Raw genomic sequence first — 72,089 nt, 5'->3', positions numbered from 1 at the left:
AACAATAAAAGCAAAGAAGCCAGGGGCAAAAGTGAAATGAAACATACGCTTTGCTATTAGCATAGTGTGGATATCAATTACACACAGTCAAAATTTTTGTTGCCAACACTTTATAGTTTGTTTCTTCATTTTAAAATATGTATTAAATATTTATTAAATACCCATTCTTTGGTGAGTCTACAAATAAACAAAAATATATTAGGAAATAAGAAACAATGTAAGCTTAGGTCTGGTAATGTAATGCTTGAAAAATAACCCCAGAGGAACCATAAAATATTTATTAGTTTAAAACCAAGTTAGATAGTCTAAACTTTCTAAAGCTTTATGGCATCCCATTAATGCATGGAAAATTTAACTGTAAATCCATTATTCCCAATTTATACACTGAAGGTAACATTTAAGAGTCAAAAATCTTATACACAAAACAAATGCAAAACTGAAAAAGTTTCATATCACAAACTTGAAAAATCTTTTCATGAGTTACAGAGCAACTCACTAGAGTGTAGTAAATCATAAAGAAAAATATTGGTTAAAATGGGTATGTTTAACAAAATATGAAATACAGAGACAGGGAGATAAACACCAATGCTTTTATCTCTTTCACATTTTTACATTATAAATTAAATGTCAACACTTGGGTATCAGTTGATTTGGGAATGCTCAATGTGCTACGGAAGAACTAATTATGAAGCCCTTGGGGAAACTGAAACTTACCTAAATCTCTGGGAAATCCTAAGAAAGCTATGAACTAAATAAATATTATTAAAGCAACAATTCATGCATTAACAAACCCTAAATATTATTTATCTACATTTCCTCCTCCTTTCCCTCATCCACTCAATAAAAGTATAAGCAATATAGGCACATACAGGAGATAGAGACTGTTATGCAACTCCCAAAAGATTAATTTAACTTACAGCAATGATTTATTGAATCCCTCCTCTGTTCTTAAAACTATGCTAGTTATCAGAAAAGACTCACAGATCTGCGATATCCAACTCTCCAAAATTTCATCGCCCCTCTTTTATGACTCAGGCCTAGCCAAGTTTAGAATAACAAGCTGTTAGGGTCAGGCTCTTTGAATTTAGGACACAAGGCAAAAGGAATCTTTTCCCTTTCATAACTGGAAGTATACACTCCCAGCTGTTAAGCAATAATTATGTAAGTAGGTAAAACCAAACTCTGGATCATTAATTTATATCTGGGATAGACAGAATGATTAGTAAATACCAATGCATTAATCTGTTATAGTATCTATTGCACATTCATAAGTGATATGGTTTGGCTGTGTCCCCACTCAAATCTCATCTAGAGAATTGTAATCCCCACATGCCAAGGGGGGACAGAGTGGGAAGTGACTGAATCATGGAGGCGTTTTTCCCCATGCTGTTCTTCTCATAGTGAGTGAGTTCTCACGAGATCTGATGATTTTAAAAGTGATAATATTCCCTGCGCTCACTCTCTGTCTCCTACCACCTTGTGAAGAAGGCGTTTGCTTCCTCTTCACCTCCTGCTGTGATTTCAAGTTTCCTGAGGCCTCCCCAGCCATGTGCAACTGAGTCAATTAAACCTCTTTCCTTCTTAAATTACCAAGTCTCGGGTAGTTCTTTATAGCAGTGTGAAAACTAACAAACACGATAACACATTTTCATTGTTTTCAGGAGTGTTAGGTCTCCTTCAGTTTCTCTTCTCCAGCATCTCTCATGTTGTTATTTATTTGCCTTCATCTATTGTCATTCTACATGCTGTAACAAGAAGGCCATATTCACCCCAAAGTTCTCCTGTTATCTGTAAGCCATAGCCTGATCATCCCCTCAAAATATTTCCAGCAGAAAATTCACATTCAAAATCTAGGTTTTTATTTACAAAAATGAAATTAGAAGTTAGAACCATCTCTACAATTCAAAATTTAATTCATTATCTTTTCCTTCCACTATGTTCTTTATCTGTTTTTTCCTACTCATCAGTAACACATATTCTCCCTCATCTCTCAATCCAGCTGCATTCTTCAGTCTCCCCAAAACTATGAGATGAAGGTGCAGAGTTGGTATCCAAAAAATGTGTTCAGAAAAATGTGTAGATAAACAAAATGATGGCATTGTGAACTTAATTTTGTTCACTGACCTTAGTAATAGTTACTTACCCATACAGCTAAATTGTCAAAAATGATTTTAAAACTTTATTTACATGAATGTGTACATGTGGCTTATAATTGTTTACTTTTAAAAATCTAAATGTTTATTGAACTTAAAAAGGTATCAAATAGGCAAATATGCTTTAAAATTATTGGCAATTTTTGTGTAAAAGTAATACAGTCACTTACATTGTCACCTATACTTTCCATTTTCAGGGCAGCCTGAATTCTAAAGATCCTTGCCAAGTACCAATTACATTTTCTATTGCCGTTAGCTAATCATAATTTAGTCTTCTATTAGGAAGTCTATTTAAGACTATTTAATTCATTACTATGTGCTTAATAGGGTTTAGTGCGTGGTCAATTCTGCATTTTACTTTGTGGTTTTCTACCTTTGTTTAACTAAGTCTCTGTAATCATTTTATTCCATTTCTAATAACATCAAATGGGTAACTGTACAAAGGGTATGTTTAGAGTGTGAAGCTAATATATTAACTTTAGCACCTAATTCTCTCTAATGCTTAACTGACAGTGAAATTTCTTAAGCAGTTTAGTAATCCTCAATGAGCAAAACAACAGTTTATTTGGGTGAAGAAGGTGGAAAAAAAAACCTTCCTTCTCCTCATCTTGGATATCTTACTATAAAAAGAGACTCACTACAACATAAAACTTCACCAATAAAGCCTAAAGAGCTTTACCTTTCCTATTCAAGGGGAATGTGCATAAATATTACACACAAATTTCTTAATAAAACACATTTTTTCCCAAAAGGATATCACATTTTGGGATAGACTTCACCTGAAAGCTACCCTATTCTCCTAATAAGTGAGTGGCTTTTAAACACAAATTTTCCTCTCCTAAACTTTACCAACTCTGCCACCATAACCCAGAGATAAGAGATTAAATAAGGAAAAAATATGGAAATCAGAGCATAGAACTCTAAGGAGACATTGTATGAAAAGGAAAGTACATGTCCTTGAAACCATTATTGATAAAGATCTTGTACTTTGAGGAACAACTTGGAGTAAATTTATTGAGGAACACACTGCTCTAATAAATAAATAGTAAAATAAGGAAGTAATTATTTACTTTTTTGGGGGGTGACTCAGAATGAACTTTATTTATTTATTTATTTATTTTTAAATTTAGATTCAGGGAGTACATATGCAGGTTTGTTACATGGATGCATCGCATGATGCTGAGGTTGGGCACCTAATGATTCCATTGCCCAAGTAGTGAATACAGTACCTGATAGGTAATTTCTTAACTCTTTCCCCATCATCTCGCTCTCCCTTTTTGGAATCCCCAGCATTTATTGCTCCCATCTTTGTGTCTATCTGTATCCAATGTTTCGCTCTCACTTATACCTGAAACACACAGCATTTGCTTTTCTGCTTCTGCCTTAATTAATTTAGGATAATGGCCTCTAGCTACATCCATGTTACTGCAAAAGCACTTTGGAGATTTCTCAAAGAGCTAAAAGTAAATTACTACTGGGTATATATGCAAAGGAAAATAAATCATTCTACCAAAAAGAGACCTGTACTCATATGTTTATCACATCACTATTCACAGTAGCAAAGATATGGAATCAACACAGGTACCCATCAATTGTGGATTAAACAAAATGTGATGTACATACACCACAAAATAATACACAGCAATAAAAAGGAACAAAATCTTTTGAAATAATCCTTTAAATGTCCTTTTGAAATAATCGTTTAAATGCATAGTGTTGAACATAAAGAGAAAAGGAAAGGAAACGAATGATATAAAATCACATTACGAAAGAGCATTCAAACAAAAGCAGATCAACAGAAATTTTTCCTTAGGCACCCATGGCTAAGAGTTTGATTTTTCTTAGTGAGCAAGAATTGAGGCTAGCATACCCATAGTGTAAAATGTGCTTAAGCGTTTTTATAGTCATTTTATATGCTATTATTAGAGTGTGGTTCATTTCTTTTTAAATAATTTTATGTTTTTCTTATAAATTCAACATTTTAGTTCTCCAAATGGGAAAATCAGATAAATAATACCTACTTGTTGAATGCTGGCTCTCTGAAAAAAAAAAAAAAAAAAAAAAAAAAAAAAAAAACCTGTTAATCACACAAAGCTAGATACACGCTATCTCAGCAAGGGAGAACACTACCAAAACAGTTGTAGTAACCTCTCAGAAAGAGAAGAACAAAGTCAGGGTATCAGTAAGACTTGGAATCTGATTTAAGGCAGGTCTTTCATTAAGTGTGGTAGGCATGGGATGGGGAGAGGAATGGGCTTGATTAGGATTAAAGGTTATAATACACTGGTTTAAGATTGGTGGATGTGGCAGGGCTTGAAATTTGAGGTGAAGGAGCTTCAAATACTTTGGGGGTAAACAATTGGTTGATGTTATCTTTTCAAGAGCTTTAACAACTTGATTTTCATTTAAATGGTTTTCACTATACCAATAAAGTTACTTTTAATCTTTATCTTCCTGGGCAAAGTTTTCAAGATGTCAAAAGATGTAAAGAAATTAGATCCACTTATTTACACAGAAATAGTAATGCAATAAGCATAAAATTCAAGATGTAAGTGAATACTTTAAAGATAATTTTGCTAACAGACAATATATTGACAGGAGATGTGAGTTAGCAACAAAATTGAAAGAGAGAGAATGATAAAACAGTAAGTTATAATGGAAATGGCTGATAAAATAAAAAAGTATAAAGTCAGTTTTGGAAGGTAGTGTTCAATAGAAAAAAAAAAGAAAATATGAAGAGCAAAAAGCTATTATTATATGTTATATTTTGCCAGAAAACCCAGGATAACCCAAATCCAATAAAATAATACTGATTCAAATAAGTTCAAATAGAAGAAAAATATTAAAGCATATTTAAAATAAAAGGTCAGTGGAAAGAATTTGAACATCACAGCAAACTAAGTGCATGTATCTTTTATGCCTTCTGCCTAAATTCCCTTGAAAAGAAAAAAGATACTTTAAAATGTATAAATCTATAGTAATGCTGAGCAGCAAGAAATAGTGCCAGAAGTGTAAGAAAAATATCGAACAATTCTTAACAAGAGAAAGCAGACAGGACTGGATTGGCAATCAGCAAGACTAAGAAAAGTCTCATGAAGATGTGGTGTTGGAAAGAGCTGCTGTGGAACTGGGGATATTGTGAGATGTACCTCAGCATCATAATCAGAAGGGTTCTTCAGGGCTCTATGAGGCTTATTTGAGAAAATATCTTTAGGGAAGCTGGGAAAACCAGCATCTCTCCTCTTGTGCTATTCTGCTAAGCTGAGTGCAGCCATCACATTGGCACACAAGCTAAGGCAGCCTGTCCTGGAGCCCTAAAGCCACCCAGTCCTGGAGCCCTAAAGGCCGGGCTATGCAGCAGGTCATCGATGGTCAAGAGTGAAGAACTCTCTTCCAGGAGGACACCTCTCAGGAGATAAACCATGGTCATGCCACTTCTGACAGCATATAGCATTCCTCTGCCCAAATCACAAAAGGTAATATGAAAGAAGAACCGGCAAATACAAATAGGTTAATTGACATCTAAACGAATAAATAATCAATAACAAACATGAAACATGAAATAAAACCTATTTAAAAGTCGTTCAGTTGAACAAAAACAATAAACAAACAAAAGAAAAAAAAAACACAAGAGAATCAGCACCAAAGCAGTAGAACTAATAAAGCAAACTGAAAAAGACTGTAGCATAAGTAAAATTAACATTCTAGGAGAGAGTGTAGTGGCTAAGGCAGGAGGACTGCTTGAGTTCAGGAGTTCTAGGCTGAAGAAAGTAATGATGGCACCACTGCACTCCAGCCTGGGAGACAAAGCAGGACCCCATTTCTTAAAATAAATAAATAAGCTAATTAAAAAATTTTTTAGGAGAGATTAAAGGAATTATCACATGCACAATCTATTACAAAAATAATTAATTAAAGGTCATGAAAAGTAAACATATAGGTTTGGAGGATGAGCAGAAGCTATCTGGGGTTAATTTAATGGCAAAATAGAAATAGCTAAGGAAAAAGTTGTGTTAGTATTAAATATGCTGAAAAATCATAATCAGAAGGATAGGGCCAGTCACAGTGGCTCAGGCCTGTAATCCCTGCACTTTAGGGGGTCAAGGCAGGTGGATCACTTGAGGTCAGGGGTTCCAGACCAGCCTGACCAACACAGTAAAACCCTGACTCTATGAAAAATATCACCCCCAGAAATTAGCTTGCTGTAGTGGTGCACCTGTAGCCTGGCTACCTGGGAGGCTGAAGCAGAAGAATCACTTGAACCCGGGAGGCAGAGGTCGCAGTGAACTGAGATCACGCCACTGCACTCCAGCCTGGGCGACAGAATGAGGCTCTGTCTCAAAGGAAAAAAAAGATAAAGTGAAAATTATATGAAAGAATTATTGAGAGACAGGAATAGACCAGGAGCCCAATATCTTTTGCTATATTTTGGATGTTTTTTTCCCTTCAAATATCATGTTGAAATGTGATCCCCAATGTTGGAGGTGAGGCCTAATGGGAGCTGTCTAAGTCATGAAGGTGGATTCCTCATAAATGCTTTGGTGCCCTCCCCATGGTAATGAGTTACCGAGAGATCTATGGTTAAAAAGAATCTGGGATCCTCCACCTCCCTCTTGCCCTGTGATACACCTTCTCCCCCTTCACGTTCTGCCATAAATAAAAGCTTCTTGAGGCCTCAGGAGAAGCCAAACAGATGCCAATGCCACGCTTTTACTGCCTGCAGAACCATGAGCCAAATAAACGTTTTTTCATTATAAATTACCCAGTCTTAGGTATTTCTTTAAGCAACACAAAATGGACTAACATGCCCATCTAAGAGATGTCAAACAAGATATCAACAGAAAGAAGTTGAAAAAGATAATTAGAAGAAAAAAAAAAAACACAGAGAAGAAGATATATGAACCTTTTAATTGAATGGGCACCAAAGCCATTCCATAAAGAAAATTAATAAAACCTAAACATAATGTGATGGAAACTCTGAACGTCACAGATAAAGGGACAAGGATCATATTGGGAAGACTCTAACTTCTCATTCAGCAATAATTAATGCTAGAAGAAAGAGAGACTATTTTAAACCTCTAGTGGAATATGAGCATACAGTTCTATTACCAGCCAAATTTTCATGATTAAGAGAGAATAAAAAGATTATTTTAATATACAAAACCTCAGAATGACTGCTTTCCATAAACTATGAAAGAAAATCTGAAGTATATACTCCAACTTTGTAAAAATGGATTTTAATAAAAATAAAGACATGAATTTAAAAATTAGTGTACCAAGAAATTATTAAGTCTTATCAAAACAATTATTAATTATTATAAAAATGAGAATTTATCATTGGTATTCAAAATATGCTCAATCTGAAAAGGAAAGAGATCGAAAAGTAAAATAAGTGGAAATGTGCTACTTTTTTGTTCATTGGGAGAATAATATCTAGGCATGATAGGAAAATAAATAAAATAAATTATTAAAATAGATTCTAAAAGACTGTGAGATATATATCCTTCTTGATATAACAAAACAAATACAATAAGATTTTAATAGAATATAAAAAGTCTGGAAAGAAAATCAATACAGAAATATGAATAATAAAGAGTAAAAAGTAAGATTTGTTCCAGTCAACAGTGATTATAATAAATTCAAATGATATAAATCTCTATCCTCCAAGATAGTAAACATCTAGTTGGAAAAAAAAATTTAGACACAAGCTAAAATTCACCTGAAGTTAAAAGATAGAGTAATCAGGTGGGGAAAGAGACTTATTTGGCAAATTCTAGCAAAGTCAATCATATCCAAAAATATTAAACATATAAGAAATAAAACTCAAAGAAATGCAATAAATCAAATTAAAATGAATAGCTACTTTCACATTTAGTTAGCAATATTTCAGAGACTCAAAGAATCATGAATGGTTTATGTCAAGGTTCACCCACTCAATTATATAGCAAAATATTTTTTAATTAAGTAGATAATAACATAAATTATGCAGGAAGGATATACATGGGTAAAAATGGTGGGCATGACAAGCGTTTTAAAACACCATAAAAGCAACACAAAATGATTAATTGATTCATAACTAACTTATTGGAAACCAGTGCACAAATAACATCTGAATTATGCAAACAACAAAGTTACAAAATACATGAAGTGGTCAGGCATGGTGGCTCACACCTGTAATCCCAGCACTTTGGGAGGCCAAGGCAGGCGGATCATGAGGTCAAGAGATTGAGACCATCCTGGCTAACACGGTGAAACCCCGTCTCTACTAAAAATACAAAAAAAAAATTAGCTGGCCATGGTGGCAGGCGCCTGTAGTCCCAGCTACTTGGGAGGCTGAGGCAGGAGAATGGCATAAACCTGGGAGGCGGAGCTTGCAGTGAGCCAGGATCACGCCACTGCACTCCAGCCTGGGTGACAAAGCGAGACTCCACCTCAAAAAAAAAAAAAAAAAAATACATGAAGCAAAAACTAATAAAACTCAAGGAAAACTGAAATATCCAGAATTCTAGGTGGAGATAAGTGTAATATTCTGGTAACTGTGCAAAGGAAGTAGATCAAGGAGAAGAATGTGATCAACTATGTCAAATGCTGCTGATAGTTCAAGGTGAAAACTGGGAATTCACCCTGAAAATAGCTACAGGAAGGTCATGGGAATCCTGACAAAAGCTACTAAATTGTGGAGAATAAGCACGAGTCAGAGTGAGTTCAAGAGAAAAGTGGAAGCAGAATTAAATTAGTATAGAAAACTTTTCGACTTTTCCAAGGAGTTTTGTAAATAGAAGCAAAGTAAAGTGATGCTATCCACAGGAGAACTGACATTAAGAGACCCCTGAGGGGACAAATAATAAGAATACGATTATGAGTAAATAAAATAGTATCTTTTAGTTTGTTTCATGATTTTTAATAGACATATAATTTTAAAAATCATTAAGACATAGTGTGTTTTGTTTCTGCTTTTGCTTTTTAAAATAATTAGAGAAACAGGTTGTTTGTATGCTGATGCAAATAATGATGTGAGAGGAATTTGACAATAATTAACATAGAAAATCAAGTTGCCAGAGCAATGATTTTAAGTAGGTGAGGAAGGATAGAATGTACTGCACAAGTGGATGTGTTGCTGTTAGAAACACAGGGTTTAATAATTGTATTAGAGGGAAATAATTGTAATAGAGGGAAAGTGAGGGTACTTCATCACAAAAAGAAGCCTACAGAAGTCCTAGAGCTAAAGAATTTGATGAATGAAATAAAACTACAAGTAAGGGCTTCAACAACAGACAAGACCAAAAAAAAAAAAAAAAAAAGGAATTTCTGAACTTGAAGACAGGTCTTTTGGAATAACACAGGCAGACAAGAAGAGAAAATAATAAAAAAGAATGAAGAAGCTTACAAGATTTATGGATTTATGGGACACCATTAAGTGTACAAATATTCATATTATGGGTATCCCAGAAAGAGAAAAGACAGAAAAAGATGCAGAAAACATATTTAATGAAATAACAGCTGAAAACTTTCCAAGTTTTGGTAAAGAGAGAAACCTTTCTTCTTTTTCGATATCTTTCTTCCTTTTTAGTGTATGCATTTACAGCTGTAAATTTTTCTCTTTATACTTCTTCCACTGCATCCCGTAAGTTTGTTATGTTGCATTTTCATTTTCACTTGTCACAACATATTGTCTAATTTTCCTCGTAATTTTTCTTTGACCCATTGGTTGTTTCAGAGTGTCCCTCATTTTTCACATATTTGTAGATTTTCAGGTTTTCCCCACACTATTGATTTCTAGTTTTATTCCATTGTGATTATAATATGCACTTTGTATTATTTCAATCTTCTCAAATATGTAAAGACTTGTTTTTGGTCTAACATGTATTCTGTTATAGGGAATGTTCCATGTGCTGTTGAAGAGAATATATAGTCTGCAGTTTTGGGGTAGAGAGTTCTGTGTATGTCTGTTAGATCCAACTGGTCTGTAGTGTTGTTCAAGTCCTCTACTACTTGAATGATCTCATGATTGGAAGTGATCTATTAAAGTATCCTACAATTACCATGCTGCTATTTTTTCCTTCAGTTCCGTCAAATTTTTCTTCAAATACAATGTTAAAATTTTTGTTGAATGGTATTTTAACCTATATAAATGGGTATGTCTGCATTTGGGGTTATGATAGATTTTTTTTTATCATAATGATGAAGCAGGATATTTTCCTGACCCCTTCATGGGACTTGTTACATGAGTGCCCCATTTTACTCAGCTTTCCACTCCTTGCGGGTGGGAGTTTGCAAGTGAACAAGGCAGGAACTGGAGTACACGAGCACTGGAACCAGCTGGCCGCTTTGGCACCGGCAGAAGCGAACTCCAGGCACTCTGAGCTGGAGTTCCACCCTCACGGGAGGGGAGCATGCAGGTGAGTGAGTGCAGGAGCTGGGCCAAGCACTTTTAGGCACCAGCAGGAGCAAACTTGATGCAGGTCCCATGGCAACATCTAGAGGAGGTGCCTGTGACTTCCGAAGCCCCGGTAGGAATGTTCCAGTGCTCTTTCAGCTCTGCCTTCCACAGACGGCTTAAGTTTTAACAGCTTAGTGGACCCTTTTGTATCCACACTTGCTCCTGAGCTCTTGTCTGGCATCCAGGAAAAATGAAGTTGCAGGAACAAACTGACGACGGTAAATGTGGGGAATTTTATTGCTGGCAAAAGTGGCTCTCAGTGGGAAAAGGAGCTGAAAGATGATGGTGGGAGTAGGGAGGTGTGCAGTTAATCTTATCCTGAAGTCCAGCCGTCTCTGGCTGGATTCTTCTCAGGAGTTATGCTGTCAAGCTGTCCCTCTGAAGTCAAGCCACTTCTCTCTGATGTCCAGCTTGTTCTTCCTCTCTGCCAGCTGAATCTGGGGTCTTTATAGGCACAGGATGGAGTTGGGTGGGGCCATGGATGGCTCAGGAAAAGGCAACATTCAAGTGGGGAAAAGGGATATAAGTTCTCACTTTGGGCCATGGTCTCAGGATTTCCAGTTTGAGGGTGGGACTTTGCCAGGGACCTCACCTTTTTCTGCATAGAATTTCTCTGCCTCCTGTCACTATTAATAAGATATCATGAATAAAAATATTTAAGACTTATAAACTGTTTTGGAGGCTAATTGAAATAATATTATTAATGGTTTCATAGGTTGCAAGGATGAATTGTAGAGAAAACATTTTGTGCATTCATCATGCATAATTCATGCGAGAACTTACTTTACCCTAGCTCCACGCTTCTTTCTGCAGTAACTCTTCTAGGATAACACTCTAGGCCTCTTGCTCCATCCTTATACACATGTGTTCCATGGGATAGGAGTGATTTATCTGACTGTTGAATTTGGAAAAGTGGGCTTTGAGGGTTAGTCATTCTCCCAACTTTCTTTTACAAATGAATGTATCTACCCCCTGGAGCAAATATTCTTTTTCTGCATGCCATAATTTTTACGAGGTAGGTACCTACAGGATAAGCTAACAGAAGCACTTCAGTCCTTTCTAATTTTGGACAACACAACTTGAGTTCATGCAGCTTTATGAAGAACTCCTTCATAATAGAACTGGAATTTGAACCCACTTGAGTGGCCTTATGGCTTGGCATCTTAGTCATTAGGCTACACAGCATCTGTGTTTGTGTCAGGAAGTTGTAATGAAGACCCTATATGATAATGTAACAAGGAAGAATTTTTTCCCCTTGTATTTAATGTTAAGAGTGTAAGAGGATCTCTGTGGTGTAACTCATCGTATTTTTTGTTTATTTTAGCTCTAATTTGTGTGTAATTATGCTGTAACACTTCTTACCACACCAAGAGAGAGGTCTGTTCTACTAAACTTAATACTTCAAGTTGCAGGAAAATACTAATTGAATACACATAATAGGTCCATTTTAGAGAATGGATAAAGAAAGATCAAGGATCAGAATGTAGCAGAAGAAGGGTTTGGAGTCAGTCAATGAAACCTTATCCATTACTCCTCAAGGTGTTTAATCTACACAGAGCCATAAGTAAACTAGAAATCAATACGAAACAAGAGGAAAGGGTGTTTCAAGGGAAAGGAGACAAACCACTGGAGAATAGAGACATAAAAGGTAAGAGAAAAAAAGGAAAAGAAAGCCAGCATTCAGAAGGAGGCATTGGATAACTAAAGGATACAGATTTTATCATGAGACCCAAAGAAATACGGCTTTAAAAAATTAATCAGAGAACAGGCAGTCAATGACCCTGTTTTATCCCGCCCCAGTTAAATAGCATACTGAAAGTGATTTGGTCATATTCAGAGAAGGAAAGATCAACCACACAGAGCTGATCCATATATCAAAAAGAAGCCAGAAAAAATAGAGCAGTTTTATTAGTGAAGAGTATAGTATTTCAAATTTTCTAATAAATTTGTCTCAGCAAAATTTTAAATGAAATAAATGTTACTTTGTTCTATGTAACAAAAATGAGTATTTCATAATATTTTCAAGGTTAAAAAACTTTAAGGTAATGATTAGTTTGATACCATGGGAGTCACATTTTTTAACATTGATATGGATGTGGTTAATGAACTATGCTTCTCCAACTTGAGGGTGCAATTCAAGCTAGCAAATTCCCACAGGTCAATAAGGAAAAGAAATATCTACACCAGCAATAAAAACAACATTTCTCATTTTATGTTTACAGGGTTTTTTACATCATAATGAAGTTTAGATCACACTTGCCCAAAATAAATGATTATGATGCCAAAGCTCAGTGGCAAGGAAAGAACCAAACAATATGCCTAAGTTGTTTTCTTATTCAACTGGTTTTGTAGAATGTGCTAGACCCGAAAAAAAGCTCTGCTACTTGCCTTCCTGAAAATATGCTACAGATTAAATATTTTCTTGTGAGCTTTTAATGAAAGACTGGTTTTAATTATACTCACTTACTATGCAAATTAGGTTTGAGTCTGCCCATTCATTAATATCCTATCTGGGATAGCAAAATAAATACACTGCCTAAATTTTATTAAACATGCTTAGAGGTCTGAGATATTACAGAATGTGAATTTTTAATTATGATACAAATTAACAGATTGTCTTATTGCTTGATATAATGGTTCTTGTTACCTGACGTAAATACTTGCAAATATCGCACATATGCAAGGTTTCTTTCTTTTGTTGACATTAACAAGAAAAATCTCTTTATAAAGTTCATTTTCATTTACAATTGCAGATAAGTCCTGAACGTTTTTCCTCATTACATGCAAATCATTAATCACACAAAATGAATGCAGCATCACTTTTTGTTCTCCAGAATGATGGGCTTTGTGATGAATACGTATTATCATAAATCTTTCTAAAAGAGTTCCTAATAGCATCCAATAACTTGCAACATCAGTGAGTAAAATGTAAAGTACACTCTCTTCCACCAGCTTTTATATCTGAAACCATCATCATCAATTTTCACAAGGACAACTTAAAACACAAAGATCCATATAATCAGCAATGCAAAACACATTTTCTCATATTCTACTGTTTTTCTCATGAACAAGATTTCACAATGCCCTTTGTTTCTCTGTTGTTCCCCTCCTCTTCTAATATCATTAAGCCCTGATGCTCAATAATTAGTTCCTTGTGCCCTGGTGAAACAAATTTTCAGTAATTTTTTGTTCAGATTCAGAGTATTTTCAAACATTAAATCAAAGAAAAGATGAAAAAAATATTTTGAACACTAAGATATTTTATGATTGTATGGCATTGTAAGGATTTTAAGTGCACTTCTTTTGAAAATTTGAACCTTCCGCTGACCATTTTTGATGGGCTTAAATAGTAGGATTTAGGATATTTACGTTTACACTCACCATGAAATGAGCCCAGTTTTCTCATACCACCTAAGCAGTCCTGCCTGTGCTCATTGCCTAGGAGAACCTGGATTCAGCATCCTTGTGAGATTATTCAAGAGAATACGGTAAATGTTCATAGGTCAAGACAGAAAAAACAGATATTTTTATAGACCCAAGAGCAAATAAAAACAACCTCATAAAAATGTATTATATTCGCATTTATTAAGCTGCATGTTGGAGTCTTCTAAAATCAATTTCCTCTTACAAATTATCTAATTTTGACCTCTGCGTTTAAAGTCAAAGTATTTTTATAAAAGGCACAATTTCCAGGAAACACTGAGATCATTTAAGGCATGATATGGAAGACACGTTCATATAAATGCCATCTATTGATTTTTGTTGTTGTGTTTCCAACTTGAACTAGTTACAGAATCACCATGAAAAGATAAAAGTGTCAGGCTCAGTGACTCATGCCTATAATCTTAGCTACTTGGGAGGCTGAGGTGGGAGGATCGCTTGAGGCCAGGACTTTGAGACCAGTCTGGACAACAAAGTGAGACCCTTTCTCTAAAAGAATAAAAGATGGAAATAAAATTAGCCAAGTGTGGTGGCGTGCACCTGTAGTCTCTGCTACTCAGGAGGCTGAGGCAGGAGAATCACTTGAGTCCAGGTGTTCAAGGCTGCAGTGAGCCTTGATCTCAGCACTGTACTCCAGCCTGAGTGAGGGAATGAGACCCCATTTCTAAAAAAAAGGACATAAAAATGTCAGGTTCAAAAATTTTCTACAGTTGAGATGCTTAGAGCAACGTAATTGCTGAGTCTTCTTTCTACTGGGGAAATATTACGAATAGAAAGTTATTCAAAACTCTCAAGTGTAATTATTATTATAATACAGTAACAATTATTATAAATTGTTATAATAAAATTTTATATTATTATTATAAAACAGTAACAATTTTCTGAGTGCCTATAACTATAATCCTAGCACTATTTTAAGCTCTGACTCCAATGATCTCTCCAAATCCAGATAATATGTGAGGTAGTTTTTTTAACCCCATTTTATAAATCAGCAAAATGAACCTCAGGGCTTACGTAGTTATGCCATACTAAATAATTGACCGAGGAAAAAAATCAGAAATCAGCTTCATCTGTCTTCAAACCCAGCTTCTTCCATCATATGCCTTTGTATTGCTTATCTTCATTTCTCTTTGTTTTAAATTTTAAGAGGTGGTTTTAATTTCCTTCTACAAATAGACATGAAAGGTTAACTCAGATATATAGTGTAGATATAATAGCTCATGAAGATATACAGCTGACGAGTTCATAAGGATCACATCACAGCGGATATTTTGTGTGTTTTATAAAGGTAATCTTTACCATTTTATAGAAATTCATGTTGAAAAAATTATACTACCACTTTCAATGTCATCACTTTTTAATATACTAAAAAATATGTAATAAGTAAAATTGATTTAAATGTATTGTATTACAATTAATTTGTATCTGCAATTTGTATCTTCAGTTGCATAAATTTGTATCTTCAGTTGATCCTAAAGATTTTCCAAGGAACAGTGAATTACAATAATTATTACCAATATCATTTTCTTATCTATAATGAAATATGGTAAAATGCAATTTGAGATCTTTTAAAAATACATTATAATACTATATAACGTTATATGTGTGGATGAGAGTATACATCATTATATGTGTGGATGTGTGTGTATATATATATATTTATACATATATGAGATAAATTTGAAATTTGGAAATTGTGAAAACCTATTGTGTGTCTTGTTCCGCAGCTCAACTCATCCTTCCAAACTCATTCATTAAGGTACATGTACTTACTGCACATACTGATTTTAAAAACAGTTAAAATTAGTTATTGTTCTTAAATATATTATGAACAAGGTATATTGCCAATTTAGCTAAAAATATTGCTATATTATAAAATCAAATGTTTAAAAAGATAATTTTAACTTTTATTTTAAGTTTAGGGAGTACTTCTGCTGTTTGTTACATGGGTATATTTCGTGATACTGAGGTTTGGGGTGCAAATGAGCCTGTCACCCAGGTGATGAGCATAGTACCTGATAAGTAGCTTGTCAGCCTTTGCCCCCACTCCCTCCCTTTCCCTCTAGTAGTCCCCAGTATCTATTGTTTCCATCTTTATGTCCATATGTACCCAATGTTTAGCTCCCACTTATAAGTGAGAACATGTAGTATTTGATTTTCTGGTCCTGCATTAATTGGCTTAGGATAATAATGATCTCCAGCTGCAAAGGATATGATTTCATTCTTTTTAATGGCTGCAGAGTATTTCATGGTGTATATGTAGCACATTTTCTTTATCCAATCCATCACTGGTGAGTACCTTGGTTAATTCCATGTCTTTGCTATTGTGAATAGTGCTGGGATGAACATAACAGTTCATGTGGTTTTTTTTTGTACAGTGATTTATTTTACTTGGTGTGTATACCCAGTAATGGAATTGCTGGGTTTAGTGGTAGTTCTGTTTTTAGTTCTTTGAGAAATCTCCAAACTGCTTTCCACAATGGCCAAACTTATTTACATTTCCACCAGCAGTGTATGCATGTTCCCTATGGTCTGCAGCCCTGCCAATATCTGTTGTTTTTTGACTTTTTAATTATGGCCATTTTGACTGGTGTAAGGTGGTATCTATTGTGATTTTAATTTGCATTTCTTTAATGTAAAATCATATCCTAAATTGATATTAGTAATAATATCAACAACAGTAATTATGTAATGAAATAAGAAAAAAATGGAAACTTAGTAAATATATAGGTTTTGAAACATCAGGAACAAGATCTTATGAAGTATCATACAAGTAATACACTAAGGTAGTGATAATAATAAAGTGGCAAATTCTAAACAGTTGATCGATTGTCACTCAGGGAATAAGTGCTGTTGCAAGTGCTATTATGTTTCTACTCCTGGACAAGGTACTTGAGGGTCTATCAATATGTTAAGGATCTCTGTGAAGTAAAATGGAAGCAGTTTCCACTGGTTTCTTCCGTCTAAAATTACCTAGGCAGGGATAAGAGTAGAGAAGTTGTATGTGTGCTTCTTTATTCTCATGAATAATTGAACGATAGCCTTGGGTGGATTTGCAATATGCAACTCAGTTTAAACTGTCTGAAACTCTTCTCAAATTTGTTCACATACCTATCTGTAATGCCAGAGGAGGGTGGGCACTTATCTCTAAGTGTTGGAAAATGGGGCCCTCTGAGGCCCAGGAAGCATTATATCTATCGCAAATATATACAATTCTGTATTTGCAATACTTTGTATTTGCTTAATTTAAACACAAATTTTAAAATATCAACTAAGCCTTAATCTCTTCTAACTTCATTATTGACACTTTGGAAGAATACATCTATGAAAATTCATAAGTGAGAAGTATGATCTTAAGGTTTATTTTCAGATATCGTAAAGCCTTGAAATTTGGGTTTTCCAATGTTCATTGATTAACCTTAGTTTTTATGATTCTGATACAAAATGTAAACATTACAATGTAAAAATGTATGTTTTCAAAATATGAAGTACTCCTGAGGATATTTTGGTTTAGGGGTAAAGTTGTACCTACCTTGTTGAATGACATGTTTTATGTATATGGACTTTATTCTGAATTATTTGACAGAAATTGTTTCTAAAAAGTCATCTAAACTCAGGGAAAAATTACTAAAATACTTATATAAATACATTTTTAAATGAGATCTACAGGCATATTTGAAATCCATATAACTTAAGGTCAACTAAGTCATTTTCTTGTTTTCAGATTTTAGTTGATCGTGGTGCTATTACGGGGATACTTGAGGAGGAACTGCAAATTATAAATCTTAAATTTTCTTGTTTTAATATATATTTGTTTTACTATTTTTTTTCATTTTGGAGGTCTCCATGATTCATGCTTATAAAATAATTTTTCTTAAAAATGTGTTATTCTAAGCACTAGTCAGTGGCAAATGATAGTATTGAGCTATGCTAGTACTCACATGTAAACCATGTTTATCCTTTAAACTTTAAAAACAGCAAAATGTAGCGTTTTTCCATACTTTTGTTGAATTCTGTATTTTAAAATGCTAATGGGACCATTAAATCTGTTCATAATTTTTAGGTGTTCTGATGGATATTCTGCCTAGGAGATCATTTAAATGAACTAAGTTGTTTAATCTCCTCTGTATTTAAAATAGTAGACTGTCACCAAAATATAATTTTAATTTCTAGTGTATCCACTGAAGTAAACGCAGAATTATACCACTCACAGCAGGCAATAAGAGGGTTGTGTTTTTCATTTTCTATTTTTTCCTTTCCAGCTTCTAAAATATGGGAGACCCTCAGTAATTCAACCAGTCATTGAACACCTGAAGACTCTCTGCTGGGTCTTGGAAAGAAAGAGATGTTGCTTGTCCTAAAGAAAAGCCCAGTTTACTGGAGAAAACAGGCAAATTTCAGACATGGAAGGTTACCTAACAGTAACTTACCCTGTTACACAAGATAGGCATCTCACACGATGTGGCACTAACGTAAGTCCCATGGAAGTTGGAAACTGAAATCAGAGAAAAGCTGGCCCACTGTGCGTGGTAGTTCACTACACAACGAACAGGACAGCACACAGTGGACGTAGAGGAAGGCCATTTCACACAGCGGAAAGGAAACCTAAGCTTTCTGCCAAAGTTCAAGGAAACACATTAGCATTTTGTTTTGGAGTAATGGGGCGAATGATGTGATATTATTTTCATTTTAGAAAAGTTAGTAACAGTTGCAAATAGCTTGCAAGAAAGAAGCAGGAGCCAATGAGACCAACCCAAAGTCTGTTATATATCAAGTAGAAATGACAAGGACCTGAATCAAGAAGTGATAGTGGGAAAGAAGGGTGCTGAGGATATATTCTGGAAGAGGACTGGATGGCCTGTTGAGGCAGGGAAGAAGAGTGAATAAAGAATGTAGGGTGTGCTTCATTCTGGCTTGGCTAATGGGGCACACGGTGGTTGTCTCCACTGAACTGGGATAAAAACACATTGAGGGTCTGTCTTGTAAGATCTCATATGATGAGCTTCATTTCAGTCATGGTGAACTGGAGGTATTTGTAGAATATGCAAGTGGTCTGAGAAGCCCAACAAGAGGCTGGATGCATTGTTATAAAATCAAGAAAAAAGATTTGGCCTGGTGGTATAAATTTGGTAGTCATAACGGTGACAACTGTAGCCAGTGACATCGCTGAGATTTACAAGAGACATCATCAAATGGGGAAAAAATGAGGGCAGATAGCAGAACCTTAGATGACACTACATTTAAGCTCCTGATAAAAAAGAATCAACTGTGAAAGAGAATGGAATGTATGGAAGCTCTTTTCTTGCACCCGCCAGACACTTCTTCCCTGAACAAATGAACACTGTCAGCTACACAGACTTTCCAAGGAAAGGTGTCCATTTATTTCAGTGATGCTGTCATTGCTCAAAACACTTTATTTGGTCCTCTTTCATCTTACCTCCAGACCAGTAGCATTTTCTTTTTAATATCTTCAGTGGTGGCAAAGCTTTGTTTTTTGACAATAAGTGTGTTTTTTAGAAAGAGCTCGGATGTCAAGAAGATGTAACTACCTAGTAATGATTCTTACATTATAAACTGAGTGTGAAGGCAATTTCAATGAGAGGAGTTATAAAAATAAAAAGCCATGTTTTAATCATCTTCAAAAGAGTATACATTCTGCCAAACAGACTTTTCTGAAAAATGTTTAATAAGTTTATATTATATTTTATAGAAATAGAGCCATGCCTTATACATTACTATCTTAAATAATCTGACCTCTAAATATTTCTGAATCTATACAGTTTAACGTGGCTTCTATTTTTTATATAAACCTGTCAACTGTCTTATAGAGATTAATGACTCAATGTAAATGCAGACCTTATTTTAAAGTTGCGTTAAAATTCTTACTTGCCTTTACATCTTTAGACATTACTTTATTGCTTTTGCATTACCAGCTAATCTTAATTTGCATGAGTTGTCTATTTTATAAAGACACTGAAGAGTGGATATGTCACCTGTTCTAGTAGTTAATACCGCTCAGCAACCTTTTTTTCTTATTTCTCCTTTAAATTCTTTCCATAGCTGTAACTTAAAGGCATTTACAATATAATTCGTGGTCAGCAGGGCACACTGTTTTCAGCATTTTGGGAGGCCAAGACGGGAGGATCGTTTGAGTCCAGGAGGCCGAGACCATCATGGGTAACATAAAAAGACCCAGTCTCCACAAAAAAAATAAAAAATTAGCCTCGCGCAGTGGTTTGCACCTATAATTCCAGCTACTAGGAAGACTGAGGCGAGAGGATCACTTGAGCTCAGGAGCTTCAGGCTGCAATGAGCCGTGATTGCATCACTGCACTCCAGACTGAGGAACAGAGAAGGACCCTGTCTCAAAAAAATAATTAATAATAACAATAATAATAATAATTTGTGGTCAATTGAAAATATATTTATGCTGGAAACACTAAAAAACATAGATCACCCATATTATGTTTCAAGATAACAACAAATTGTGTTCAATGATGACAGTAAAATGGAGTGAGTTATGGTATCCACTTTTGATCCGCTAATAAAACAGAATATGTTTGTGACAGCACTGTACTGAATGACTCTAAATCTGTAAATAAACTAGTTAGATAACCAAGGTATTGTTTTCCCATTATCATGCAGTATCAAAAAGTTTTATGGATGATATTTAGGACTCCTGAAATTTAAGGCACAAGCTTAGATCAGGCTTATAATCCTGGTGCTCTAACCTTACACTCTTAGCACATAATCTAGAGTCTAGATATTGCTATTATGAAAGTTCATTACACCATACAATGGGCTTCTTAATTTTGAACAGTTGTAAAATTAATTTCTAGGAAAAATATCTATTCCAATTTTGATTTTTGCCCTTATTTTTATTTTGTCATGTAAACATTGATGGAATTCAGCTTATTAAACATTATTAAACTTTTTTTTAGTATATGACTTCAAATGTATAATGTATCTAGAACCTTCTCATTAGTGAAAAGAAGATTGCTAAATATAAGATTTAAGTTTAATAAATTGCCTGGTAATTTTATCATAAAGCTTAGATATAGCATGTTCTCAAGTCATGAGGGATGTTTAGCCTTGTAAATTATTCTTGATGGGTTGAAAGATTAGACTAGTTTAGTGTTAAAACCCCTACCAACTCCATGATGTTATTATTGCTCCTCAGATTACTTCAGACTGAAACTGTTAGTATTCATTTCAACCTCTGCTTTTTTTCCAAAACCCTGTGCTAGGATACCTTATACATTAATTTAACTGTCATGCTTAAACTCTGTGAACTTTTGGATTACGTCTAATTCATCTTTTTGCCCTCTTAGAGCACTCAGTACAATCCTTTAAACTCTCTTCTGCCAACCCCTTTTCACACACACATGCAAAGAGAAAGGCAAAGAATGAGTGAGATTCTGCTGCCAGTTACTGGTGAGTTATATTTTCTCTAAATCACTGGATACTTGATTGTGATAAAACTCCAAGTTTCAGCTTCTTCTGCTGCACACTTACATATGTTTCTGGACCTGTCATGACTTGTGACTTCCCTTCTGGTTGTCTGTCTCTGTGTGTTAGATGTTATTCCACAATCTATTCTATAAATTAAACTATAGAAATTCCATAAACTATTCCATAGTCTCCTAGAATTTTTCTAACACATCATAATATGTTACACAAAAAAATACTCCCACTACACATGCTAATCAGATGTACAGCCCTTCAGTGACTGTATACATCATCAGAGCCAACAATTTAGTATGTTAGTAGGGTCAAAGTGTCTGCCTCCATATAGTCATCAAATGAAATGCTATGATTAGAAACATCCTGTAGACATCTGTACTATGCAACGACGAAGGAATGAAACTATGTGGGATGAAGATATTGGGTACTCATATTTTTCTAAGTTGAAAATCATGAGGTCATGGCTTATTCACTACCGAATACGGAATGGAGGAAAGTGAATGACTCAGCACATTTAGGTTTGCATGTGAAGTGCTCAACTCCAGGAACACTAAATTGCAGAAGCAACTCATTACAGAAACAGCATTTTTAAGGTTTCTTAGGTCAAAAATTCTAGCCCTTTGATAAATAAGTAGCAAATGGGATCTTCTAAAAGAAGAAATAGGAAGATGAATAAGGCAACTACTATTTGTCAAGCTTACCTTATATGCTAGGCATCATGTTAGTTTCAACCCTGTGTCTTAAAACCAGGTTATTACAACCAGATGGTCCTCAGACACACATATTAACCCTATCATGGGGTAGCACACAGCCAGCCAGGGACTGGTTTAGATTTCTTCCAGCTTATTAATGTAATTTTTCTTTTCTTTTGAAGCAAGTATTCCAGTTTGGAATTGTTCTCTTGCCTTTCACAGTTATTGAAACTTCAGTGTGCATTCATCCCTCAGTGATCACTTAGCCTATCTTTCCATGTCCCCAAGTGAGAGACCCTGTACTCAACAGCAATTCTGTGAAGCCGTTTGACCTCTGTATAATCAGGTGGAATACGTTATGCTTTGGTAACAACTCTCAGATTCACAGCAGCTTATCTCAACAAGAACTTTTTCCTCTCATAATACAGGCCCAGCAGGAGCTAAGAGTGGAGCACAGAATTACTTGGGCACCCAGCAGGACACAGACCTTCTACCTCCATAGAAGTTTCCATGAACACTGCAGCAGCAGAAGAGAGGGCTGGGTGGTATTACGGCAATTAAGTGCTCCCATCTAAAGCTAGACATATTCCTCTGCTAACATCTCACTGGACCAGCCAGTCAATGGTGATGTCTGGGTTCAAGGAGAGTAAGGAAGTGCAATCCTGCCTTAACTCGTAAGGAGGAGTCCTCAATTGCTTTGCTCTACATTACACAGCCATTGAAACCACCAGTGAGCCTACCCTCCAACACACACACAGACATGCCTACCCTCTTTCTGCTTCTCCTTTCCTTCTCAACTCGGGGATAAAGAATCAGATGTATGTTACATATGATTGTCTCACTTCTCACAAAAGACCATGAGGGCTGGGAGTGGTGGCTGACACCTGTAATCCAGCACTTTGGCAGGCCGAGGTGGGCAGATCGCTTGAGCTCAGGAGTTTGAGATCAGCCTGGGCAACATAGCGAAACGCTGTCTCTACAAAAAATTAACTGGATTTGGTGATGAGTGCCTGCAATCCCAGCTTTTGTGGGTGCTGGGGACAGAGGATTACTTGAGCCTGGGAGGTCAGGGCTGCTGTGAGCCAAGATCACGTCACTGCACTCCAGCCTGTGTAACAAAGTGAGACCCTGTATCAAAAAATAAAAGACCATGACGTAGGTATTAATAATCTGCACTTCACAAGTGACAGAACTGAGACTTGTAGGGCTCCAGCGCCTTACACGTCATTGTGCCCATTATGGGGCTCAGCCTTCGACCCTAGATCTGTTTGGACTTAAAATCTTCAGTGAGTATCCGATTTCTGTAAGAAAATTTTTAAATTCTTCAATAAGCTAAGCAGAGTCCTCCAAGACTGGCTTTCCCATCACTCTCATGAGTTAGTTTTTATTGCCCTCAGCCTTCAAGCCCTATTATACCACCATAAGATTTCTTTGGGCTTCATTTCATTTTTTCTTTCTTTTTTCTTTTATTTTTTTCTTTTGATAGAATCTCACCTTGTCCCCAGGCAGGAGTGCAGTGGCGCAATCTGGCCTCACGGCAAATTCCACCTTCCGAATTCAGCCATTCTCCTGCCTCAGCCTCCCAAAGCACCCGCCACCACGCCCAGCTAATTTTTGTATTTTTAGTAGAGACAGGGTTTCACCGTGTTAGCCAGGATGGTCTCTATCTCCTGACCTCGTGATCCACCCACCTCACCCTCCCAACGTGCTGGGATTACAGGCGTGAGCCACCGCGCCCGGCCTGGGCTTAATTTATTTAAGCCTTTGGTCATATGGCAACTCCGCTTTTTGACTCTCCTTGTCAAGTCTTCCTGACAAACACTAATCTGATTTTAAGTCGCAGTTCATTAATTCATGCCTTCTAGGAAGGCTTTTCTAATTATCACTCTTACACAAAAGTTTAATCAGTTATCCCTTCATTTTATTCCCATTGTACCCTGCACACACTTTTATGGAACAAATTTTTGTCGTATTTACTGTCTTTTGTATGTCACTTTTATACTCAAGGTGCCTTGGGGATACCTCTTCTTCATTTTTAGAACTGAGCATCTGTGTGTCTGTGTTGGTGATTAACACATGGGCTTTTACTGAATGTTGAATGAACACAGAATACACATGTAGCAGTGCCTTCAGGCATATACTCTGGAGCTAGACAGTCTTAACTGAAATCCTGCTTCTACCATTGCCATTGTCTGATACTGTTCAAATTAATTTCTTTGTGTTTCAGTTTTTCCTCAGTAAAAGTAAGGTAATAATATGATCTTTCCATTGTTGTGTCGGTGTTATTTTCAGGATTAAAGAGAGCATAATAAGGTTTTTAAGGGAGTAATTGTTAAAAATCAACATCTCTATCCAGTTATTCGGTGCTATTATAAATCTATGTCTTTAGATCAGACTTAAAGACATAATTGCAAATGGCAATAGATCTGATCAATAGGCAAAAGTTGCAGAGAACTGGATAATTATAATTATATTGCTCAATTAATGCATTCAGAAGTAAATATATAAGTTAAATGACAAACTTATACTACAAATACAATTTGGGGCCACAGATTGGATGGTTCAAATAATTTTTTTTCTGGTTTGTTCTCTGTTCATGTGGAATTCATTCCTTTTGTAGTAGAATGTATCCCAATACTAACAGATATGAAAGAGTTAAACCACAACCCTTGAACTATAAGGTTAAAAACTTAGGATTTTCTCCCCATTCACTGAAGCTGTAGACAGGAAACAGTCATAAAAGAAAGGAAAAGTGCTTGAGTAATGGAAGAAAATTATTTGGCCTGGAACATATCATTTGTTTTTTCCTGTCTAACATTAGGGTGCTCTTTAAAAAAAAAATGTTTCCAAGGAACAGCATAAGCTTTCATAGATATTTTCAAGCATTCTAGGGAACTTGAAGAAAGTCACTTGAGAGTTTACTTCCTGTAGTTTCTGCATTATGTGAGTTGCTTAACAGCATTTATGAATGTAAATAAAAATAAGAAAAACAGATATAAATATATATTTGTCTATACATCTAAGAAAGAAAGCTTGTTACATAAGACTAAATTTGGGGTAACCAAAAAAAGGAAAAAAGAAAATTTTCTATCCAAGGCATAAGAGTATGGACCAGGCAATGATACAAAAGCAAAGAGAAGGCTTTAAAAAAGAGTGAAGAAGCAAATGAGATAAGGACAGACCTGCCACTCATGTTTCTCGGAAATATTTCCCCAATCCACAGGTAGGTTGGTGGTTAATATTAGAATCACATTTTAGTAATAACTATGTATTAGCCAGAACATAAATGTGAGTGTGAGGACTTAGGTTAGCCATTGCCAAGCTGCCAGTCTATGAAAATCATCATAGATTTTTATAAGTTTGCATTTAATAATTTTTTTCAGTCTTACATTACAAAACCCTTTCTTAGATCATTAAAGGTAGGTTTTAAACTATGGCAACAAGCATTATGTGTGTTCAATAGTTATGCTTTACAGTTTGGTTTCTAGTAGGGGCCAAATTTTACACTCTGAACACCTAGTTTTAGAATAGCTAGAACTTTTGGTTTGGTACCGAACTTTTGGTTTGGTACCGACCCTAACATTGCATATAATAGAATTTATTTCTTGAAATAAATGAGTATGTGAATTTAAAATGTGAAAGGAATTTGGGAACAGTAATCAATTTACTTCACATATATCACTTATTTGAGGTAACAGGAAAAATTTAAAATAATTATTTTGACACAAATTGTTCAATGCAATGAAAATAGCAGTGCTATGGATGTGGCCATTGCTTGTATAGTATTTCTTTTTTTATTACCCAGGATCCATTGATTTGTACTGGAGATAAAATTTCCCCATCTGTTTATGTCAACAAACACAGTGCAGAAAATATATATATATATACACACACACATACACACACACACACACTCAAATTACTAATGTTCATGTAACAGCACTATTAATATTAAAGCTTTAAGGTATGCTCATTCTAGAATTTCCATTTTATTGTCTCATTCTCATCAAGTATGATGATGATTCTTGAAGTTCTTGAGTCACTGGCATGCTACAGGTGACACTTTTGTGCATGTGTCCTATGAGCAAATCATCCAGGTAGAGAAACCCTCTTAACTGTGAGAGAACTGTACAAATTACTATAACAAAACTTTATTCAATGATTTCTTTTTTAAAACATATAGTTTGAGAGCAACTACCCAAACCTATCATCTCATAGCTGTGTTTCTCTTAATTAATTAGAAAAATTATTACAGCAAAAATTTTTAAGTTACAAAATCAGGGAAAATATCATCCAGTTCTCTGCCTTTTGATTTGACTTACTTATCTCTTAAGTTCAAATAGTTATTGAAATTGGATTCAGTATATGTCGCTCAAACATTTACTGTTTTAAAACTCTGGCCTTACTGAAAGATTTCCAAAAGGCAATTTGGATTTCCACTCACTATATCTCTACGACTAAAGTCTCTCCAGTGAAATATGAAATGAGGATCTGGAGAGAAACAAAATTCATTTTATTATAAATTAAATATTTCATGGGCTGCTCACGACTAAATTGAACTAAATCTTATCTAATTTTTCTGTGTAGTCGAACAAACTAGACTTTAACAAATGATCAAAATGTCTTGCTAAAGAATTTGAAGAGTTTAAAACACAAATGTAAGAAATTGATAAACATATTTAGCATCAAATTAAAAATCTCTCTTTGGTGTTCAGTTTTCCTAAAATAAATCGTATCGTTAAAATTATAATTTTCATGTGTACAAGCCAGAAGGCAATTCTTGCTTAAAGAGCACAAAGTTTAACAAAATCCATTGAATCTATTTAGGTTTTCATGCTTTGTAAGCATTCTAGAGATTATTCCTTTTATTTCATAAATTATAGATATAGGTGGATTTTTAAGTGCTTTTTTTCTTTCTTCTCTGTTTAATGAAAATCAGGAAATGTAGAATGTGCCATGATGAAATCCTTCATGTGGGGGGAAAAAAGCTAAATCTAATATGGTTTGATCCATTTGAGGAATTTGCATTGGAATGATGAATTACTACGTTAAATAAATTCTGGATTTTATAGCTATAGGCTCTTATATAATGATAGAAAATACTTTAGGAAATCTGTCACCTTCAAATGCACTAAAACGTTTATGGATGCTACTCCTAAGAGAATGATTCAAACGTTTTTAAATAAAGATGTACCTAACACTTCAATAGCATGAATAGAATCCGAATTTAGGAGCAATATTGGATTATAAAGAAATGCCCACTTACTCATTTCCTTAAACATTGGCAACATTTTAAAATGGCAATTCCAATTATATATAAAACATTTCCTGGCTTTTGAAATCATATATGATATCACAATCATCCAGTTTCCAACAGGACATTGTACTTCTTTCACATACCTCTCACTTAACATTGTGATATGTGCTTACGTGTATATCTGTCTCATCTGGTCTTAGGTATTATATTGCACCTCCTCAAACATGAGGAGTAACATTTATCTTTTTTTATACCTCGCAGTGTGTGGCAGTGTCCTACCTTCAGCGAATGCTCAATAACTTTTTCCAGCATCAAAGACTGGAGAAAAAATTATCAAAATTCTGACTGCTTCCCTGGAGAAAATGGAATGTAACTCCCTGGTAATAATCCTCCACATCTAAAGTAAGAATTGAAGCAAAATAACTATTCGACTAGAAGGAACCCAAACAGATAGAAAAGCCCTGTCATTCACCTCCAGAAGTGCTGTGTGTGCATGTGTGTGTGTGTGTGTGTGTGTGTGTGTGTGTGTCCCACTCAACTAAGGAGTTTTTTTTATTCAAAATACAAATAACCACTCTCCCCACCCCATGGTTCTTTGTATTTTGACAAGATGGGGAAGGCTGGTGGTGAAAAATCAGAATGTGTGTATTTTGAAAAAGTTCCTTGAATGAGTCTAAAGTCCATTACTTCTTCCCTTTGTCCTAGAAATTTGACATATTACTAATTAATTAATAATATGAAAATACTAATATGTCTCCTATTAAGAACTAATTGAATGCAGATTGTCTAGAAGTAATCCAGTTTTCCTGTGGATTCTTGTGACCTTGGTCAACAGTGTAAACCTTCAGTGTATACTAATGGAGTTATATCCTTGACACGTACATTGATAGAATATACAAACATACACTATTAGAGTGGCATGTAGTATTTGTAGTCCTCATCTATCAAGGTCCTCATGGCTATATACAAAGTAAACCCATTGGAGCAGATATGGTAAAAACTCACAGGAGAAGCACCCGAGTATTACAATATGAATGAAATCAAATATTAAAATATTAAAATATTTTGATTTAAACATAAAAAAATTCAAGAATGCAAAGAAAACTATATGACCCCAAAGAACAATGTTAAAATAAAGGTGACACAAACTTTGATTCAAATATGAATGAGATTTTTGTCAGATTATCCCACCAACTGGCATACTTAAAAATTCATGTTTAATTTCAAAACTCTTTTCAGTTTTTGTGACTGTACAATATCGTTCAAGATACTTATGTTAACAAGTCAGTCAGTCAGTCAAATAAATAGTCAAAAACACAGAAAAGAATTTGAATATATTGATTAACTACAGCTCCACAGAGACTATGCTAGGTGCCTTGAAATGTCATATTTCATGTAATCCTACCAACAAGTTAAACAAGCCCATTCTCTAGATGAGAAAACTATGGATCCAGGGAGTTGAAATACAGATGCACAATTTCATTGACCTAATAGCAACAGACTCAAAATTGAAAACCAAGTATGAATGCTCTAAAATTTGTATTCTTTTCACTATTACTATATATCAAGGATTTGCATGTATGGTCCATAGGCCAAATCTAGATTGCTTTACCCTGTGAACTAAGAATGGTCTTACATTTTTAAATAATTTTTTAAAAATACAAAAGAATACTATTCCCTGACACACTGAAATTCAGATTTTAATGTCCATAAGTAAAGCTTTATTGAAACACAACCACAACCGTTCATTTAAGTCTTGCCTCTGATTGTTTTTGTTTTTTGTTTTTTTGAGACTGAGTCTCCCTCTGTTGCCCAGGCTGGAGTACAGCAGCACGATCTCGGCTCACTGCAGCCTCCACCTCCTGGGTTCAAGCAATTCTCCTGCTTCAGCCTCCCAAGTAGCTGGGACTACAGGCGTGTGCCATCATGCCCAGTTAATTTTTGTATTTTTAGTAAAGATGGGGTTTAACCATGTTGGCCAGGCTGGTCTCGAACTCCTGACCTCTGGTGATCCACCCACCTCAGTCCCCCAAAGTGCTGGGATTACAGGCATGAGCCACCATGCCCAGCCACCTCTGGCTGTTTTCATGCTAGAGCATTGGAGTTGAATAGTTGCAACCGAGATTGCATGGCCTACAAAGCTGTAAGTATTCATGATCTGGCTCCTCACAGAAAAAGTTTGCAGACCCCAGGTATATATTCTTACTTCCCCATTAATGCACGCTTGTGGTCATAGATGTGGTCTAAACACAAAGTGTATCCACACACAAAAAAAAGACCATTGATGTGGTTTAAACACAAAGTGTATCCACACACACAAAAAAGACAATTTTATTCCAAAGCTACTGATGAGTAATACTTTTAAAGAACAATAATGCGTCAGAAGGACAACTCATCCTGCATTTTCCTTTCCACACCATTTAGAGTTCATTGGCTTGAAAGCTTCCTTGAAGGCTTGCAGCACTTAATACATGCATGTATTAAATCTCTCAGGTTTACTTGGCCTGAGTGTTGTGTAAAAGATCTTGGAAGCAACTTATCACAGAAGAATTTGTCACTGATTAACTCTTTTTCAGATGTGTTGTGGAGCTAAAGTGAAGTCAAGGGTGATAATGCTGACAGGGTATTTACCAAGTGGTGGAGAATCAGCCAGCTGGTGATAAAAGGATTTGTAGTCTCTGCCACATCATGCCCTTTTCTGAAGCCCAATCCTATACCCCACCCCACCCCAGCAACCAGTTTCTGTGGAGTCTAAAGCTTATAAAATTTGAAGGACCCTCTTTAAGAAAAAGAAGACAAAACTACAAATACAAAATTAGACATATGGTCTTGGAGGAGCTCGGGCAATTGAGGGATCCTGAGATTTAAACTTCATTAGTTTCAGGAGAATAAACTTTTACCCCTGCAGAAAAGAGAGAGGGTGGAGGCACCATAGACAGAGAGTGGCCATATTCGTCCACATGCTAGCCAGGCAAAAACGTCAGTTTAATAGATTCCATTGTAAAGCAGAGTTTGCATATTTCAGTAGCATCCTGAATTAGGAAAGCACATTTCATATAACTTCAATGTCTTCAGCAAGTAAAGTCCTACTAGACTTTTTTTAAAATTTTCTAAAAAAAATAAAAAATCCAGCTGAGGAAAAAACAGCTATACTAGCTCACAAAACAGATGGCTGCAGAAGTGTAATTCTTCCCAGTTTCACTTCAGTCCACTCCTGCTCTGCTTTCTTCTAGTTCCTTTTGAGGTTTAAACTCAAAACTACAAACTAAAGCAGCTGCATGCAATCTTCTGGGCTCACAGTGTGTCCAAAGCTTCAGAAAAGCAACCCTGTCTCTGGACAGCCCGACTCCCTTCGCCCACTTCAGAACAAGTGCCAGTCATTCCGTGAACATTTCCTATCCTCTTTTCTCTACTCACTTCCAGATTTTTTCCTTCACTTTCTTCACCTTTGATTCCAGGTTTCTTCCAAACACAAAAAGGTTTCTTTTTTTGTGGGAAGTAGTTGACCGACACTAAGGGCCGAAGCCAGAATAAAATAGGAAAGAAGGGACCAGATGGTGCGGAAGTAAGAATTAGTCCTAGGTCTGGGTGGAAGCCAGATCTGAAAAAGCAACAGAGTTGGAAGGTCTGAAGTAAAAGACCCCAGTGATGATCCTGCTGACTGAGGTGGTCACTGTTACCGCCAGGAAAGAAGATGAAGGGTTTCTGCTGCTTACATGCCTTTGAGTGAAGCAAATGCTTTCAAATGTCAAAGGGAAGCATGGGATAAAGGAAAGATGCAGGCTGAAGACTTGACAAGGATTTGGCCTGAGTACCACTCTCTCTATTACCAGCTATGTAAGCTCTCAAAAATCAGTTCTTTTAAAGTTGATAGATTATTGGTAATTATTCCTCCCAGAGATAAATGTTGTCAATAAGAAGTGAGACAAAGGGTTTGGAGGGCTCAGTGCCATTCCTGGCATAATGATATTCGAGGATGTTAGGTACCACAGCTTTCAGAATGCTACCTTTCCTTAGGAACCTCTCCAACCAGTTACCTGGCATTCCCAGGCTTTCCGATTTACTTCTGGAACGCAGTCCTAAACACCCACCCAAGGTGATGCTAGAGACCCGCCCTGCCTCTCAGGATTCTGATCTGTGCTGAGTATCTTCCATTTGCACCCCGATTTAGACCTTTTCTTGACTCCTTCCACCCTGCTCAGCGCTCTGCGGGCCGCATTCCCTTGCTTGTTGAGTTCGCCACACTAGTCAGCATCAGCAGGAGATGGAGAGTGAGAGGGTGTTTACTCTCCCAGCAATCTTACTGCTCAGAACTATTCCTCTGTAACCACAGCTTCTGATGGGCAAAGCCTCTTGAGCTGCTCCAGGTCTGTCTGGGCTCCAGCAGTGACTCTATTTCCTCCTTTAGTCCCTTTGGCTGCTTCACCGGCTATTCTTTGGACACCTCCCTCGATATCCATTTTTGTTCTCTCAAGCAGTCCCTTCATTGCTGCCTACAACTTTTAAACACAGTCCCTTCCTTAAATTACCTGCATTTGAACCATCAACTAAATTCCTCTAATTGGAACCTAGAGTTTTGATTGTCATCTATAGTTAGTAATATGGTATTTGGGGAAATGTGTTCATAAATAAGTTAGTTTGTAGCAAGCTAACCAATCACTGTTGACCAGGAACTGTTCCCTTCTTTCTCCAAGTCAAGATTTTCCGAAACAAACAAACAGACAAAACCCCACACATCCAACCAGAAACGAGTCTAGAGGAAAGAGAAAGGACACCCTTTTAAGGAATCAAACCCCCAGAGATTTTCACTGAGGTCACAGATGTTCCAGGCACATCCTACTGTCTTGGAAGAATTTATCTTGCAGGAAAACAAGTTATATGTTTTATTCAATGGCATAATAACATATAACCTGCTTAGTTATATGTGATATATGAAAAATAATCTGTCCTTCACTGGCTTCACTATATAGAATCACTACATGTTTGGTTTTTCAGAAAATTCAATTTACCCTTCAATGAGATGAAATTGTTTTAAATTTCACAGATGTGAAAACACTTAAAATATAAACATTATCAAACCTCATTTGAAAACTCATTTTTATTTTATGAAAAGGAGGACTTTGATAACCATAATTCTTACATTTTCATACATACTAGGAAACAAGAAATGTTAAAAAGGTAAAAGAAAAGACATGCTCATAGAATTACAGTTTATAATATCCAGGAGTGAGTCTAACCTAACAAAAAGATCAAGAATGTAGTGAAGTTCTATTATCATCTCTTTCATGATACTAAACATGGCAAGTAATTTTATATTCAAAAAAAGTTTGCAATTTCCAGAGCCATAATTAATAAGCAGGCTGTTTGTAGCTGCTAAGAATGCCAAAAATACTATTTCAAGATTCAGATTCAGAAGAGGAGAAATGATTTTGCTCTTGACAAAGGGTCCTAATTTAGTTATCTTTCCCATTCAAATACTTCCTTTGTCAACCTTGTCCAGTAATCTAATCTAAGTATACGTTGGCAGGCTTCCCTTGTGCTTTCGTGTGCATTTCAGACATCAACAGGGAGGAGAGAAGAAAGAGCCAGTATACACGCAAAGCCACCAGTTCAATGTCAAGTAAAACAAGAAATACTGAGACTTCCAGAGAAGAGGTCATGCTTCAGTTGAGGCCACTGCACAATCCTAGTGGGCACCAATAGACATGACAGCCCTGGATCTGAGAGCAGCTTTGTACAGCATTCCCTGCAGCACTTCCATGTAGAAATGCAGGCTGTGCACAGTCATGCTGACCACCTAATTGAGGAGAGAACAATGATGTCATCAAGAACGTCAATACATTGTCTTGTAGGACAATGTCTGGAGAGATCGGAATCAGGGAAGATGAAAGAGGTTCTTTTCTTATGCATAGAGTAGAACAAACAGGAAAACAACGTGTAGTAGTGTCCATTGTTACTCATGCCCAGTTCTTTCCTTAGTTTGAAAACTACAACTAACTACATTTTTGCTTGCATATACAGTATATGCACTCTAACCATGAGATCTGAATTGAATTGAATACTTTTGGTTGTAAAACTACTATGGACTTTCTCTCTTTTCCGTATGTCCCTGTTTATGCCTGTATGACATTTCAATGCTAAATTAAGAATTATGGCACAATGTTTTGCTAATTTTCTAGATGTCCAATTAAACCAAATAGTTATCACTATGGGTTACAAATGTTGATGTATTATAACACAGAGGTTATAAAATAACATTCTTTCCAGTCCATTGACAGGGTTTGTACAGTTTTAACAATTAAGTCTTCATTTAAAAATTGACGGATGTCATTGTGGAAAGTAGTGTGGTGATTCCTCTAAAAGCTAAAAACGGAACTATCATTTTACTCAGCAATCCCATTACTGAGTATATAGCCAAAGGAATATAAATTATTCTACCATGAAGACACATGCATGTGAATGTTCATTGCAGCACTATTCACAAGAGCAAAGGCATGGAATCAACATAAATGCCATCAATGACAGATTGGATAAAGAAAATGTGGTACATATACACCATGGAATACTATGCAGCCATAAAAAAGAATGAGATTATGCCTTTTACAGGAACATGGATGGAGCTGGAGGCCATTTTCCTTAGAAAGCTAATGCAGGAACAGAAAATCAAATATCACATATTCTCACACATAAGTGGGAGCTAAATGATGAGAACTCATGGTCCCAAAGAGGAGAACAAAAGACACTGGGGCCTACTTGAGGGTGGAAGGTGTGAAGAGAGAGAGGAGTTGAAAAAGTAACTACTGAGTACTAGACTGAGTACCTGGGTGACAAAATAATCTGTACAACAAACTCCTGTAACATGAGTTTATCTATATTACAAACCTTCACATGTATCCCTGAACCTAAAATAAAAGTTAAAATTAAAAAGTCAAAAACAGGCCAAAAAAATGAAGAAAAGCTCAACATTGCTGATCATTAGAGAAATGCAAATAAAAACCACAATAAGATACCATCTCACACCAGTCAGAATGGTGCTTATTAAAAAGTCAGGAAACAACAGATGCTGGCGAGGCTGTGGAGAAATAGGAACACGTTTACACTGTTGGTGGGACTGCTCAACCGTTGTGGAAGACAGTGTGGCAATTCCTCAAGAATTTAACCAGAAATACCATTTGACCTAGCAATCACATTACTAGGTATATACTCAAAGGAATATAAGTCATTCTACTATAAAGACACATGCACACGTATGTTTATTGCAGCACTATTTACAATAGCAAAGACATGGAACCAGCCCAAATGGTCCATCAATGATAGATTAGATAAAGAAAATGTGCTGTATATACACCATGGAATACTATGCAGCCATAAAAAGGAATGAATCATGTCCTTTGTGGGGACTTGGATGAAGATGGAAGCCATCATCCTCAGCAAACTAACACAGGAACAAAAAACCAAAAACTGCATGTTCTCACTCATAAGTGGGTGTTGAACAATGAGAACACATGGACACAAGGAGGGGAACATCACACACTGGGTCCGTGAGGGTGGGAGGAGGGGAGGGAGAGCATCAGGACAAACAGCTGATGCATGCTGGACTTAAAACCTAGATGAAGGGTTAACAGGTGCAGTAAACCACCATGGCATGTGTATACCTGTGTAACAAACCTGTATGTTCTGCACATGTATCCTGGAACTTACAGTAAAACAAAGATTTTTAAATAAGACAGAAAAAAAGAAATAATACACAATGGAGGGATGTCAAATAATTTAAATTTCAGAGTTTTTATAAAACCAGATCTCACAACACCGGGTCTCCATTCTTCTGAGACAGTGATCAGCCTGAGAAAGGTAGAAGCCAGCATTCCCTCTTCTTGAAAGCTTCCTTTGTTTTGAGGGGCACCACACCTTCTTTGTTTTCTTCTTGATTCACTGGTGGTTCTTCTCCCATCATTTTGCCTACCTCCTCCAACTTTAAATGTTGTTATTCCTCAGGACTCTGTTCTAGGTCCCGAAGAAGGTTCTTTAGGTGTTTGTTTGTTTGCTTGTTTGTTTGTTTGAGACAGAATTTCGCCCTTGTTGCCTAAGCTAGAGTGCAATGGCGGGATCTCAACTCACTACCACCTCTGCCTCCCGGGTTCAAGCAATTCTCCTGCCTCAGCCTCCCAAGTAACTGGGATTACAGGTGCCCACCACCATGCCCAGCTAATTTTTTTGTATTTTTAGTAGAAACGGGCTTTCACCATGTTAGCCAGGCTGGTCCCAAACTCCTGATCTCACGTGATCTGCCTGCCTCAGCCTCCCAAAGTGTTGGGATTACAAGCATGAGCCACAGTGCAGGGCCAGAAGGTTCTTTTTCTTATTCCAAATGTTTCTCCTAAGCAGATCTCAATCACTCATACAATATGTGTTTTATATATTATGTACCATGCTTCTCCTTATCTTCAGGAAATATGTTCCAAGATGCCCAGTGAATGCCTGAAACCATGAATAGTACCAGGCCCAATTGCCATCAGTCAGAACACATTTCTGTTCATGTCTTCTACCCACAGATGTAATGTCTTTTCCATTAACTAAGCACTTATTGCACAATGTGTTGGAAACTTTTGCAGTCTGACATGTAACAGTAAAATTAGCATAAATTTCTCTTCTCTTCTTCACAATTTTACAAATAAAAGATTGATTCTCACAGTAGGATTTAGCAACCTACGCATGAGATTCTTTTTTCTTTCCTTATAAAGAAGTTTCACCTTTCCACTTAAAGGAAAAGCACTTTATGGCTTCTTTGGGCACATTTAAATAGCCAGCAGCACTACTCTTGGCTTTGGGACTATGATGAAGTAAAATAAGGATGACTTGACCACAGCACTGAGACACCACAAGTCAATCTGATCACCGAGCAGGATGAAGTGAGACAGCAAGAGATTTCATCATGCTACTCAAAACGGTGTGCAATTTCAAACTTATGAATGGTTTATTTCTGGAATTTTCACTTTCATATTTTCCTATTGCAGTTCACCTCATGTAACTGAAACTGCTGAAAGTGAAACCCTGGATAAGTGGGGGACTAGTGTGTGTATGTGTGTGTGTGTGTATGTGTGTGTGTGTGTGTGAGAGAGAGAGAGAAACAACCCAAAACGTTCTATTTCCAAAACAGTCCATTTCCACTGTTCTTCCTTCCTGTCCTCTCTTTTTCTTGTACACTCATCTTCATTTTATTTCTTGAATGAATCACACCATTTCCTGTGACCTGCTATTTGAAAGGTTCTTCCTCTACTCCCTTACTTTTTCCCTGCTTATCATTCACATTTCTCTTTCAGCCTAAATTTTATTTTTCTAAAATCTTTCCTGACCTAACAAAAGATTATGTCCTTCTGTTATCTACTTTTACAAGAGCCTGAATATCCCCTTTGTTGCACTTATTAGGACCATAACAAATTATTTGCTTAATGGTAATTTTAATTAATAGAGACTGTAAAATACATTCAGGCAGGTCCTCTTAGTGCTTTTCACTGCCTTTGAATTGAGCAGTCTTTGATAAATAATGTGCTCATAACAAATATTTATTGCTTTTGATATGAAGCTGTTCTTGACTTAGGTATTAGACTAAAAGTTACATGAGATCTTTTAACTTCCCTTTGAGAAATTCAGTTACCCCTTTCTTTCTTATCAACCTTAAGGATATGCCAGATAATTCTAAATAAGTGGGCTGGTAAAGTGATTAGGGACCATGCCTAGTGACCCTATTACACTACTTTATACGTAACACATTATTTTAGCCTGAAAAAGTTAAACATATATAATTCTAAAGACTATATTATTATAGAATTAATAAATATCCTAAATCTGTGGGCAATAATTATGAAGCACTAATCACTTAGAGTTTCTGTTAAAGTAATAATTATTTTAATTAATATTTTTCCAATAAAGAAAAGTATATTTAGAATGTACATAATAGCCATGTTTTAATCAAGCAGTTTTATGGTGAGTTCAAAGTATTTTATTTTTTTAATATGAAATAAATTGAGTATGTGCAATGTTTTCGTCATAATCTTAACAGTGCAAATGATTTACCACCATATCCACGGCCAAGGTCACAACTGCCTCAGATTACTTATTGCAAGAACTAGGACAAACGTAAGTTCATGGTCATTATATATAGTTATTTGTTGAACTGGGGATCTCTGGGCTTCTTCAAAACAATAAGGTACAGAGCAAAAAAGTTTGGCATCTTAAGTTATCTGTTGAGCTGAAAGCTGTCATCTCTTTTCTGCTTTTGCCTAAAGACCTGGAACACTAGCGTGTTCACTTGGCCAAAGACAGATGGCTACCCACACATTCTCCCCAGGCCTAACACTTGTTCTCCCAATACCAACCACCCAAGGAATTTGGCCCACCATCTGCGGATCTGTGTGGCCTCTTTCTCACTGTATGAATTTGATGATAAGTGACTGAGTGGCTTTACACTGTGCATTCTAGGATCGTTCTTTTTTGGTCTATAAGCACTACAGGCCACCATCTGTACTCGTGAGGGTGGGCCACGTCAGGCTGCAGTAACAAACACCACGCTATTCTCAGTGGCTTAACACAAAACATTTTTTTTTTCATCTCACTCATCTTGAATGTCCAAATGGAGAAGCACTGATTTCAGCTCATTGTAGTCACTCAGGTTGATGGAAGTTCCATTTCAGGACTTGCCACTACAATCTCTACACTTGGGAAAAGGGAGTTCAGTCATGTGCCTACAATTAAATCTTTCTACTAGGAACTGAAACACTTCACTTCTGCTCTCATTTCACTGGCTGCAGCAGGTCATTGGTTGTGCCTAACTAACTGTAAGCATGGTAGGCTATGGGGAGGGGAGTGAGGAAGTGCAATTCAACCATGTGTCCAGAGGAAAGCCAGAATATTGGTGAACATCCCTCAGAAGAATAGTGGGAAAAACAACATTTTGTAGTTTTAAAAAAAAACGAATCAGAAATTATGTATTATACTTCTTTTATACTTTCAAAACAAAACAGCTTGTTTTGAAGAAGAGTATGATGTCCACACAGCCAAAGGAGATGAAATAATGTCTTCAAGGTATTATTTCAAGAAACTGGGGGCCAACTTGATCAAATGCTGCTGAAAGTTGACATAAAATGAGACCTGATAATCAGCCATTGGATTTAGCAAAGGGGCTCTCCCTGATGACCTCACGAGAGTTTTTTGGGGGAAGTGATAAGGAGAAAGCTTGATTGAAAGGGATTTCTAAGGAAGTAGAGGGATTGAATGCAGTAAGTATAGGCAACAATTTCAAGACACTTCACTCAAAAAAGGAATGGAGAAAAGGTGAATAGTTATAGAGGAAATAGAGTTGTGCTTAATGTTTTCTAAATGGAAAAAAATAATAGCATGTTTGCATGCCAATGGAAATGGTCCAAAGAAAGGGCAAAATTAATAATGTAGGAAATACAAAGAAGTATTTCTGGAATAATGTCCTTGGATAGGAAGTTAGGGAAAAGAAATATTGGCTTTAGATGATAGACCATTCTGTTCATCCACATTGACTGGCTTATGAGTATATGAGCACAAATGCAAGTGGATGAATAGACATGTTCAGGCCAACTCTTAATATTACTTTCATAAAATAGAGGCAAGATAGTACTTTTTCTCCATATAAAAATGTTCAATATTTCACAATGTCAGGTAGAATTAGTGGAATTGTGGAAATATTCAGTGATTAAAATAATATTTATTGAAGTTATGCTTTCTGCCACATATTTTTCTAGACACTGGAGGTAAACTGGAAACAATGTTCCTACTTTTGCAAAAGTAGGGATAAACCCAAATACATCACAGGACACATAGCAAAGCCAGCTTTCATAGGGAAATCAGGAGTCAGGTTCAGAGAGAGCAGGCCTCTGGTCCACCATTCTCTCAACATCTACAGAACCGGGGTTCGGGGAAGGGGGTGGCTTGAGGCCTTCTAGTGACTAACTTGAACATGCCATTCCAGATTCATCTCTCACTCTGTCTTTGCACACATACTCAGCTTCAGTGACAGCAAATCTAACCACCTCAGGCAAAACTACACCAACATTGCCAAGAGTACAAGTCTCTTTTTTTTTCCATACTCTCTCCTCAGCCTCAAATACACATTTCCCCTTCTCATAGCTTACCAATATTTTAAGACCCGTAAAAAATAGCACCATTCCAGCACCTTTTTTCTCAAATAAAATGTATTATCTTAAGGTTTACAATATGTTACTCATTGTACACATTATTTATTTCTTCCAAATTGAAATCATTGATTCCATCAACATTTTCAGCACTAAATATTGAGCAGGCACTGTGCTAGGTACTGAGGTTACACAAAGGAAAGACAGTCTCTCCCCTCATTAAGCATTTTTCCTGTGCATTTTCCCCACAAGCTCATTAACACCTCGTTCATCTTTGCATTCCTCAGTGAACATCGCAATGCATCTTCAACATGTAAAGTGTTGAACCATATCTCGGTGTCTACAGATGGAAAAAGGGATCCTGAAATATATTAAGTGCTATGTGCTAGGCTTTGTGTAAGTAAGTGCTTTTATATAGTATAACATTCACATCAACTAATTAGAACAATTTAGAATAACTAGCTTTCTGCTATGAAAATGCTAACCATTTAGAAAGTAGCCATGAAGAAACGGGCTGAAAAATGCAATTTGTGGAGAGATGCAGAAAATCTTTGAAAAACAGGACTCTGGATTAAACTGAAAGTTTGGAACAACGAGGCTTAATATGCTGCCTTGCTAAGCAATTCTTTATCTACTTTGTATCTCAGTGGACAATGCAATCCCTTTTCTGTACACTAACTTATTTGTTTCCATGTTTTTAAACCTTATGTAGATGCAGAAAAAGTTCTTAAGAACGTTTATAAACCTTATATTTTAAAGGGGTAATAGTTATTGCGTCCATTTTCAACATAGTTACTCCACAAAAACAAAGATATAATTAGGTAATTATATCTTATATTTATAATACTTTATCTGGCTTACTGCAGGGTCCAATTGCAGATACTTTTCATAATACAATGCTCAAATAAACTTCACATATACTCTTATTAGTGTGCTGTTTTGAAAGTGATATTAAATCATTAGAAGGGAGGTCAAAATTCAAATACAAGTCATTACTGATTATCGCACTTGAATAGCCAAATTAATATGCTGCAGGCATTACAACCTAAATCATAACCCAACTGAACTGATTATAAAGAGGCACTGATAGATGAGCTGTTTTAATAAGCATTTATTTACGAATTTGTTATCAGAGTTTCTTCCATTAAAGTAAAATAATTAGAATGCTGAATCAGATCAAGATGACAGAGGTTCCAAGCAACATCTTTTCTTTCAGAAGAGAACACAAGAGTGTTTGGAAGAAAGTCAGGCAATGTTCTTTAATGAATTCCCTTTCGAATTATTCCATTGCTCAAAGAAAGACAGTTATTTAATAAAAAGGCTTAGCTATAAACATCAGTCACAGTTTCATTCCTTATATGCAAAAAGGCAGTGAGCAGGAGCTATATTTCTACTTTGACATTTAGGACTTTTTGTCTTGAAGCAGAGGCTATAAAGTTGAGAGGGTCATTTTGTTGTAAGCACCCAAGTGAAAACCATTATTTGATTACTATTTGTTAATGAGTTATATTAGAAGCTGAGCCAAAGACTGAAAGGGAAATTCATAAAATCACTTAATTCCTGGGATCTTTGAGGTCACCAGGACTCTGAGCCTCAAAGCTGTCCTACGGATGTGTACATGCAGATTTCCCTGTCACGCCCAGCTGCCACAATGACAGACGCTGTGGAGATACACAGATGGCACTTCAATCTCACCATGATCTCTAGTTATCCTTCATCTATTTTCCTCCTCTAACCCATGATCCAGAACTCAGATCAACATGCTTTGTGGCTCATTGATGTTTTTGCAATTGTATAAAACTATAAATATTTGACCAGTATTCTATTAGAAAATAATTATTTGATCTCCTTTCAAAAGTGGAAAATGTTATCCAGTTTTTGAAATATTTCTACAGTTTTATATTTTGATATATCAAGGGTTTCTAATAAAGTTGAGTCATACCTGAAAGGCTGACATTTCAGTGTCATTGACTTACTACAAAAGTATATACATTAAATGTCTTTTTTTTTTTTTTTTTTTTGAGATGGAGTGTCATTCTGTTACCCAGGCTGGAGTGCACTGACTCGATCTCGGCTAACTGCAACCTCTGCCTCCTGGGTTCAAACAGTTCTCCTGCCACAGTCTCCTGAGTATCTAGGACTACAGGCATGTGTTACCACACCCTGCTAAATTTTGTATTTTTAGTAGAGATGGGGTTTTTTTTATATTGGACAGGCTGGTCTCGAATTCTTGACCTCAAGCGATCTGCCTACCTCAGCCTCCCAGAGTACTTGAATTACAGGCTTGAGCCACTGTGCCCAACCTAAATTTCTAAAATATATATATCTTAGGGAATATTATATGTAGCACACACACATATATATCTATTATATTCCTAGTGATATATGTTACATATATCATATATATATGGGGGTATATTATATATATATGGGGTTATATTAAAAAATGAGGTTTGGATGTGTGTCCCCACCCAAATCTTATGTTCAATTGTAATCTGCAATGTTGGAAGTGGGACCTGGTGGGGTGTGATAGGATCATAAAGGTAGATTTCTCCTGAATGACTTAGCACCATCCCCTTGAAGCTGTCCTCACAATAATGAGTAAGTTCTCGTGAGATCTTGTGGTTTAAAAGTGGGATACCTCCCCCGCTGCTTCTCTCTTGCTCTTGCTCCAGCCATGTAAGATGTCTTGTGCCCCCTTTGCCTTCTGCCATGCTCGGAAGCATCCTGAAGTCTCCCCAGAAGCAGAAGCCACTATGCTTTCTGTACAGCCCGCAGAACTGTGAGCCAGGTGAACCTCATTTTTTAAAATAAACTACCGAATACAATACATATATTTTCCACTCTCCCCACACTCTGCTTAAGAAAGAAAGTTAAATAGATTTGAAGGATTTCATATGTAACTATTGCTATAGGAGTCACAAATCTTGAAATTTCTCCTCTAATGAAAGGTTTAGTGAGTGTATCCTCCAAATTAAATTTTTCTTCTGATAGACATGTGAAAAACCAAATAGCAAGTAACCAACACAATGTATATGGACTTAAACTATTTTATTCATTTCATGTTAAGATTTAATTTTTTAATTCAACTGTCATTATTTTGTACATTGCAATTTGTGTCACATGATCAATTCCCCAAATGACACCAGTAAGCATGAACCTCAGAGGAGGAAGATGGGTGAATAGAAGACTTCACCAATCATCCTACACATAGAAACACCAAATTTAACAGTTATCCATACAAAAAAACACCTTCATAAGAACCAAAAATGAGATGAGCACTCACAGTACCTGGTTTTAACGTCATATCGCTGAAAGAGGCACTGAAGAGGGTAGGAGAGACAGCCTAGAAACACCTACATCACTCCTCCCCCATGCCCTGGCAGTAGCCACGTCGCACAGGGAGAGAATCTGTGTGCTTGGGGGAGGGAGAGCACAGTGATTGTGGGACTTTGCATTAGAACTCAGTGCTTCCCTGTCACAGTGGAAAGCAACATGGGACAGAACTCAGATGATACCCATGGAGAAAGCATTTAGATGAGCGCTCACCAGTGGGGAATTGCCCAACCCAGAGGTTAGAACCTGAGCTCTAGTAAGCCTCGTCAGTGTGGGCTAAAGTGCTCTGGTGTTCTGAGTAAATGTGAAAGGCAGTCTAGGCCACAAGGACTGCAATTCCTGGGCAAGTCCTCGTGCCGTACTGGGTTTGAAGCCAGTGGACTTGGGGCACACACAACCTAGCGAGATACCAGCTGCGGTGACCAAGAGAATGCTTACCCCAGGCAGCACATCTCATACCCCTGAGACAGACTTCTTCCTTCTGTTCGATGAGCAGAGAAGGGAGAGTAAAGAGAACTTTGTCTTGCAACTTGGATATCAGTTCAGCCATAGTAGGACAGGGCAGGACACGAGGCAGAGTCCTGAGGCCCCCAATCCAGGCCCTAGATCCCAAATGACATTATTAAATACTCCCTGGGCCAGAAGGGAAACTGCTGCTTTAAAGGGAAGGATCTAGTCTTGGCAGAATTTATCACCTGCTGACCAAAGAGCCCTTGGGCCCTGAATAACCAACAACAGTATCCAGGCGGTACTTGCTATGAGCCTTGGGTGAGACTAAGAGATGTGCTGCCCTCAGGTATTACTGAGGGGCTATGGGAAAACATTCCTTTTACTTGAGAAAAAAATGGAAAGGGGACTTTGTCTTATAGCTTAGGTATTAGCTTGGCCACAGTGGGGTAGGGCAGCAAGCAGGCTCTTGGGATCCCTGATTCCAGGCCATGGCTCTTGAACGGCATTTCTGAACCTATCTTGGGCCAGAGGGGAGCCCATTGCCCTGAAAGGTGAGACCACGGCCTGGTAGCACTAACCACAAGTTGACCGAAGGGCCCTTGGCCTTGACTGAACATCAGAGGTAGCCAGGCAGTACTTGCACTGGCCTCGGGCAGTAGTGGCCATGAGGAGGAGACACCTCTGCTTGTGGAAAGGAGAGGGAAGAGTGGGAAGGACTTTGTCTTGTGGATTGGGTGCCAACTGAGCTGCAGTAGAATAGAACACCAGGTGAATTCTTAAGGTTTCTGACTCCAGGCCCTGACTCCTAGAGGGCATCTCTGGATGCATCCAGGACCAAGGGAATTCAACACCCTAAAGGGAAGAGCACAAGCTTGTCTGGCTTTACTACCTGCTGGTTATAAAGCCCTAGGGCCTGGAGCAAATATAGGCAGTAACCAGGCAGTGACTACTTGGTGAGATCCTGTGCTGTGCTGGCTTCAAGTCTAACCCAGTGTAGAGCCAGTGGTGATGGCCACAGGGGTACTTTTGTCACCCAGCTCCCAGTTCCAGGCAGCTCAGCACAGAAAGAGAAACTCCGTGTGTTTGGGAGAAAGTAAGGGAAATGGGCAAGAGTCTCTGCCAGGTAACCCAGAGAATTCTTCTGGAACTTATCCAAGAACACTGAGGCGTTACTTCTGCGAGTCAGCAAAAGCCACCGTGTTACTGGGCTTGGGGTTCCCCCTAATGCAGATATGGAATCAGTGACCAAAAACTTAGGTCACAGCACCCAAGTTATCTCAAATACCTGGAAAGTCTTCCCAAGAAGGACAGGTACAAACAAACCCACGCTGTGCACACCATAATAAATACCTAACTCTCCAATGCCCAGACACTGATGAACATCCACAATCAACAGGATCATCCAGGAAAAAAATCGACCTCGCCAAATGAACTAAATAAGGTACGAGGGACCAATCCTGGAGAGACAGAAATATGTAACCTTTCAGACAGATAATTCAAAATAGCTGTTTTGAGGAAACTCACTGAAATTAAAGAAAACACAGAGAAACCATTTAGAATCCTATCAGGTAAATTTAATGAAGAGATTGACATAATTTAAAATAATCAAACAGAAATTCTGGAGTTGAAAAATGCAATTGACATACTGAAGAATGCGTCAGAGTCTCTTAATACCAGACTCGATCAAGCAGAATAAGGAATTAGAGAGCTTGACCACAGGATATTTGAAAATACATAGAGGAGAAAAAAGAAAAAAGAAAGAAGCCTACCTACAAGTGCTAAAAAATAGCTTCAAAGGGTAAATCTAAGAGTTATTGGCCTTAAATAGGAAATAGAGAGATTGGGGTAGAAAGTTTATTCAAAGGGATAATAACAGAGAACTTCTCAAACCTAGAGAAGGTTATCCATATTCAAGTACAAGAAGGTTACAGAACACCAAACAGGTTTAACCCAAATAAGACTACCTCAAGGCATTTAATAAACTCCCAAAGTTCAAGGATAAAGACAAGATACTAAAGGCAGCAAGAGAAAATAAATAAATAACATGCCATGAGTTCCAATGTTCCTGGAAGCAGACTTTTCAGTGGAACCTTACAGGACAGGAGAGAGTGGCATGCCATATTTAAAGTGCTGAAGGAAAAAAGCTATTCTCTTAGAATAGCATGTCCAGCAAAAGTATCCTTCAAGCATGCAGGAGAAGTAAAGACTTTCTCGGGAAAACAAAAGTTTGAGATTTCATTAATACCAGACCAGTCCTGTAAGAAATGCTTAAAGGGAGTTTTTTCATCTGAAAGAAAAGAACATTAAAGAGTAATAAGAAATCAACTGAAGATACAAAACTCACCGGTAATAGCAAGTACACAGAAAAACACAGAATGTTACAACCCTGTAACTGTAGCGTGTAAGCTACTCTTACCTTGAGTAGAAAGACAAAAAGATGAACTGATCAAAAATAATAACTACAATTACTTTTCAAGACATAGTGCAATAAGACATAAATCGAAATAAGAAAAAGTTTAAAAGTGGGGGCATGAAGTTAAAGTGTGGAGTTTTCATTTCTTTTCTTTTTGGTTGTGTGTTAGTTTGTTTATGCAATCAGTGTTACATTGTCATAATTTTAAAATAATGGGGAAAAAGACACTATTTACAAACATGATCCTCAACTTGACATACTGATCCTGCATTTTTAAAGTAAACCATAAAACTGAAACCTATGATATTGAATTTTTATAATGAGTAGCACTTGGTTTTAATAACAAAAATAAGACTTCTTACAAGTGATGTAACTGAAAAGTTACAAGAGTTGACTATGTTTTTGTAAAGAAATTGACTAAGTGGGAAAGGGGAATTCAATGAGAGGTAGGTGGTAAAGTTACTAGAAAAAAAAAAACTATTTCCTCTTTTCATCCCAATGAGTTGGAATTTTTAAATAAACTGTTTATAATTATATAAAATAAAACTAGTTTCTCACCAGTTTGGTAAATATCAGCCAGTGGGAATTTTGAGTCAGATTATATTCATCAAATGGAGAAGAGGGGAAGTCCCCAAACCTCTAGCAAGAAATACAGGAAATAAAATATCTATTGATTTGTGTCACATTACTAATGAATACACTGTGTGTTTCATTAGGCGTGAGTGTGGCAAATATGGTATACAGTTCTTTTACTATATCATTAAAGGTGAGTAAGAGTTCTTTGCTACATAGCTAAAACCTAAGCATATTTCTCTTTCATGTTCAGTCTTAGGATAGCAATCTCTTTGGAGACTGGTTGTCTGAAATTCTCTCTTGCATGACCATTCAGGCTTAACCATAATCCAGCTAAAGCTGAGTCATTGATTGACACTAGGAACTGGGGCAGACAGATGAATTTCTTGGGTTTAAAGTTTAATAGAACAGATCTTTTGATCTCTGATTCTGTAAGGAATCTGAAGTTCTTTTTTTCTCTCAGATTTCTTTGCTGCTAGTACATTGTAACATATAGATCTCATTTTCATGAGGAGAATGTAATATAGTGAGGTCTACATTGCTAAATGAATTCAGTGATTTCTATTCATGTTTCATGGGAGGTTAACGTGATCACTATCCTTTCAGAAGTGCTTAATCTAGCCAATGCAAATGTGATATAGGTTCTCTGAAGATATAAAGTTGGGCATGATGTTTTATATAAATATAAATGAGACAACGATCTTATAATTCATCATGTACTCTCTTATTTCTAAAATGAGCACAAAATCATTTTTAATGTGAACATCAGAGCCTGAAAAATAAAAAAAAAACTATGTATTCTTTATTTCTTAGATTCCAGGATTTTTGCTTATATCTCCTACTACAAGTCCCTACAATATCTGAATCAGTGGAGGGAGAGAAAATACAGCAAGTTATATTCCCCACAGTACAACTCATATGATAGTGCCAGCCAACTCTCAAAGATGCGACCTCAAGACTGGTATAATCTAGCTGGAATTTCTTTGATTCTACATGTTTATTGAAGTCTCATCCTGACTAGCATAGAATTATTCACACACACACACACACACAGACACTCCGAGTTTTTGGTTCTTCCTGAGGCAAGTGAGATTGCTGTGCTCTTTGCAATAATACAGCATCCACTCCAGTTCAAAACTACTTAAAGTGGAAGACTTGAGGGTGTAGAAATATAAACAGCCAGTATTGCACTGTATTTTATTCTGTGTAGAATCTTGTTATAAAGCTCTGTTCTTCCAAGTCTTTACCAGCAAATCAAGAAATAAGATATATTTGGGCACTTTTGAAACTTCAATCACATTCAAACACAATTTTTGATATAAAAACTTAATAAAACTGGCATGAGAAAACATAGTATAAAATTTCAAAACATCAATTTCTCTCTGTGCATCATCTATGAGCTTCCTCTTCTTAAAACATGTAGTATTCTTTGAGCAAAAGTGATCAAGTATTTGTTCTAACAGAGCTTTTGGGAGAGTGCAAACTGCTGATAAGGCCAATAAAGCTGAGCTTTTAACCTTTTTGCATTTCAATTGCATAATCAAAACCTGATGGTGGCACATCACACACTCAGAGATCGCCATGGGCATTGCACAGAAAATGAAAATTAGTTCTAAAAGCCTTTTCATTCTTTGTGGCATTGGATGCTCCTCTCCTGGCTGTGTATGAAAGAGGATCAAACACAAAATGGAAAAAAATATTATGATCGCGGGTGAGAGCAAAACCCAGAGAAAACTGGGAGCATTGAGGGTTGAAATAGAAGAGTAAGCCGCTGTAATTAGCTCCAGTGTTGCATGAGAATAAAACACAATGCCACTTTAAAAAATATAAACAGACAGAATGCCAACTGAGATAGTGACTAGTGCTGTAACAAACCTTGGCAAATAGTGAACAATACTAAAGCAAATAGCACTTGTGGATAAAAGTTTGACATCAATTCCATTGGCTACATTTTTCATAAATTATCATCCATAATAAAAGTCATTCCACTATATTACTCTTTAGGTAAGGTAACATTTAATACCAAAGATGGTTTTAAATAAAGGCAGAATATCATCACACATCCTCCCTAAACAGACACATAAGGCAATTTTAATTACTGTGTGTTTGGGGAAGAGTGAAATTTCCTACATTTCCAGACATTTTCATTTTAAGAAAAACAGTGAAAGGGTCACAGAGGTAGTGAAAGGAAACCTTCTCCCCAATGCTTAGCATTGATTTCTGCCCTGGTTACAGCCTGATTTCCTTATTCGTTTAAACAATATGACTTTGCAAAAGTGTTAACTTAAATTAAAACTTGCCTATGCATTTTTATATGTACACACTTTAGATTATAACTCTTCCAACATGAAACCATGAATTATTATAGAAGATTTCACATTTTATTTGCTCATTTCACTGAGTTTTGGTGAAAAGATGCTCAAATCATGTCAGTAGTAGGCACAGGCACACATATACTGTGTTAATAAGGCCCTTAACACATTTAAGGCAAAAAATTCCTTAAAATATTGTAACTTGGTCTTCTTCCAGATCTGTTTAAGACAGACACATGGAGAACGATATCTTGGAACTACCACTTTATTATCTCAGTTTTATTTCTTTTTTTACCCATGGAGTCTGCAAAGCTGTTAAGTTTTTGCAGAAAGCACTATTCCTATCATGTAAAAGCAACATGAATAGACTCCCATATTTTCTAAGGATTGTGTTCTATAGGGAGAGCAAGACCAGGGAGTGACTTTTTCAATTCTCCAATGACATTTTGCCATCTTCTTAAATCATAAAATGAATCTGTAGTCATGACTGAGTCTGACTCAGAGATAGAACTCTGGTACATGAGTGAAGAGAAAGCCTCTTTTTTGAAGTTGGGAAACTATGAATCTCCAGCTATTCCCATCCTTTATTTTTCTTCTTTAACTTATCAGCAATTGATACATATATTAGTTAATTAACAGTTTCCTCCCACTAGAATGTAAGGATCATGAGAAAAGGAATTTGTTTTTCCCACTACTGTATTCCCAACACCTAGAACTCATTGGAGGTGTTCCAAAAATATGTTGGGAATGAGTGAATGGAGAAGAATCCAAAACTGATAACCTGACATGCCTTCCTTATACAGATGCTTCCACAAATTTTTCACTTTTTGAAACCCGCACTTTAAAAATCCACAAGATACCTATAAATGTTATTAGAATGGCTGCTTATCAGTCTTTATTCTTGTCCATCTCTCTGTTTTACCTTATATAACAATGGACTTTCTTTGTAAAATTTTATTCCACTTAGTCATATTCTATCACCCTTTGTCCCCTTTCAACTATCTGAAAACTCATTCCCGTGTCCTTTACCAGATTCATGATAGGACTAATTGTGGATCTGCCCTGAGCAGGGACTTTGCTATATCACCCTTCTCATCCTGGATCATCTCCATAAGAATCTTGTTCATCTTCTTGGCTTCCACGTTCACAGTTGTTTTAATGACTTTAAACATTTAAGCAATGTTTATAAAGTCTTATCTCTATTGACTTAGCTCTAAAATTCTTTTTCTTATAAGAAACAACATGGTGGGAATTTCTCCTTGTATAACCCATTCAATTTTTTTCTCCCTAGAACTACATATTATTATTCATGGACCTATTACTTTTCTTCTTATTGTTCCTAAGGCCCACAAATTCTAATCATTCACTAAAGTCTATTCTTTTTTTTGTAAAAAGAGAACTAACTAACTAATCTCTTGCTGCCATTTCCCTGGCCTTGGGATGTGGTGCCTGGGACCTTATAACAGCATCTTTCTAGACTTCTGGCTTTGTTGCTGCTCTCTGTACTCTTTCTAGAATGATTAGAGCACACTGTTTCAATCATACAACTCCTTTACTGATTATAAAGACAATTTTTATGATGATTAGAATCTACGTTCTTGGCACAGGTTTCAGTGCCCATTACAAAGAGGGTCCCAACCCCCCTTAACAGTTTTTCCCATAACTGTCTTTCAGGAAATGTCATCTGTAGACTGCCCAGTCTACTTAATTGTGTTTTTCTATCTACATATTTACGAATAATAGTACACCACTATGAAAAAGTATTCCACAAATTTACACCTATTCAAATCTTACCTATTTTTCAAGAGAAAGTTCAAATATAATTGCCTTTATGACCTCTAGTAAAAGCCCCCTGACTAACTGTGCTGGAAATGTTATGTTTTCTGGATACCCTAGTATGATTTTATCACTCCTTCATGGTCTATACCCTACTACTTGGAGTGTGCATCATCTTTTCTTGGATGTTTCCCTCCTGCCTCCTACCAGATTAAAATTTCTGGCCGGGCGCGGTGGCTCAAGCCTGTAATCCCAGCACTTTGGGAGGCCGAGACGGGCGGATCACGAGGTCAGGAGATCGAGACCATCCTGGGTAACACAGTGAAACCCCGTCTCTACTAAAAATACAAAAACTTAGCCGGGCGAGGTGGCAGGCGCCTGTAGTCCCAGCTACTCGGGAGGCTGAGGCAGGAGAATGGCGTGAACCCGGGAGGCGGAGCTTGCAGTGAGCTGAGATCAGGCCACTGCACTCCAGCCTGGGTGACAGAGCGAGACTCCGTCTCAAAAAAAAAAAAAAAAAAAAAAAAAAAAAAAAAAAAATTTTCTTAAGAGCAGATCCTGTTTACTTCTCATCTATTTAGTTCCTTCAGTGCTTTGCACATAAGATACATGTGTTCAATTAACGTGGGTTATGATAAGTAAGTTGCAATAAAAGGTCCATATATTATCATGTGTAATTCAATGGCAGAACATGAATTTGAGCTGTTCTCTTGGTATTCAGGCATAAAAATGAGTTGTATACACTTACACAGAAAATCAAGACTAAAACCTCTATGGCATTTAATCCAAAGGGAAAAATTACACAACACAACTCTAATTCTTTTGACATATGCATCATCATATGATTCCTGTTCCAGTTCTCTGTTCTCTGACAATTTGTAAAAGTCAGATTTTTGAGCAGTTGCTCAAAAAGTTATATTTAGGTCCTTCAATTTTGTAACGTTCCCAATGGAACTGTACTATTATTAACTTCTGGGATTTCTAAAATCCTCCACGTACTTAATTTTTTTCTTAATTCCTTGCTCTTTGAATTTCCTGATATGATTTCATGGCATTTATAGCACATGCTAAGTGTATCATCATCCTCTATAAATCATCTATGCTGGAGCACATGTTCCCAGTACATGCAGAAGCATCTAGCAGCAAGGGAGGTGATGCCTTCAAGGCCTCTCTCAACCCCAAGCAGAAACTTAAATTGTGACTCAAGCAGCAAGATTGGATTTCATGTATGCGTTTCAGCTGTCAAGGCTGACTTTCCAATATATTTAGCTCAGTCGAATTTTTCTCCATTAGCATTAGATATCTAAAAGCTCTAGTTTCCCTTCTAAAAATAGGAAGGTGCTTGCTATACACCTTCTCTCATGAAAATACTACCCATAAAGATGGAAGGGTCATAGAATTTTATCTAGTGCAACCTTGTGCAAATAAGTGCCTGCCACAAGACACTAAATTACTGATTTGGGGCAGAGGAGTATGTTTAAAAAAATTTCAGCAGGCTGTAGTACATAAAATATCCTGAAATCTACAAAAACTTCTTACTATATTATTATGCAAATGTTTTTTTCAAATATAAAGTCTAAAATTTTACTAATATTCTGACTTGCAAGTATAAATTGAATATTTGGAATTTTTTAAATTTATTTTTTATTAAATTTATTTTTTAATTGAAAAATACAAATTTCATAAATGTATTGTGCACATGTTTTGACATATGCATACATTGTGGAATGGCTAAAAAAGCTAATTAACACATGCAATGCCTCACATACTTATTTATTTGTGGTGAGGACGTGTAAATTCTACTGTCTTTACAATTTTTAAGTGTATAATACACTGTAATTAACTATGGTCACTGTATTGTACAACAGATGTCTTCAACTTATTTCTCCTTTCTAACTGAGATTTTATATCCTTGAACTGATATCTCCCCAAGCCCCCTCTGTCATTTTTAAGATTTAATAAACAAGTGTTTACTTAGTTGTTACTATTCACCTCTGTATTTACTATCTCCCTTTTTAACCGCCCCCTGTGTTACATTACAAGTTGGCTGTGTACAGGTGTTAGTTGGTGTCTGCTTGTCTGACTCCTCATATTCCTTTACTTTGTTTCAAAATATTTATTTGTGTTTTGTTCACTAGATGACAAATATCTGAAGATTTATAATTGCACCTTATTTGTCTTTGAACCTCAGCACCTAGGGACATTTAGAACATGGTTGGTGGTAAGCATCAGTTTTCTAAACTGAACTGGATAGGTGTTGGAGAGAAAAAGAGCGACCCTGTCCCAGAACTTCTTGAAAATCTGTATTCTACAGTTCACTCCTGACTTTATAAGCAAGTCCTTGATTCAGCAAGTCTGTGATCTCCCTTTAATTCTACCTCTTCTGTCAACTCCAGCTGTTTACTCTCCTCCCACAGTTATCCATGAAGTTAATAGCTCATGCCTCCAAAGTACACTGCTAATGGCAAAAAGAATGGTTGGGCTTCTCACCTCTTTTCCTTAAAGCCTCTACTTACTTCACTCTATGTCCACTTCTATAATACCTCAGAATAAAAATAAATCCTTTCATCATTACCAAATTAAGGCTGTCAAGTCTTTTTCCGGACTCTTTTATAGTAAGTATTGGCCCATATCAAAGCATGCATGATATACAGGTACAAAGAAATCTCATGATTGGAGGAAAAATGAGAACATTTTACATATAATCCATGTTTATTCATATTATCTTAATGGGCAAATCATAATTACATTCAATTATGTGCATAGAGTGTGATGCTTTGATATATGGATACAATGTGGAATGATTAAATAAAATTAATTAGCATATCATCACCACACTCAACATTGTTTTATGGTGAGATACTTAAAATTTACTCTGAGTTATTTCGAAATATACTATACATTATTATTGACTGTAGTCACTGTGCTGTGTAATAGAATTCAAAACTTATTCTTCCTTTCTCTCTGCATCTTTGTACACTTAGACCAACAGCTCCCCAATACGTACTCTCCTCTGTGCCATACACATTGGGTATAATGTAGTTAAACCACAGTCTACACACAACATGAGGATAGTTAATTACATTTCAACAAGGGGATTTCAAAAACATATATAGACTTTCTACATAAATATAATGTATTTAAGAGGAATATTTCATAATGTTTAAACAGTCAGTTCAACAGGTTGAGAGTATGTTATAAATTTGTATACATTTAGTCACACTAGTTAAAAATACATAAAGCCAAAAATTGACAGAAGGAATATTAGTGATACATCTAAACACTTATTTAGAAATGTTAATATATTTCTCTCAATCTGATAGGACAAATAGGAGAAAAAAAAAGCAGGAAAATATGGATTTGAACAGCACAATTAGAAAGAAATAATCAAATGATAACTTGAAAAACCACAAATATTTAGAAATTAATGTATTTTTAAAAACTTTTTTTAGCAATGTAGTAATATAGGGAATATTAAAAATTCTGATATTGGGTCTCTCTCTCTCTCTCACACACACATAAACACATACAAAGACACAGCAAAAACTAAAAAGCAAAAATAATTGTAATGTATAGGTTTTTATTATTTAAAATCTTTATTTGAAAAATATTATTACGGAGATGTTCAGTAAAAGACATATTTAGACTTATATATGTTGCCAAATAATTTATATTGAAATTTAGCCTGCAAATAATGTGCTCATTTCACCAATTATCTCATCGTTCAGTGATAAAAATTAAATACCATACTGTTTTGGATATTTTCCTTTTTTGCATCTTATATTCAATTTTAACTATTTCCATAGACTTTCATGTCTTTGAAATTCTAGCTAAGTTAAACTAATATTTCTACCAATTTAAAATGTATTCATCACTGTAATATTATGTTTCAAAGTTCTTAGAAATTTCTAATTTCTCCTCTAGTATTGTTTTCAGTTTTACTTAAGATCTATAGACTCACCTAAATTAATGGAAATTGAAACATAATACTTAAAGAAAATGAATTAACATAATTTCAAATTTAATAATTTATGAAACAAGGAAATTACTATTGTGTATGAGGTAAAACATTATTTGTAGTTAATTTTAAGAGTAAAATACCTATTTAGATATTAATTTCCCCTAATTTTCCCTAAATCCTCATAAGTGACACATCAGTGTATGTATGTTAACGAAAACTCAATTTATCTCTAATATACATTATATAACTTCAGAGCAAAGAAGAAATCATAGAAAGTTTATAGGTACAGGCCGGGCGCAGTGGCTCATGCCTGTAATCCCAGCACTTTGGGATGCTGAGGCGAGCGGATAAGCTGAGTTCAGGAGTTCAAGACCAGCCTGGTCAACATGGTGAAATGCCTTCTCTACAAAAATACAAAAGGATTAGCCGAGCATGATGGCAGGTGCCTGTAATCCTAGCTAGTCGGGAGGCTGAGGTGGGAGAATCGCTTGAATCTGGGAGGCGGAGGTTGCAGTGAACTGAGATTGCGCCATTGCACTCCAGCCTGGGCGACAGAGCAAGACTCCGTCTCAAAAAAAAAAAAAAAAAAAAAAGGAAAGAAAGTTTATAGGTACAAATGTGGAATCAACACAATATTCAGACTATCAAGAAATGTCTTGATCCAGAAGCAGCCTTAGTGTGTCATTGGCAGAAAAGAGTGGGGTGTATGTGGTAATTTTATACTTCTTGATTACCCAGATATAAATGTACAGAGCCAAACATTCAATGAGGATAAAGAAAAGTATTAGTGGAAAACTAACCCAGGCAGGCATCATCTTGCAGTTGGTGTGTTGCAGTCTTCCTCCTGCCATAAAACTGGTACTTTTAGCCTCTTTCTTATTATTAAAATATATAGCTTTCATGCTATATTGGAAGACTTCCAAAGAAAATAGGGATTTATTCCAATCTAATCTCTACTCAAATTTATTAAACCAAGGACTCTGTAAAATGATTAAAGTTTTAATACTTCCCAAACTTATTTTACCCTAAACTGTGCCACTCAATGCCGTATGACTTTTCAGGGTCTCCTACAGTATATACCCCTGCCTCATTTGTACTGGGTTTAATTTATCTAAATTTCATTTATTCATTGATCACTCTTTCCAGTGATTGAAAGTATTGAATTTATTCTATATTCTTCCACTAAAATGGAAGCTCAATAAATGTAAAATGGTTGTCAACTTTGCTCAATTTTATAATCCTAGTAAACAGAACAATACCTGGGATACAATAGCTGTTTGGTAAATATTTATTCAGAAAACATATATATAAAATAGTTTAAAACAAATGTTTTAAAAAATGATGAATTAAATTCTTACATTTGCTTGTGTGTGTTCCTTGATCTTTCTATTCTCTTCCATAATGTACTAGGTATATACTAAATAAGATGTATAATTTTTTTAAATGAGCCAATAACATCTCTGGGCCTCAGGGAGATCGTAATTTAGTTACTCATTATAACTAACACTCAGATGAATTTTTACAAATTTTTAAACATTGCTTAGTTTAGTTCATGGCAATTTACCTATGAATAAAGAAACAATAAATATGATTTCTACCTTATAGCTATTATGTGCTTGCTTTCTTAGAAAATCTGTAAACACCTTGGATATTTTATCATTAGCTGATTTTAAAGTAAAATAAGATTCCTCCTTTTGATGCACAGTAGCAATAGGAATGCCAAGAAAAAGACATAGACTACCTGAGGTGGAAGAATAAAGATACAGTGTGTTTCTTTACTAAAGAACAAAGTGCAGGGTCAAGTACTGATCTCAGAATGAAATCCTTACCAGGCATCCAACTAAAGTCTGAGCAAAATTAGAGAGAAAATCAATATTTCACCACTGAGTATTTTTAGAGTTTAAAATTATAGGACACAGAAGACTCTGACAGAGAGCAAGTGAATGGTGCACAGTGTGTGCGTCTGAAATGTCTAAAAATGCTTCACTTGACAGCGCTCTGCAAGGGGTTATCCAGAGTGGCCAACTTTGATCACTGTTTTTAACTTGTCTTTTCTTTAGATTTGAACACAGAGACAAAATGTTGTGTCTTTTGAAGGCAACATCTACTGAAACTTACGCACTTGCATTAGACTCAATTTTTTAAAAATATTTTAATTCTATGCCTTGTCTGTTCACTGTAAAGTAATTTTAAAAATGCAAACTGGTTCAAAGAAGAAGTTATCCGTTATTTAAATAATTGGAAACAAGCACAGGTAACATAATGGGTATACTCACTGATTCAGGTGTGTTATTTCACAAAACAGACTGAGGATCTCAAATGAATTTACTGACATCATAAACAGAATTTCAGGCTGTAATTTTCAATGGCATTACAATATTTTATTAAATGGAGTGTGCTATAATTTATTTCAACAATTCTCAGCAATTCCATGGGACATCGAGTAGATGTCCAGTGTAGTGCTTTCATAAGCTACCTTGTGATAAATGTTCTTCAAGTAATTTTTTGAAATTTATTTTCTTACAATCTTAAATTCTAATCAAAGGGAGGCTAGAAGTAAAGTTACTGATATTTATGATCAACTCATCATCAGAGAAGGTAAAATTATTTATTTTCTCATCTGTACCAGGAGTCACCATTATATTATCATTTGCATTTTGAACTATTTGGGCTACACATGTTTATGCTACTGGCCAATTATTATTTATACATTTATGAATTATCTGTATCTCTGATGATAACCTCTATTTTTTGTTCCAAATATTTGGCCCCTTCTTTATATATAGATTATACAGCTATACCTAATACCATATGATTTTTCTTTTTTTTTTTTTTTTTTTTTTGAGACTGAGTCTCGCTCTGCTGCCCAGGCTGGAGTGCAGTGGCCGGATCTCAGCTCACTGCAAGCTCCGCCTCCCGGGTTCACACCATTCTCCTGCCTCAGCCTCCCGAGTAGTTGGGACTACAGGCGCCCGCCACCGCGCCCGGCTAGTTTTTTGTATTTTTTAGTAGAGACGGGGTTTCACCGTGTTAGCCAGGATGGTCTCTATCTCCTGACCTCGTGATCCGCCCGTCTCGGCCTCCCAAAGTGCTGGGATTACAGGCTTGAGCCACCGCGCCCGGCCAATAATATCGTATGATTTTTCAAAGCCTTCTGCAGAAAATGTATACATCTCTGCCTTGATGGCATTGAGAATAGTTAATCCCCTCTTATGTGAACAGACATAATGTTGTTCATGTGTGAGTGGAAAGTTAGAAAGCCATGACAGACATCCACAAACACTCTTGCTCTATTATTTCTGTGACAACAATGGCACATTCCAAATGGAAGTTGCTTCTACAGTCTGAATCCTTGGGTTAAATAACATAGAACAGGCCTATATCAGCCCACAGAGACCTGAAGTTCCACTGTAAAACATTATGGCAAGCCATAATATCAGCTACTGCAGCAAAGCTGATTAATACAATGTTCACTGATAAATTTTCAGTTGGAAATTTCTCTTTGTTTTACTGTTATTAATAAATATTAAGACTAATACCTCATCATTTATTATAAATCTTGCAAAAATTTCCAACCTTATAATTCATATTTTGAACATTATTGTGCTTAAATATCCATACATACAAGTTTAACTTTTACGTAGTCAAATCATATCATCACTTTTCTTAATTGTCTTTCAGTTTCACTATTATCTTTAGAAATGCCTTCTACTCTCCAAGTTTATATAATCCTTGGACACTTTGCTAGTTATTTTAGGATTTAATTTTTTATGTTTAAACTGTTGATTCATTAAAAATTTAGGTTGTTTTTTTAAGATTGTACCCATACTTGTTTCCAAATGATTATTCAACAATCCAAATTTCACTTTTCTCACTCATAGGTGGGAACTGAACAATGAGATCACTTGGACTCGGGAAGGGGAACATCACACACCGGGGCCTATCATGGGGAGGGGGGAGGGGGGAGGGATTGCATTGGGAGTTATACCTGATGTAAATGACGAGTTGATGGGTGCTGACGAGTTGATGGGTGCAGCACACCAACATGGCACAAGTATACATATGTAACAAACCTGCACGTTATGCACATGTACCCTAGAACTTAAATTATAATAATAAAAAAATAATAATTTAAAAAATAAAAAAACCAAAAAAAAAAAAAACAAATTTCACTTTTTAAAAAGTAAACTTATTTTAACTGATTTTTTTTAAATAATATTCTGAAATACTCATTTTGTTCTCTAGATGATATTTTTACACATATACTGGTCTCCATTTTTTACCCTATTGTCCTTATTTAGTATCAACTATATGTAAATTAGTATAGATAGTAGTAACATAAGTTGGAAAATAGACTCCACTTTCAGCGAGATGTTAATGTGGTGATTAACAGCAACAGTTAATGTTATTTAATTTTTAATTTTAAATCACACCTACATGAACCAATCTTAATTTAATTCACAGTTTGTCATAAATAGTTTAGAAATAAAACCTTTAAAATATTATTTTAATTATGCCACACATAAAGTAATTAAAAAATGATAGTTATATCTTAAATTTTATAAGGGTTATAAAGCTGACTAAATTATTTCCTGGACATCACCTCATTTGATGTTTATGACCACTGTGATAGATAGAAAACTGAAATGATTAAAGCAAGTTAACTTACCCAAACTAAGTAGCCAGGCTGAAATGAAAACAAATGCTCTTCAGTTCCAAATTCTATTCTCTTTCTGGTATATCATGTTATTTGTTATTTAACTGACACTTCTCTGGGAAAATTTATTCTGTGTTTCAGATGGAGATGCCCAAAACACCTCACTCTTCAGATTGGTGGTATATAAGATAGGATATGCTATGGTATGTAGCAACTTCAAAACCTTGGCATTTTATGACAAGATTTTGCATCTATCTACCTGCCTATCTGCCTACCAGCCTCACACTGTATATCCTTTACATGTTGTCTGCATTAAGATAATTTAAATGGGCCAGACGCAGTGGCTCACTCATGGGAGGAATGCTTGAACCCAGGATTGAGACTGCAGTGAGCCGTGATTACACCACTGCAGTCCAGTCTGAGTGACAGAGTGATACCTCATCAAAAAAAAAAAAAAAGATTTAAGTGTATACTTTTCTAAAATAATAAGACTCTAACATGTAACCGACAAACAACAAAAGAAACAATTAATAACTGCAACTACTGTGGATAAGTGGATGGGAAACAATGAACAGTATTTTCTTCCATCTGGCAGGTATTTGATTTTATTGCATATGAAGAAATAGAAAATCTTCAAGTTCTTCCCACAGGCTTCTCCATGAATGTTAATACTGGCACGCCTTGTTTTATGGCACTTTGCTTTACTGTGTTTCGCAGATAATATGCTTCATACAAATTTAAAGTTTGTGGCAACCCTGCCTTGAGCAAGTCTATGAGTGCCATTTTTCCAACAATAGTTCTCCGACGTTGTGTCGCTGTATCGCATTTTGGTAATTCCCACAATATTTCAAACTCATTATTGTTATATCTGTTCTAGTGATCTGTGATCAGTGGTCTTTGATGTTACTATTGTAATGGACTTGAGGTGCCACAAACTGTTTCCATATGAGACGGCAAACTTAATCAGTACTTGTTATGTGTGTTCTGACTGCTCCACCAACCGGCTGTTGCCCCATCTCTCTCCTTCTCCTCAGGCCTCCCTGTTCCCTAAGACACAAAAATATGAAATTAGGCCTATTAATAATCCTATGATGTCTCCAAGAGTTCAAGTGAAATGAAGAGCTACACATACCTCACTTGAAATCAAAAGCTAGAAATGACTAAGAGTGGTGCGGGAGGCAGGTTGAAAACTGAGATAGGCCAAAAGCTAGGATTCTTGCACCAAGCAGTTAGCCAAGTTGTGAATGCAAAGCATTTTTGAAGAATATTAAAAATTATATTCCAGGGAACATATGAATGACAAGAAAGCAAAACAGCCTATTGTTGATATGGAGAAAGTTTGAGTGGTTGGAACAAAAGATCAAATCAGTTGTAACATTCCCTTCAGGCAAAGCTAAATCCATAGCCAAGCCGTAACTCTCTTCAATTCTGTGAAGACTGAGAGAGCTGAGGAAGGTGCAGAAGTAAATTTTGAAACTAACAGAGGTTGGTTTGTGAGGTTTAAGGAAAGAATGTGTCTCCATAACCTAAAAGTTCAAGGTGAAGCAGCAAGTGCTGATGGAGAAGCTGTAGCAAGCTATCCAGAAGATCTGGCTAAGACAATTGATGACTACGTTAACATCAGATTTTCAATGTAGATAAAACAGCCTTCTGTTGGAAAAAGATGCCATTGAGGACTTTCATAGCTAGTGAGGAGAAGTCAATGCCTGCCTTCAAAGCTTCAAAGGACAGGCTGACTCTCTTGTTAGGGTTTAGTGCAGCTAAACCTTTAAGTTGAAGTCAATGCCCATTTACCATTCTGAAAATCCTAGAGCCCTTAAGAATTAGGCTAAACCTACTTCGCCTATGCTCTGTAAATGGAACAACAAAACTTGGATGATAACACATCTGTTTATAGTATGGCTTACCGACTATCTTAAACCTACTGTTGAAATCTGCTGCTTAGAAACAAAAAGATTTCTTTCAAAATATTATAGTTCATTGACAAAGCACCTGATAAACCAGGAACTCTGATGGCAACAGGCAAGGACATCAATGTTGTGTATCAAGCGTCCTAACACAGCATCCATTCTGCAGCCTATGGATCCAGGAGTAATTCTGACTTTCAAGTCTTATTATTTGAAAAATACATTTCATAAGGTTATAGCTGCCATAGATAGTGACGGATCTGGGAAAAATAATTTTTTCTTTCTGGAAAAGATTCACCATTCTAGATGTGATGAAGAACAGTCATGATTCATGGAAGGAGGTCAAAATAGCAACATGAGCAGGAGTTTGGGAAAAGTTGATTCCAACCCTCATAGGTGACTTTGAGGAGTTCAAGACCTTAGTGGAGGGAGTCACTGCTGATGTAGTGGAGATAGCAAAAGAAATAGAATTATTAGTGGAGCCTGAAGCAGTGACTAAACTGCAGCAATTTCATGATAAAACTTTAATGAATGAGAAGTTTATTCTGATAGATGAGCAAAGAAATATGTTTCTTGAGATGGAATCTACTCCTGGTGAAGATGCTATATGCATTGTTAAAATGACAACTAAGAATTTAGGATATTACATAAACCTAGCTGATAAGTCAACAGCAGGGTTTGAGAGAATTGACTCCAATTTTTAAAGAAATTCTGCTGTGAGTAAAAGACTATAGAACAGCATTGTATGCTACATAGGCATCCTTCCTGAGAGGAAGAGTCAATGAAAGCAGCAAACTTCAATGTTGTCTTATTTTAAGAAATTACCACAGTCTTCACCCTAGTCAGTCAGCAGTCATTAACACTGATGCAAGACACTACACCAGCAAAAGATTACAATTCACTTCAGGCCCAGATGATTGTTAGCCTTTTTCAACAATAACATTTTAAATTATGTTACATACATTGCTTATTTAGAGATAATGCTGTTACACATTGAATAGACTACAGTATAGTAAAAACATAACTTTTTTTTTTTTTTTTGAGACAGAGTCTCGCACTGTCACCCAGGCTGGAGTACAATGGCGTGATTTTGGTTCACTGCAAGCTCCACCTCCCGGGTTCAAGCAATTCTCCTGCCTCAGCCTCCCGAGTAGCTGGCATTACAGGCACCCAACACCACGACCAGCTAATTTTTTTTTTTTTTTACTTTTAGTAGAGATGGGGTTTCGCTATGTTGGCCAGGCTGATCTCGAACTCCTGACCTCGTGATCTGCCTGCCTCAGCCTCCCAATGTGCTGGGATTACAGGCATGAGCCACCACACCCGACCCCAAAAAATAACTTTTATATGCACTGGAAAATCAAATAATTCGTATGACTCTCAGTTGCAATATTCATTTTCTTGTGGTGGTCTGGAAGTTGTGATATTCATTTTCTTGTGGTGGTATGGAATGGAACCCACAATACCTTTGAAGTATGCTTGCATATTCCTTGATTACTATGAGATACCCAGCTACTCAAAAAGTACCTTACCTGTGCGATTGAAGATCTATATGACCAGTTTTACACTGGAATGTCCCTGACTCCTTTTAGAAATAAACATTGTGGGTCAGGCATGTGGTATGTGCCCATAGTCCCAGCTACTCAGTAGGCTAAGGTGGGAGGATCCCTTGAGTCCAGGAGTTTGAGGCTGCAGTGAACCGTGATCGCAGAGCTGCTGCACTCCAGCCTGGACAACAGAGTGAGACCCTGTCTCTTAAAAAAGAAAGAAGTGAACATTATGTTTTGTTGATCTCACACCTGATTGCTATAGTTCTGTGCAACCTACCAGGTAACACAGGAAAATTCTGTTCTAGACTTTGCCTCAAAGAGGCAGTGCCCCTTCGTGAACATGTAGATGAAATAGTAGTGCCATTGTTTTACGGTTCACCAATCCACCTGATGTAAAAAGATGAGGTGGACTTGCTATGTGAGTTACCACATGGTAAAACAAATCACACTGTAACAATGTGTATAAAGGTGGGATCCCTGAAGGCATAGAGAAAGGTGACCCCCACAGCTCAGCAAGCAAGGAACTACTCTATGGGTTGTAAAAAAGAGTGAAAAGAAGAAAAGTCTGTTATCATCATGTATCTCCCTGATGCCTTCTACTTAGACATTTAGCCCACATCCTAAACTGATTAGAAATGTGATCACTTTACTACATAATCATGCATATCACATAGTGATTGGCTCCATATGTCTCGGTTATTTCCAACAGCCACCATTTTTGCATGTTCAAAACTAAAATCCCTGTTGGCCCATAAGTTTTCTTCCTCAGCTTTGAGAGTGTGAATGTTCCCTGGAACAAATCATGAGATCACAGCCTAGGAAAAAAGAAGAAGCACAGAGAGGGCACGAGGTACAACAATTACCACTCCCTTCCTAGTTTGCCCAAGTGTTATGTTCACAATGCTCAGTCAACCACTAACAAGAAGGGAAAACCGTGGCACAGGAAAATAGAGTTTCTTCCTTTCTTTAGAGAGAAAATGACAGTTTCATTGACCTAAAATCACCTGCTAGCATATCTTGGACTTACTTCAAGGTCCTGAAGGTGGAAAGATTCAGAAGCAGTAGTAGTTCTTCATTTCTCTGAATAGAAATAAAAACACTCCAATTTTCGAAGATGAGAGGAGAGTAATACAGGAAACAATCCACTGTGTCTATTACCCGAGAAACACCTGACTCTGTCTCAGAAATAAAGTCGCTGAAATACAGAGTTCTGTCACTATATTTTTTAAAAGATTGATACCAATGTGAACTTTCTTCTCGTTCTTACCCTTTTATCTCTAGCATTGTCTTCTGAAATGAGAGGCTCTTTGGACTCAGAGTAAGTTATTAAGCTCTATCTTGTGAGTCCATCTTATTTGCCACATTAATGTGCTTCATATTCATAAAAGAAAGTCAGTGAAAGGTATTCTTCTAGTCTTATATAAACAGAAGTGAGTCATGGCCTCATACACTGAAGTATGAAATATGCAAAGCAAATTGCACTATGATAGTAATTTGACTAAATTAACTTTGTTATTCTTTTTTTCTTGAGTTAATGACCATAAAGAGCTTGTCTGCAACAGTGATTGTTTCATATAAACATTGGATAGAAAAGTGTTCAGTAATGTTTTAAATGAACTCATAGATGTATCTACCATGTCCCAACATGAGCATATTTCCACAGAACTATATTTCAGACGTGTTATAAGATAAAGCTAATGGGAAGATATCATTTGCAGTTCAGGGAATCCATAATGGATAATGAAGAAATACACTTTGAACATATCCAAATTTCCTAAAGATACAATTTGTAGTAATTCTGCTGAAACACAATAATTAAAACTCTGTGTGTCGGAGGGTGCTAGCTGATTATAAAACTCATTTCCTCTTCTTCCTGGGCCACAGCTAGATTAACTTTCCCCAGTTCCCTTGAAATTAGATGTGGGCATGTGACTGACTTCTAATGGAATGTGAGTAGAAATGGTGTGTGCTTGCTCCCAGCCTGGCCACAGAAATTTCCTGTGTGTTTACACTCTTTCCTTTCTGTTGCTCCTGAAAAAAGCAGAACCAGAAAATGAACGGGCAGAGACAATGAATTATGACCAGGCTGGGGGCATGAAAATAAAGCAATGTCTTTTAGGGTCCAGTGGCAAAAACCAGAGACTCCTCTAATATTTCTGTATGGAAACAGATTTATTACAAGGAAGGTGATGCGTACAACCTAGTTAGAAGGATTGGGTGAACAGAAGTCATGGGGCTTCTATTAGATTTCAAGCCATGCTACTGCCATTGTGAGAGATCCGAAAACGTCTGCTGCCACCCAGAGGTGAAAAAGCCTCCTGACATAGCTGCCAACTCTCCAAATGCCCACAGCCCCGAAGTCTGAAACCAGGCAGCAGAACACTGACCTCAACAGTAGCAAAAATCCGTGTCCACAGAAGTCTATTTACCAACTGCCACCACTGAGGGAGAAAAAAACACCTTTGCAGACTTTCACCTTACAAATTTTCCATAAGTACATCTCAGTGCAAAACCTAAATCAAACTTGAAATCTGCCAGCCAGGGAGTCACAGACTGGGAAATACAGTTCCAAGGTTAGAACTGTAGAGAATGTTTCTCTTTATTGCAGAGGATAGATGCCAAAGCAAGGTCCTTGCCCCGGTGACCACTTAGAGAGTAAATGTCAATATGTTATTTTGCCATGGAAGAATACGATGTGCCGGTCATAGATATATAACAAACCGAGAGACCTTCATAAAGAATTAGAAAGATTTAGGGGAGGAGAGCTAAGGCTCTGCTTTTATTCAAGTGGGAGGCAATGAGCCAATATTATAAAGATGTTTGTTTGAATGAGACTATTCTTTTTTAGTCACATAAACACAAAACCTGGAGAGACTTTAATTACACACAGTGGGTTACAATGGATTCAGCTCCATCCCTGTCTTTTCTATGATTTCTATGACTCAACGTTGAACACACACCTCTCTGTTACACATTTGGTACTAAGTCCTGGTGGGATGAGTTTGTCTAGAGCAACAGCATCTCCCCTTTCTTAGATGCTTGCTGGAAAGCTGGACAAATTCCTCTAGCTTCTGAAGAGAAAATATTCTTTTCCAGTGAGCTTAGGAAAAGGGCCCAGCAGAAGGTGCTATAGAATAATAATTTCCATTTGAATATATGAAAGTAGAAACAGACACAAGGTTCTGGAGGGGAGGCAAAGGCTACGACCACTAATAATCAGTATTTCTTCTGTGTCCCCTATTCTTCTGAAAGGGCTTTCTTGTTCTGATTTAAAAGTCAGGCCAATAGTTTTCTTTGACATGGCATTTAGTGTGAGTAGTAATTCTCCTATTCAGTTTTACTATCTTTGAGGTAGTTACTCTTATTATCTTCATTTTACAAGTGAGAAAACAGGCTTAGAAAGGTTAAATAGCTTGTCCGAGTACTCTATTTATGTGAGCTACAAATTACATTCTTTCTAGAAGTATAGAACTGAATTTATAAGCTCTTCCAGCTTATAAGGTATAGAAAAGTATACTTAAAGCCAGTGTAATTTTTCTACAAAGTTTATCTAGCTATATCAAAGGATTATAGCCTGCATTGATTTATTATTATATGATGATCAAATTTTATCAAGTTGAAATATATAGAAAATAAAATTATTTCACAACTCCAATCTCGAAGTAAAAACCACTCAACAATTTGAAATACAGAGGTAAATATGTACGTTTTAATTAACAGAATACTGTTATTCATAAACAGTTATGCTGTGTTTCTCCTTTTGAAAAACAATCTCCTTTTGAACTGAATTCTTTCTTTTTTTCACTATCGCAAATAATGTTGCAATTGATTTTGAATTTTTTTCTAAGAAATCAGTTTCTGTATAAAATATCCATTGCATTTTATGTTTAATATTTAATTATGATATATGCAAAAATAGGTATACTTTTTTTACCCAAACTTAAGTAACAGGAGTAAAATATTTGTAATTTAGTAACCAGACATTTGCCTGCTTATAACCAGTAAGTTAACTCTTTTCCCGTTTGCCCCGAGAATACTCGCCAGCAGCACTTGCAGCTGCAGAGTTTACCCTGAGATAACGTTACCACAAGGTATCTCACTTTTATTATTATTTTCACATCTCTCTAGTATATTGACTTTGAAAACAAAAGACATTATTCTATTGGTAGCATTCTGGTTTTAGTAGTAGCATTTCCATTTACAAAGTATGGTAATTCTCAACTGCTGAAAATGTCAAATCCTAGAAAACATAGCATTCTTGCTCATGATGTTAACATCGTTCTCGAACAGTTGTTGGTTGAAGATTTATTGGATGAATCCAATGTTTCCAAAACAGACTATCAAAGAGCGTGTTTATGTAAAATTAAATGAGCGCTGGCAGCGGGCTGCACTGTCTTTTTCTAAATGGGAACATAAACTACAAAGCGCAATTTACCTTAATGACTCAAATAAGGCAAAAATCCCGGGATGAACTACAGAAAAATAAAAGGATTAAAAGCGAGAGAACTGAAGAAGTCATCTGTGTGCCTTATTACTTCTCTGTCTTTACTAGATCAAATCTTTTCATTCAATTTGTTAGAAATATTATTTTAATTATTGCTACTACTGAAAATAAACTTGTCTATTTACTTGAATTGTATAAAGGTACTATATGCACGAGTAGCAACATTATCATGGTCAATCTATCCTATCTGGCAACGCAGTCAAACACATTTTCATGAATTAAATTTCTATAATAATTGCAAATACAGAAGAAAACATGGATCCAGTAAAGTGGATTGATTAGGTGAAAGCATTTTCTAGAATAGACTAATGATAAAATGATACTATGTATTATTTACTCCCAGAGAATTTTTCTATATCAATATTTTTATTACATCTAACAGATAATACAAGCCTCTGTCTTCTTGAGAGTATCATTTTCAGACCCTGTGCATACTCACATGGTACACAAATCTTAATAATTGCATGACTGAAGGCACACTGGGGTGAATTTAACTATCTGTAAATTGTCAGAAGAAGCAGGACAGTTATGAGAGAATATGAAGATAAACAAATGCACAGTTGTATAGAAAAATGTTTAGATGATTAGATTAGACACATAGATAGATGGATGGATAGGATAAGTATATGGTATTTGAAATTGAATATTTGTATATTTCATACACTGTCATAAGGGCTTTATGTAAATTATGCTTCTTAGCCTTTACAGTAATCCTATGAAGTCGGCATCTTAAATGAGATGTAATATTTGAGACTTGAAGCTGAATTGCGGATGATCTCACACTCAATAAATGACACATTCAGGATTCCAACGAATTTGAAACCACAGACTCTCACTTATTCATGCAGTATAATCCAGTCACCATTATGTGCCAGCACCATTCTAGGCATCACTGATAAAGTGGGAAACAAAACAGACCACGATTCTGATGTCCTACCTCTTATATCGTACTGAGGAGAAGAGACAAAAAAAAAATGTAAAGTACATAATATATTAGGAGCTAATGGACACTGTGAAAAAAGTAAAAGCAAAGTGAGGGAAAAGATCAAGTCAGGGCGTCTAAACACTGTTTTTTGTAGGAAAGAAGATGTTTAAGCAGAGACCTGAATGGAGCCCAGCACTGTCATCAGGGTATCTGGATGCAGGACATTTCTTGCAAAAGGAAAAGTTGAGATATTCCCAGATGGGTGTTTGCTGGATGTGTGAGAACAGTTGCAAGGAGATCAGCATTTGCTAAAGAGGAATGAGTTGGGTGTGTTGCAGGAAGTGGTGAAGCAGCAAAGATATTAGGGAACGACCACACAGATTTTCATTTGGGATTTTATTCTAAGTGATATGGGGAGTCATTTGAGAACTGTGGTGAAGAAGATGGTAGAGCCTACTACAGTGCTAATAGGCTAACTCTGGCTTCCATAGGAAGAGCCGTCAGTAGGAAGGAAAAAGAAGAGACCAATGAAGAGGGTGATTCTCAACCCCATCAAATCCAGTGCTTTTTAAAATTAACAAAGATTAAGGCCCCTCCTTTTTTTTTTTTTGCCATTTTAAATAAATCTGAACTACCTGTACAACTGATTATCAAAGTAAATCAAAATTTAACCTAGGCATGGTGACTTACATCCATAATCCCAACACTTTGGGAGGCCAAGATAGATCACTTGAGGCCAGAAATTCAAGACCACTCCTACCAACATAGTGAGATCATCTCTCTAAAAATTAAAACAAAACAAAAAGATTATCAAAAATTGAAATTCCTATTTATAATACAAATGAGCAATAAATGAAAAATAATTTTTTTAAAAATCATTTAATTTAACGTCTTTTTCTGCAAAAATAATGCATTAAAAAACAATAATGAGTGATCAGATTTTGACACCCATGTGTATGTGTACCATAAATGTGAAAGCTAAAAGGGCTGACCAATCCAGATGTCTTATATTGGCAAATCAAGGACAAAAACTGCATGGCCAATAATAATGTCATTGTCCGAAGTGATGAAAATAATCCTAGTAAAGTTTCAAACAACACTTAGTGTAAACTTTTAATTTACACAGCAGTTATGTTCCTGAAGAATTCCACATATTTTAGAGGGGGAAACATGGGGCCAACCTACTTTATGTTTGTAAGTAAAATAGAATGAGAGTCTAGGCTCAGACATGACCAAGAATGTGAGGCACTTAAAAGTCAAGCAGAGTGAAGGATAATTATTTTTTCTGGTGGGCTTTCCTGTGCATCACTAGCCCCCCTACTCAGTAAAGGATTAATATCTTCTTCACCTCCTCTGATCAATGAATACAGCCCCATAGGTTTTGAAAGTGCTTCCAGAAGAAGGTACTGCCCATTTTAGAATGACTGAGTCAGGAGACTAAAGCAAAGGCCAGGTGAAAAGGGAATCACACTGAAGGTGGTGATCAGTGGCAGATTCAGGATATGAAGTCAGAATTTACAGGATTTGCCAGTGACTGGATGTGGGATGTGAAGGAAAGAGTGGCATCAAGGATGATTCCAAGTATTCCAGTTTGATAAACCTGGAGGAAGGAGTTGCTATATACAGAGACAAAAGCTTATGACTACGTTAGATCACTCTCCATGTGTGATAATTACGAGGCTATTGGGAAGACCGCTTCTGACCACAGTACTTTCTCACGTGCTACACCTAATGCCTGGGAATAGTAGAAATCTGGTTAATTATGACAAATGCTTTTGACTATAGTGTAAATTAGATTAAAATTTCCCACCAGACTATTCTTTTAATATTCAGTTGAAGCAAGGACATTGAGGGAGAATTTTAATAGGGAAGAAAAAAAATTCCAAATATGTATTTCCACATGAGAACTGATCTGGTTAGAGCAAAGGACTGATAATGAGCATTGAAAATTGGCCTGAAAATGTGAAAAGAAATTTAGAAAGGAGAAGTAGATGAAGAGTAATGATAAACGTTGCCTGCTTCATTATTTTGCCTACTACAGGTCATCATCAATTATGTACCCATGGCCATTCTGACGAATGACAGGTAAGTTTCACTAAGCACCAACCCATCTGCAGTGCAAGAAAAATAACTAAGTTGACTTCAAATTAAGAAAATAGGAAAGGGCTAGGCGTGGTGGCTCACGCCTGTAATCCCAGCACTTTGGGAGGCCGAGGCGGGTGGATCACAAGGTCAGGAGATCGAGACCATCCTGGCTAACACAGTGAAACCCTGTCTCTACTAAAACTACAAAAAATTAGCCGGACGTGGTGGCAGGCACCTGTAGTCCCAGCTACTCGGGAGGCTGAGGCAGGAGAATGGCGTGAAACCGGGGAGGCGGAGCTTGCAGTGAGCTGAGATTGTGCCACTGCACTCCAGCCTGGGCGACAAAGTGAGACTCCGTCTCAAAAAAAAAAAAAAAAAAAAAGGAAAAAAGAAAATAGGAAAAAGTGTCCCAGTTTTCCCAAGAAGTCTAATGGATGGGGCTACCACCCACCTCTTACGGAGAGTGGGAGGTCTGTTGTACATCATGACTCAGTTGTCTATGAGCTCACTGTCTCTTTTCCTTTTAGGAGAAAGGAGGTTACTAAACTCTTTCCTTGACCTGCCCTAGGACCAAGCCACAAGCATATTCGAAAAAAGAAAACAAGCCCAGGAAAGTCTTTCTGGGTTTTTATCATGTGCTTCCCTCTGAAATTATATTTTTCAAATATAAATTCTGAATAAGAGAAAATAATGGAAGTCCATGTTTAATTCCAGTGTTGTCTCAATCCATTCCCCTACAGAATACACTCAAGTAATCCATGGCATTTTTTCTCACTTGAAAACAAAATCTGCTTTCCCTTCATCTTCACTGGGTGAGTGTGATCAACATAACAATATTGGCTATAAAAGGGGATCCCTTGATGGTGAGACAACCCCAGAGCTTGAAGCAGCTGAAATGAAAAACAGGAAAAGGCATGATATTATCCTCTGTCAAACAGAAAAAATAATGTGTGATTTTGCAGTTTATATCCTGTGCTACTCTTTGACAAGCACGATGTTGAACTGCATTAAATATTAATTTGTATAATGCAGTAGTCATATAAAACTAAGCATAAAACACAGCAGGGGAAATTGCATTTTCTTACAGTTAAGACTATTGTTACAGTCTTCTGGTACCTCATGCTGTCATCCTACTTAGTAGATTGATGTTTATTTTGCCAGCACACATCGACTGCCATCAATAGCATTGCTAACTTGTCTACTGTTATGTTGTCCTCAGAAGTAGTAAATCTTGCCGACTGCAAAAGGGTCTTTAGATTCAAGGACTACTCATAATCTCTTGACATGAATTTAATCAAAATTCAGAAATGCCACATGAATGTTTGCTTCTAGCAAATAGTTTATGTTAAGCCTAGGCAGAGCTTTGGTTTTGATCTACAGCTCACTTCATGATGTAAGGCCAGGGATAACTTAACTCCAAAGTGTCATGCTCCTTTGTTTTCAGATGTGCCATCTGTACAAATAAATGCCTCAGTCCTCTCTTAAGTCTTACTAAAGAAAGGTACGGGCCAAATAGGCCCATTTCCCCTTACCCTACCCATTCCCAGCTTACTCTTTAATCTTCTTGTTCTTGTCATAAGTCATGAAACTATTATTTTGATTTCATTTTTTTTCCAGAACACCTACAACATTGTTCTACAAAACCTGCAAGTCATGAACACATATTATTTAAAGGCAATTTCTTCCTTCCTTTTACATTTGGTTTTGCTCCTGTCTTTTTTTATTTTTTGCTCTCAATATCCATTCAAATCTATAAAACCAACTCTCACTACCTCCACACCCCCTTGCAAACTCTTGCCTCGGGCATTCTTCTATAGAGGCTGATCTTCAGACTCACGGCTGATGAAACGCAAGATGTCACTTAGAAGGAGATAGTTACAAAGCTAGTCAGACTTCAGATACTGTGTCATATTTCTCTACCTTCTTCCATGCACTTTTGCCAAATGTAGCCTTTCTTGATCTTCATGTCTATTTTAAAAGTAATCTCAAAGTCTGAGACTCATTCTTAGCTCAACCCTAAGGAAAGAGAAAG

This window comes from Macaca nemestrina, chromosome 16, assembly GCF_043159975.1.
Source record: "Macaca nemestrina isolate mMacNem1 chromosome 16, mMacNem.hap1, whole genome shotgun sequence".
NCBI classification, from domain to species: domain Eukaryota; kingdom Metazoa; phylum Chordata; class Mammalia; order Primates; family Cercopithecidae; genus Macaca; species Macaca nemestrina.
This window is presented reverse-complemented; position numbering follows the sequence as displayed.